Source organism: Camellia sinensis, chromosome 3, assembly GCF_055761805.1.
Source record: "Camellia sinensis isolate YWXY chromosome 3, ASM5576180v1, whole genome shotgun sequence".
NCBI classification, from domain to species: domain Eukaryota; kingdom Viridiplantae; phylum Streptophyta; class Magnoliopsida; order Ericales; family Theaceae; genus Camellia; species Camellia sinensis.
The window spans coordinates 197,549,980-197,622,068 of NC_138963.1; the positions used below are offsets into that span (position 1 = coordinate 197,549,980).

The window sequence follows — 72,089 nt, forward strand, 5'->3', positions numbered from 1 at the left end:
GAAGAAATACTATCAATGATATTATGACTTGAATATCTTTCAAATGTAATCCCCATTTTATGAGTATCAATGAAATCAATTTTTCTCTATAAATTGTGTTCTTTTTCATATGTTTCATGTATATTTCCGTTCAACAATTGAGCAAGATTGGATTACGGGTCTTAACCTACGCCCTAGCCCGAAATCTCGGCCTCTGGTCGGAGTAGGGCGCCAAGTGGTATCGCTTGATGGAATTTGTGCCAAGTATAGTTACTTGAAAGCATGGTCCATGGTAACAACTCGCGCTCAACGGAGAGTCGAGATACGCTCACCGATGAGCTAAACTTGACCGAATCAAGTAAAGACCAAGCAACAAAATGTTTGTTCAAACTCAGCATATTTTAGTTATTTAATTATTTTTCAAAATTTTGTCTAAGGCAGGAAGCCTGGTCTGTCCAAAGAGATGGTCCGTTCGGTCTCGGAGCCTCTGTTCGGCCAAGGGCATACAAATATTTCTTAAATGCAAGAAGCCTTGTCTGTCCGAAGAGACAATCCGTTCGGTCTCGGAGCCTCTGCTCGGCTGAAAAGGTAAGAAGTCTGGTCTATCCGAACTGACGGTCCGTTCGATCTCGGGTCCTCTGCTCGGCCGAAGGGCATACAAAGCTCTGTTAAAAGCAAGAAGCCTGGTCTGTCCAAATAGACGGTCCGTTCGACCTCCGGGCCTCTACTCAGCTGAAGGGCATACAAAGTTTTCTTAAAGGCAAGATGCCTGGTGTGTTCGAACAGACGGCCCGTTCAGCCTTAAAGCATCTGCTCGATCGGGGGCATACAAAACTTTTCTAAAAGCAAGAAATATGGTCTTTCCGAATATACGGTCCACTCAGCCTTAGAGCCTCTGCTCTGTTGGGAGGCATACAGTACTCATGAAAAACAAAGATGAAGAGCAAATAGACTAACAAAAACATAAAACATCTCATTGATAATCTTGCAAGAGTTACAAAAATCAAAAAGTCCAACCTTACATTCATAAAAAGCAACCAAACTCCTCAAGGAGAGTTGCTAAAAGTAAAATACATAAAAAGGATATACCTATTTTTGAGGAGCATCTAAAGGAGCAGTGGAATTAGTCGGCAATATGGTCTCTCGAACAGTAGTTGGATCAGCAAAAGGTTTTGGTACAACCAAAGCACCCTGTTCAACCACAGTAGAAGCTGGTGGAAAAGTCGACCAGTCAACAGTAAGAAGTATAGCAAAAGCACTCGATGGTGCAATCTGCTGGGTGGTCGGTTGACCCTTCCCTGTTGAAGAAGCTGGGATTTCCTTATAAAGAGGAGAACTATTGGGCACTTTCGCTGCAGTCAAAGCATCATTCCAAGCTTGGGCGTAAATCCCATATTTGGCTTTGCGGAACTCGGTTAAATAAGCAACACCAGCCTCGTCCCAACCTTGTTGCCAATAACGATCCTCTGCAAGCTTCAACTCAGCCTTTAACTCGGCTATCTGAGCTTCGTCCTTCTTCACAGCTTCAGCTGCAAGCAACCGGGCCTTTTCAGAAATGGCAAGGCCTTGCTTCAATCTTGAAGCAGTATGCTCAATCTCCTTTTTCTTCTCTTTTTCTAGCTTCAAAGCCCTAATAACCACACCAACCCGCTCTCTTGATTCAAGGAGCTGCTGCTCAATCTCATCATAGCGGCCAGGTGTTAGGTGGGTCTTTTGGTTAGCCTGAAAACCATTGGAGATATAAGTTTGCACAGTGAGGAAATACACTTGAAAGAAGTGGCAACTTAAAAAAGAGGAAGATAAGAACTTACCACCACCATAGATTGCAGAGCACTATTCACTAAGTCCCTGTTTGCCTGAGTGTTGTGCTTGGCCACATCAAGTGGAAGGAGCAAAGCCTTCGAAATATCGACAGCTAAGGCAGCCGAACTCATCGCCGAGTCGTTGGTATCAATTGGTCGGCCTTCATGCTCGAGCTTAGGCTCCCACAAATCAGGCCCTGTTTTTTGTTTCAGTCCAACACCAACATTACATTTTCCTTTATCTTTTATTTTTCCCTTCGCTCGATCCGAAATCGAGACAGTTGTAGTCGTGGCTGCAATAGCAAAGACCACCCTTGACGTTTGCTCGGTCGGTCATAGACGTTTGGTTGGCGGTGGATCAGTAACCTCAATTGGGAAAAGGTCAGTGCCAAGAATAGCAGCTTGTAAATCCAATAACACTCCGTTCCTCAACATGTCTTCTCCCTCGCTGGTTGATGAAGAAGATGGAGAGTAACCCTTACTGCTCTCAAATTGGCTTGAAGCTTGTGCGGTGGAAGCGGATGTACCAACTTGCTCAACCTCAATCTCCACGTCTGATTTAGGCCACTCACGAAGACAAGTTATAAGAATTGACTTTTGCTGGATAGTGGACTTGTATGTAGGTTCGTATCCCAACAACTTAGAAGGAGAACGCTTCTCGTAGCTAAGAGCGATTTTGATTGCCTTTCTATTTTCTAAAGTTTTCCTCCGCTAAAAACAACATTTCCCTGAATATATATATATATATATATATATATGAGTGGAAAAGTGCTAGGAATCAAAGGCAAGTAGACAAGCAAAGAAAGTGTAAAGCAAGATAAAGACCTGGATAACCGCTGACCCTCAGTACTAACTCTGTTCGATGCTCGGTCCCAAATGGAAATTCCCAATTTCCCCCTACCAGAAAGAAGTCATCACCATACTTATTCGCGTTAGGCAAATCGGTCACCAATTGGTATGCAAGAGACCAAACACAAATGTAATATATCGCACCACTACTATGAGACATATAATAACAACAAACAATATCCCAAATGTCTAAACTAAGCCCGAGTCTTTGGTTTAAGGCACACACACCCGACAATACCCTAAAGGAGTTGGTGGAAATTTGGGTGGAAGTGAGCTCAATATGGTGTAAAAAGCGACGAAGCAAAGAGTTAAGAGGGAATCGAACTCCCCCTTCAACGATACAAGCTATGGTGAGAGCAGTCATATTTTTAGTGTTTTTTCTCTTAGTACCTGGGCTGGCCAAAGTTAAGGTCACATCCTCCAGTATGTTATACTCTTTGCGAAACCAAGCCATTCCCTCCGGAGTATTCACCCAACTCAGATATTTCCCCATGAATGAAATGCAAACCAACAGCAAATAACAAGAAGAGGCGAAGTAAGTGGCGAGGGAAATTTGACGGGCTTACAATACCAAACCAATGCTGCAAGCTACGAAGCGACAACGCCCATAGAGAAATCAGAATTCGCTATGTAGATTCACAAATAACCAAACAAACCCTCTGGGAGTTGAAATCAAAACTGTGCAAGCAACCAAAAAAAAAAAAAGAGTAAGGTCAATATCATTGAAGTCCAAATTATTGGCAGATAGGGGCTACCATAGGAATCCCCAAAACCAAGTCCTGATTAAAAGAAAATAGTTGGAAAACAAGTAATAACTGGGTAACAAAGCTCAAATGATTAAGAACAACACATAACATCGGCGGGACAAGCTTACCGGTAACAAAACAGCGGTGCAATGGTGGAACCCACCGGCGGCGAGTAGCGAACTAGCGGCAAGAGAGCGTCAAAGTCCACCATAAGCGATGAAGCTCTTAAGCTTTGAAGGTGTTAGGAATCTTCCGAAGATGAAAAAGTTTGGCAACAAGATGGGGTTTCTAGAGTGAGAAAATAAAAAATAAAAAAATAATAATAAGGAAATACCCCAACTAACAATTGCCAAAATCAATGGGGAGGGAAATGTAGCAACAAAATCAACAACAGAGAGTGAGAGGTCACCTACAACCCACGTTGATAGCAACGGTGCCAGAGCAACCTAGTCGTGGACAAGCAGATGAACTTTGTTGGCAAGAAAAGCGGCTGGAAACATCAAATGATGTTAAGAAGGCGCACTTGAAAAGTGAGCAAGATAGGCAACGATGAAGAAATTGGTGATATACAGAGGGAAGTTGAAACCCACATTTTTATTTGAATCCTCCAATCAAAGCTGGGCACGTGTTTCATAACAGCTACAGAAAAGACAACTCATGTCAAAACCGAGCAAGACCAACCAAGCAAGAATTTAAAGGAAAAAAAAAGATTGAGTAGTTTAGGCAAACCCACCTATGGATATCCCAGCAGTTGGCACTAAAGATGGGTCTTTTCTTATCTCTGAAAAGCAAAGGCTTATAAGAGTTAGGCAACACAACCAAACAACACTTAGGTACATGATCAACAGGAGAGCAGCTGATAACACTAGAATCAGACCACCGAGCGAAAATTTGGCCTAATCCCCAATCTGTATGGAAGACCGAGCAATAAACAATTTATCAACATGCTGCAAATCCACTCGAACAAGGTACAACAAAGTCAAAAAAAAATGATGGCCCAGGTAAGACATTTGTTTATATAAAATAAAGGACTTGATTGATAGTGGGACCCACCTAGCAAGGCAAATCATTTGAATTTGCATACATTACCATTACAAGTATGGCAACCACGAGTTGGAAGGTTGGTGGGCCCATTGGCAATCAATGTTGAACTAACCAAGCTCATGAAATCAAATACATGTAACAAGCATACTGCTTCAAGGCTAAAAAAAAAAAAAAACAAACAAAACAAAAAACAAAAGAAAAATATTCTTGTTAAAGAAAAAAAAAATTAGACCCAACCGAGGCAGCGGGCCAATAGCATAGCTCACACTCGAAAACTTCGAGCACGAGCTAGGGGGCAAATGAAGAGGGTCATTTACAACTCTACACCAAACATAAGCAGAACAAAGAGAAGGCCGCAAGCCCAAAGGCGACGCTTGGGCCTAGTAACTCTACGAGATCAGAACATCAAACCTAAGCACGAGTTTGGGCCGAGCTAGTGTTTAATGGCCCAAACCGTATGGGCCAAGCGTTTACTTGAACCAGAGAAGACCGAATGTGATCTTAAGCCCAACGGACCGAGTGAACCGAACCATGCAACCTAAGTACGAACCTAGGCCGAGCGTAGCTAAGGAGAATGACCAACTTGAATCAGGGCGCTGAACCAACCGTAAGAGCGTCCGTTACGAACCAATCGTGCAAATTAACTCGCATCCAATACACAGAAGGAGCACTTGATCTGCTGCAAATAACGGAATTGCTTAACAGATTCTTTGCTCTTCCCATTGAGGAGCAACCTAACATTTTGGCTAAGTGTTGGGCGATGAAGAGAGAAACTTGGTGAGCAAGTCAAATGGTCCTTATAAAAGGTAACCTCACTCTCCTTGAGAGGGGATCAACCTCTTCACACTCTAAACTTACTCGTATATTCTACCTTCACCATACACAATTTCGGTACTGACTTGACTGTCGGAGGGGTTTCCGACCAATCCCTGGTCATGCAGCCTAACCGTTCATTCCTCGTGTAGGCCTTCACCCATTGGTGCACCAGAGTTCGTCCACGAAGTTCCATATCACCTTATTGTGGAAATCGGTAAGCACAATTATCATGCATGCTACTTGGATTTAGTCATTCTAGAATTCTTCACTCGTATTTTGGGTTCCAAGATTGAAAACCATTCCATCTAGTCTGTATAGTAAATGCAACATTGCAATATCACGACCCAAGTTCCACCATACTCGAAATATGATTAATGATTGTTCTGAACACAAGGGAATACCCCAGTAATGAGGCCAAAAATCAATCAACAGTTGTTCATAATATAAACTGACCATGATGTTTACAAACTAAAACTAAACAAGAAAAGCCACTTAATGTATATTCATGCCATCACTCCCTGCTTCCCCCTCCTTTCCCAACAAAAACATGCCATGACGGGTTTCTGCTACTGAGGTCACTATGTGTCTAGCTGATTGGACCGGGTTAGTTACAATCACAGTTTACCGAAGTGGTCAAGTAAGTTAAAATAAGGAGTGGAGGGAAACAAAATTAGTTGTATTTTAGGCATAAAATGTTGGGATCTGGGATCCCGCCCAAGACCTTATAGAAATCATTGCAAGCAGAAAAACACACCCACACACAAGGAGACACAATATTTTACGTGGTTCGGCCCAATGCCTACGTCCACGGGAGAGTAACCGGTTATCACTATACCAATGAGGAGATTACAGAAAGATTACAATAGAGGAGGAGCTCACACTCTCCTCACTCAGCCACTCACCCGTCTCCCTCGCTCACACCGAGGGAGACGGTCTCTCCGCCTCACATCTCTCGCACTCTTTGGTTCACGGTTTTCTTCCTCACTCACTTACTCACGGTTTGCTCACATTTTGCTCTCTCCTCTCAACCTCCATTTATAGGTGAGGGAGTAGGTGGGAGAGCCTTTGGGCAGCCTCCATCCTTGACTCTTCAAGATGGTTGGTGGCCGCCAAGGTGGACTTTGGTTGGTTGCCTTCCCATTGTTGCCAACCAAACTTGACTTGGATTATCACCCCTTTCACACATGGGTGAATTCAACAAATCACCCCCTCAACCCATGTGAGGTGATCCACTGCACACACTGCTGCTAATCTTGTCACGCCCAAATTCAACATAGTCTGCATCTCTTCACTAAGACGCTGCATCCCCTGAAGCTAGAGATAAAACACCAGAGATACAAGAGGAGGAGGGAATCCGACATCCTCAACTCAACTCACACCACTCTCTGATTTGGAGAGAGCCACTGCTCCTATCTCCCACAGATCTCTTCCATGCTTCCTGTCTCGGATGTCTATACCTGTTATGCTTGAACTTGCGCAACCAAGATATCCGACACCCCCTGATTGGATGTCCTGCACCCCCTGCTTGGATGCCCTTGACTATCATGCAACTCCTTGCATGATGAACACTGGAGCAACTAGAAAAACTTCAGAGTTTGACACATCAACATCCTCAAGTTTCCTTGCTCGGAGCTTATTTCTGAACAACCAGCCTTTGCCCTTTTGCACTTCTGAACAACCTCCTGGCGTTTCCACATACGCTTGTTGTCTGTGCTGCAATCCCTGATGTTCGGTTCTGTCTCACTTGTCCGTACTGATGTTTGACAGTTAGCCCTTCTGTCAAGACAACTTCCACCGGTCTGTACAAGTTACCACTATGCAACTCCGTGCATAGTGCTCGCACCCATGGCTTCTGGTCTCCCTGCGTCAAGCTTGCTTGAGAGATCTGCATCAACTCTATCATCTGCTGCCATGGAACTAAAGAAACCACCATAGAGAAATAAGACTTGCCACTCCTTGGCACGCACTCTTGCGTTTTACCTGTCTCAATTTCTCTGTCTGGAAGTTCCTGTGAACTGTCAACAACCCGCTGCTGCACACTCTTCTCGCGCCTCTGTACGACACTCTAGCGTACCCTTGCACTGTTGCACGTCTGCAATTGTACTTCTGCGCTTAGTATGCTCCTCTGCAACTATTGTTCTACATGTCCACATACCATTAGTACCTTCTCGTATACAGTAGCTCCAACAGCTACAGTATTTCCCTGAGCCTGTACTGGTTGCCAAATCATCTATCCGTCGATGAATGGTCTTCTCTTTTGATTGAACCAGATCCTCCGATCACCTCAACAACCAGGAAAGTTCCCAGGAAAGACTGGTGGGGTCACAACCGGTCCCACTTAAGAACCAGTCTCCTTAGACAGTGTCTTTTTGACAGAACTTTCCTAGACCTTTGATCTTGAGATAATCATGTCTGCAATCCTCTGATCGCCCCTGACCAATCCTGATCTCCCTCGATCTGCCATTTGATCAAGCCTGATCTCCTCTGGTCTTCAATGATCTATCTCAATCTGTATCTGGTTGTCCAATCGGGTCAGAATCTGCCCATTCTAACCTCTTCAGTGAATCCGCAGCGTTCCACAATATCCGGCAACCTTCCTTCGAGTATTGAAGATGGCAAACACTCATGTTTTGACAATCTTTCCAAACCGTTCAGAATTTCACTATTCTGACCTCGCGGTTGCGTCCGGAGCGGTCCGTTTAGCTAGAACCAACCTTCGCTGCACTTCCAAGGACCTCACTGAAAACTTTCCCCGAAAACTGGGCCACACCACAATTTTCTGAAAATTCTGGGCCAAATTGTAATTTTCAGAAGTTCAAGGAATATTCCGTGTACCAACGAAATATTCCATCCACTGTCTCTAACGCCGTCTGCCACTCTAATCTGCCTTCTTTTTACAGAAACTCCGTCTCCAAAATCTGACCGTACGGATGTGTCCGGAATACTCCAAATAGTCAGAAACCACTATTGGATCACCAAAAACGGACTCCAAATGGCTTCGATCTAGCCAAAACATTTTGTACGCCTCAGATCTGCGGCTGCACCGTAGCCGCGAAACACAGGATTCTTCCTCCTGCGGATGACGTGGCAGATGACGTGGCTGCTGACGTGGCACGCGCGTGCCATACACGCGCCTTCCCCACTCGTCTTCTTCCTTCATCCGCGCGTGGGGCGCGTGCCTGCGACTGGTCCGACGCGCCAGCTACCTTCACGGCGCGTGGCGGCGCGTGCCGAAACTGGGCCTCACGCGCCTTCTTCAGGCGGCGCGTGAGGGCGCGTTCCGACTCTTCTGGGTGTCTGCTTTATATGGTTGGACTCCTCTTCTCGAGCCCTTGCTCCTGGTATGCTCAAAACCTGATTTCGAGCAACTTGATTTCTGGGCAGTTTCGGACAACACGCTGTTTTTGTTCCGAAACGCCACCGACGAGGCTCTGATACCACTTGTTGGGATCTGGGATCCCGCCCAAGACCTTATAGAAATCATTGCAAGCAGAAAAACACACCCACACACAAGGAGACACAATATTTTACGTGGTTCGGCCCAATGCCTATGTCCACGGGAGAGTAACCGGTTATCACTATACCAATGAGGAGATTACAGAAAGATTACAATAGAGGAGGAGCTCACACTCTCCTCATTCAGCCACTCACCCGTCTCCCTCGCTCACACCGAGGGAGACGGTCTCTCCGCCTCACATCTCTCGCACTCTTTGGTTCACGGTTTTCTTCCTCACTCACTTACTCACGGTTTGCTCACATTTTGCTCTCTCCTCTCAACCTCCATTTATAGGTGAGGGAGTAGGTGAGAGAGCCTTTGGGCAGCCTCCATCCTTGACTCTTCAAGATGGTTGGTGGCCGCCAAGGTGGACTTTGGTTGGTTGCCTTCCCATTGTTGCCAACCAAACTTGACTTGGATTATCACCCCTTTCACACATGGGTGAATTCAACATAAAACAGTAGAGAGGTTAAAAATTGTGAATTGTTTGTTGGAGCCTTCTCTTTCATCTGTATGTTTCTTTTTTGTATTCAGTAAAGAACAGTTTCAGGGTTTTTAATTCATGAACTCTTGTGAATACCCAAATGTATAAAGTAGCATAGGATGAAAACAGTTTTAAATTAAAAAAAATATTTCAATTAATCTCTATTTATTTTTTTAACAATGATACATCCCTCTAAAACTAGAATTATAATTGGGCTCTAATGAGGTGGAAAGTTAAAAAAAAACAAAAACAAAAACAAAAAACAAAGCCAAAACATCACATTAGATGGGCCTCACATACAGATTAAAGCTACTGGAGCTCACAAATTAGAGCTCCAAAACATTTTTGTTATTTTTTTACAATTAAACTGAAAACAGTGATAATTAACAAAGAAAGAGCATTACCCAGTAATTAATAATGCAAAGGAAATTAGAAGAACGTAAATGTGATGTGAATATAATAAGATAAAGTCTTGCAATTGAAGAAAAAACGTTGAATTCACTTCAATGTGATAACAATTTTTAATTGAAAATTGGAAACTCACGAACAAAATAGAAATAGAGAGAGACAGAGAAACCGCATAGGCTTTTTGATGGGGGGTGGAGAGGATGATTCAATTTGGAAGATCGTATACTATATGATGAAAACGGGGTCAGTTACACAAATATTTTGTAAAGTATACTAAATTATTTCAAATCTAAAAAAAAGTACACTAATTATTTTATTTTAATCCTTAATCTTTAGTTTAATTAAATTCATGCCCTCAAACTTTACACATTATTTAATGTGATCCCCTTCTATAATTCTCTTTTGGGTTATTTATATGGTGATTCCATAAATTATTATTCTCTAAATTATTTACAAATGAACCCCTTAAACTATTGTCGTAGTTTAATTTGACCCATTCCGTTAGGGGTTCCAATTTGCACGTTTTTATTGTTTAACGGGTCCATTTGTATATTTTTATAGTTTATGGGATAAAGTGACACTTCTCAATAGTTTAAGGGATTAATTTGTATGATTTTATATTTTAGGTGGTCAACATAATACTTCTAAATAGTTTATGAGGTACATTTGTATGATTTTATAATTAAAAGGCCATGGTCATATTTCTAAACAACTTATAGATTTTCGTGTAAATAATCCATTATTTCTTAACTTTAGGCGAAAAAATTGAACATTATGTTTATATCAAAATTTGAAGAGTCTATTTAAATGAATTTGTATTGATTGAACAACAAACGAAATATTAGGATTGAACCTAAACCAATTGTAAAATGGTCTGTGAATGGACTATTACAAATTAGATGTTAATCAACAATTACACTGGGGAAGGCAAATTGATCATTTTACTATTTTATCCAAACAATCCACTTTCAACCAATCGACATTTGCTCCTAGAGGAGAAGATTTGTAAAAAGGATTTCCAATTCATTGGTAAGGAAAGACTTTCGTTAAATAACTTAGCTTAAATGTCAATAAACTATTTCAAATTTGACATTAATCATCAAAATATTGGAAGTGTAAATTGAGTATTTTATCATTTTGTCCGAAAATAATGTTATATGTATCAATTGGTGTACTAATTAGTATACTAATAGATGATGTGACATAATTTTAGATATTTTAGGTATTTGTAATTTGTATAATGAGTGGGGTCAATAATAATGTCATAATATATTAGTATACTAATTGGTATACCAATTGGTGCATATGTAGCACCACTGTTTCATCCAGTCTACTTTTTAAACCGATATTACTGATTGAATTAAACTAGCACAATATGAAGAAATAAAAAAATTGGCACATTTATAATTATAATAATGACCAAATTAAAACAATAACACAAGCTATAATTAATACGGATACAATTAGCTAACAATTTCAAATTGTTTCAATAAGATAAGATGCACTTAAAATTAGCAAAATCATAATAACACGCAATTGATTTGCATATTATATATTTAAATTAAGTCAAGGCAATCGTAAAGTTATTAAGATTTTAATTGAGCTTTCCTTTTAGTGACGCTGAGATTGATCATTTGAATTAGTTAATCATTTGGGTTGCATAATGATTTATATAAAATAAAAAAAAGATAACAGTAAATTTTATATACACTATATCGGACATTTTAAAAAAGGAGATATACGGTTCAGTTATATTGACCATACTTATTTATTTATAAGTATTGTTATTTTACTTTCACTTATCAATATCTTTAAAAATGTTAGGATAAGATAAATATTTTAAAATTTATTAGTACATAAAACAGTGTATAGATAAGTATATAAGTCTATCACATATGAAATAGGTTAGTAATTTACCCTAAAAAAAAAAAAAATCAACAAATGGGTAGGGATGGCAAAATATCCCGATTCGTCGAGTTTTTGACTCTCCCAACCATAATGAGATGGGTTTGGAGATGTTTGAATAGATATGATCGGATTTGGAAATTTTTTTGAAAATCTGATTGGATTCGAGTCAGGGATAGGGAGAGCATTTTTTTACCTGAACCTTACTTGCCTCACAAATATAGTAATAAACAAATAATAATATTATATATATGTAATATGTGTATAATGTATTGTTGAATTTTTGTAGAATATCTATATATCTATTCTATTATTAAGTGAATGTCTCGATTGGCGTAGTGAATCATTGCTCTTCTTATGCCATGTGATAGTGTTTTTATTATTAAAAAAAAAATTACACAAAGAGGTGGGTAAGGCTTTAATCCATGATCATGGTTTAAGATTGAAGAATTCATACCATTTAAGCTAAGTACACGTTATAATATTAATTTCATTATTATTTTATTTTATTCTTACTATTTTATATTGCACACGCATCGCATGTATTACCCGCTAGTTATTATTAAGTGAAGTCCTCAATTGGTGTAGTGAAACTTTGCTCTCCTTATACCATGTGGTAGTATTTTTTATTTTAAAAAAAAAAAAAAATTGCACAAAAGGTGGGCAAGGTTTAAACCCATGACCATGAGTTTAGGGTAATTCTACGTATACTATTGTTTCAACTCATTACACCCTTTAAATTTTTATTTTTTATAATCATTGTATAAAATTATTAAAATGTCATTCCATCTTAAAATTTGAAAACCTTAATTTTTCATTACTCCACATCAGCACCATCTCTACCGAGGCACCACTGTCGCCGACAAGCCCCTCATGCCAGTCGCAGGCATTCAATCCCTCACCACTAGTCGCCGGCACCTAGTCCATCTTTGTTTCACCTCACCACCCCCAACCATTCTCCATCAACTAAAATAAGGCCCTAAAGGAGAACATCTTTCAATTGCTTTCAAAGTTACCCACAATTGGGTTGCCAATACAAATACATCTATATTTATATATGTGTATATATTACATGCAATAAATTGAAAAGAGAAAGAGACAAAGAACCCATCAAGATTTTCCCCATATACACTAGGGCTTATTTCATTTACTTGATTTCACATATCTTACAAAGCAGAGAGATCTACAGAGGGATCAAGAGAGTGACAAATATAGTCTTGCATATATAACCGATTTTGGTATATATACAAAACTACATTCAAGTGCTATTATTAATTTTATTTTCTTAGATTTTGATATATTAATTTGGTGGAATTTGAATTATTGTTTTGCATCTAATCAAAACTGATACTAATGGGCACCCAAGAGGACCCAACCCATGGATCAGGGCCCAGTTCATATCCTAGTGATAAAAGCCTAATAACTCTGAGAAATCAACACTAGGCCTAGACCAATAACATTCAAACACTTGCCAAACCGAAGCCTAGCCACATAGGCAGACAAAGATCCTGCAAAGTTATTACACCCACACATCAGCCATTAATAAGGCTCTCATAACATTAAACACGACAACCTCTTCACGTCGGAGGAAACATAGACACTATGAACGATGCAAGCTAGAACGTAGACTTTCGGCCAACACGACAGTCTAGAATGGACAAGGAAATAATGAGTAAAGGATATAAGGTAGCTTTCGAAATACGTAAAAGGTTAAATTCTTTATTTTCTTCTTCTCTCTCTACATAGTCAATCTATCTAATTCTAATTCAATCATTGGAGGGTCTATCGAGGGATTACCTCCATTTTTGGACCTTTTTGCAGGCACATCCTGTGGGCTTTAAGACCAATAAAGCCGTTAGAAGTGTGGATCAGTCCGACCCATCTTCTGTTGGAATTACCACCTCATCAGTTGGCACCGTCTGTGAGAACTCCATTTTGGAAAGACAATTGTGTTCATTGTCGTCGAAAGGAACCCTGTAATCATCCACCCCCAGCATCAAAGTAGATGGTCACGACTAGATCTATGGCTTTCCAACGCAACGCTAGTAACCCCGAAGCTAAGTCCTCCAACCCAAATAACCTGCCTCCATATTTCGCAGAACTCACCAACAACATCAACTGACTGATTGAACAGAACCAAGCCTTGATCAATGCCTTACTCCAGCGTGACCTGCCTATCCTGCCTCCACCACAGCCAATAGTTCTCCCGCATCCAGAACAAGTTCACCATCACCATCAATTCCCACCACACGTGCCTTAAGGAATATTTCCACCATTCGCCCCGCGACCGCAACTGTCGAATCTTGACGGTCTGTACCAGCCTCCGTCGGGCTCGCAGTCTCGTCAAGATATGCTAGCACCTTTCCATAACCACCTCTTACCACATCAAACAGCCACCCACGAAGGTAAGGCTAGCAGTGTTCAACCCCCGATCCCTGTTTGTGGGGATAATGCTCCTATCTGGGATGAAAAACTAAGGGCCATGAAACTCCAACTACAAGGGGTCATGCAGAACATGTAGCACAAGGCTTTCTTCATCGTCAACTCTCGTTTTACCGCTTCTATCTGGGATAAAGCTCTTTCCCCATGTTCAAGATGCCATCGATCGACACCTTTGATAGTACCACTGATCCCGTTGACCATGTAGAAGCATATCATACACTCATGATCTTACATGTTTTTCTAGACGAAATCATGTGTCGTGCCTCCCTTGTCACGTTGAAGGGGTCAACACGCCTTTGGTTTAGTCAGCTCCCGCCAGACTCAGTCACTTCATTTCACCAACTCAGTGAATCCTTGTTAAGCCATTTCATTGGTGCTCAGTAACAATGGCATCCAGCCACTCAACTGCTAAACATGCGGCAGACAGAAGCGGGGTCATTACGCAGCTATGCCACCCGTTTCAACACCAAAGCCTTATAAGTGAAGAAAAATGATGACAAGGTCATTCCACAGCCTTCATGGCCGGTTTGCGTCCGTCTGATTTCTTCTTCTCTCTCTCCAAGAATCCCTCAACCACTATGGCCTCCTTTCTTGCCAAGGCCCAAAAATACATAAACGCCAAAGACTCTCTGGCAACTCGCCAAGAGTTCACATCCAAAGCCCCACCCTCAAAGAACAAAAGAAAAGAGCATGACCCCTAACCCTCGCAATATACGTATCGACCCCCATCACATCCAGATTGGCCTGCACGCCTGGACCGACCGGCCCCAACCTGCCTACCTAGTCGGTTCGAGCGGTATACCCCATTCAATTCACCCATGGAGCAAGTTCTGAACCAAATTCCACGAGACTATAACCTAAAATGGCCTCAACCATCCAGATCTCCCTCCAATTGATGGGATCAATCTAAGTACTGTCGTTTCCATCAAGACCATGGCCACAACACTGATGAATGTGTCAACCTCAAAGACTAGGTCGAGGATCTCGTCTACCAAGGACGCCTCAGTCGATTCACAACAGCTCGACCCCCGCGGAGGCCTAGACTTGGCCCCCCAAACCATAACCACCAATACACTCCCCGTCAACGACCAACATAACCCGAGCAAAATGATGACTGGGCTCAGCACCAACCCCGAACTCACGGTGACCCTCTCCCACCCGCTAGGTGAAATAAGGGTCATTGCTGGTGGCCTCACATGCGGCGGACCGTTGAGGTCAGCACAACGAGCTGAGCTCTGAAAAATTCGACAAGGATCTGATAAAGAATTAGCCACAGTGGACCGACCCTACAAGCACCCAACCAATGGTCCGAGTCGGTCACCTTTTACAGTGGTAGACTGTACAGGTATTCATCATCCTCTTGACGGCCCCCTGGTCATCTCTGCTCTCTTATCAAACTACAAAGTCAGGAGAGTTCTGGCCGATAACGGTAGCTCCTTAGACATCATCTTCCTCAACGCCTACTGTTAACTGAAAGTCGAGAAAGAGAAGTTGTCACCTCTACAAACCTCTTTGGTAGGTTTCACTGGCGATCGAGTCACATCAATGGGCTCCATCGACCTCCCTCTCACCATCAGAGAGTATCCACAGCAGTCCACCAAACTCCTTACTTTCCTCGTCGTCGACTGTCCTTCTGCTTACAACATCATATTAAGACGCACCGCCCTTAATGCCCTTCAAGCCGTAACCTCCACATACCATCTGGCCATGAAGTTTCCCACTGACCAGGGGGTCGGCACTATGAGGGGTAAACAAACGGTAGCCTGGGAGTGCTATGTCGCCTCATTGAAGGAAGTCAAAATGAAAGAAGCTATGATCATTGAAGGCCTTGATGTTAGAGACGAGGGGAATAGTTAGTTAGAGGGGAACCAGTAGAGGAACTTGTTAAAGTGCCTGTCGATCCTACCGATTCAACGAAGACAACTAAGATTGGCAACTAACTGTCCTCTCAGGCCAAGGTCGATCTCATGGCTCTCTTAGCCGAGCACAATGATGTCTTTTCTTGGAGCCATTTAGACATGCCAAGTATCGACCCTTCTTTTATTACCCATCATCTTAGCATTGAACTCTAATTCCGACCGTTCTGCCAAAAGCAACGCATTTTTCATCCAAAACGTAATGGCTTCATCGCCGCTAAGGTTGACAAGCTACTGAAGGCACAGTTCATAAAAAAATGTGGACTATCCTAGATAATTGTCCAACGTGGTCTTGGTCCGTAAAAACAACAACAAATGGCGACTCTGAGTCGACTTTTTCGACCTCAACCGAGCCTGCCCCAAAGACAACTACCCCCTTCCCCGGATAGATCTATTGGTCGACGTAACTATGGGACATCAGATGCTTAGTTTCATGGATACTTTCTTCGGCTATAATTAGATCTTAATGCATGTAGTCGACCAGAAGCACATCTCTTTCATCACTAATAGGGGTCTTATCATTACCATGTCATGCCGTTCGGTTTGAAAAATGCCGGAGCCACTTACTAACGCTTGGTTAATGTTGTCTTCCAACGCTAGATAGGTCGGAACATGGAAGTCTACGTCAACGACATACTTGTCAAGAGCAAACTCTCCTCTGACCACTTGGCAGACCTGCGCGAGACTTTCCAAACCTTGCGCAAGTATCAGATGAAACTGAATCTGGAAAAGTGCGCATTCGATGTTGGATCTGGTAAGTTTTTGGGGTTCATGGTCAGCCAAAGAGGCATTGAGGCTAACCCAGAAAAGATCAAGGCCAGCTAGAAATAGAGTCTCCCAGGATGATCAAGGAGGTTCAACAGCTTACAGGTAGAGTTGCTGCCCTCAACCGTTTCATTTCGCGAACGACCGACAAATGCCTTTCATTCTTCAAAGTCCTTCGAATGGAACACCGAGTCTGAGGAGGCCTTCCAACAATTGAAACAGTGCATGGCCAACTCCTATCTTCTCTCTCAAGCATTACCAAGTGAAACCCTCTTCGTCTACTTAGCTATGTCCTACACCGCTGTTAGTGCTGCCCTCATCAGAGAGGACAGATCAGTACAACGTTTGGTTTATTACATTAGCCACGTACTTAGGGGAGCCGAACAGAACTATCCTCTATTAGAAAAAATGGCTCTCGCCCCTGGTTATTGCCTCCAGACGCCTCTGACCTTATTTCCAAGCTCATTCCATAGTGATTCTGACCGACCAGCCTTTGAAAAAGATCATGCAGTAACCAGAATCATCAGACAGGCTCATGTAGTGGTCCGTTGAACTAAGTCAGTATGACATCTCTTACCAACTGCGACAACCATCAAAGGCTAGGTTGTTGCTGACTTTATCTTGGAATTCACAAATCTTACCCTGCACGCACCCCCTTCACCAGCACACAGCCCTATTGAGGAGGAAGACCCTTATTTCTAGACTCTTTGTGTTGACGGGTCATCCTACAAAAAGGGTAGCGGAGCTAGTTTAATCCTCACCGCCCCAAAAGGAGAATACTTCAAATGCACCCTCTGATTCTTATTTGCAGCAAGTAACAATCAGACCGAATATGATGCTCTCATAGCAGGTCTCCGATTAGCTAAAGATATCAGAGTTGACCATCTCCAAGTATTTTGCGACTTTCGGTTGGTAGTCGGCCAGATAACAGGCGAGTTTGATTCCAAGGAAGAAGCCATGCGATCATATAGGGACGTTGCTCTCTCTCTAACCTGCCTCTTTAATAGCTTTCGTATCTGACATGTCCCCTGGTCAGAAAACTCCCAAGCAGACGAAAATGGCACAATTAGCCTCAGCAGACCAATCAGACCTTTGCCGTGGCATCTGGGTTGAGTACTTGACCCATCCAGCAGTCTCACCAGATCAACAAGCAAGTTACATGCTCCAGGACGAGCCCATTCCATGGGCCCAAGACATCATCGCATTCCACGAGCAGGGAACACTTTCAGCAGACAAACTCGAAGCTGCCAAAGTCAGAACTCGGTCTTCGAATTACGTCATTATCAGTGGCACCTTATATAAAAGGAGATTCTTATGACCATATCTCAAATGCCTCAATAATGACCAAGCAACTTATTTAATAAGAGAAATACATGAGGGAGTTTGTGGGAATCACTCTGGGGGATGGTCTCTGGCTCATAAAATTCTCCGAACAGGTTACTTTTAGCCCACACCCAGTCAGGACGCCGCTGATTTTGTGATGAAATGCGACAAATGCCAACGCTTCGCTAACATCCCCTACGCCCCTCTAACGGAGTTGATCACACTCAGAGCCCTTCTCCGTTCGTTAAATGGGAAATCGATCTCGTGGGTCTCTTGCTAATCGGCAGGGGTCAAGTAAAGTTTACCGTCGTGGCCATCGATTACTTCACCAAGTGGGTCAAAATAGAACCTCTCGCTAAGATTACTGAGCGGAATGCCACTAAGTTTATTTGGCAGTCCATTGTGTGTCATTTTGGGATTCCCCAAGCCACCATCTCCAACAATGGCAAATAATTCAACAACGCCGAATTCAAGGAATTCTATATAAAACTCAACATCAAGACCTGTTTTTTTCTCCCCAAGCCACCCTTAAGCCAACGGTTAAGTGGAAGTTACCAACCGCTCCCTGTTGAAAATCATCGAGACCAAGCTGGAGGTCGCCAAGGGCCTCTGGGCAAAGGAATTGCCCAACGTCCTCTGGGCCTATCGGACGACCATACGGACTCCAACTAGGGAGATCCCATTTCGCCTAACATACGGTGCTGAAGCGGTCATCCCTGTGGAAGTCGGCCTACCAACGCCCAGAATCATTCACCCCAATCCACACTTGAATGAAGATCTTCGGAGAGCCGACCTAGACCTCATTGAGGAATTACGAGAAATGGCCGTTGTCCGGCTGGTCTTATATTAACAGAAAGTAAGAAAGCACTATAATCGCAGTGTCTGATCAAAGGCGTTCATAGTAGGGGACCTCGTCTTACGCGAAGCCTTCCTCGCTACCAAAAACTCAACTGAGGACAAGCTAGCGGCTAAGTAGGAAGGGCCTTATATCGTCAAAGCAAGACCCCACCCAGGCACATACCATATTCAAGACATGGAGGGCAGAGACTTTCCCCATCCATGGAATGCCGAACACTTGAAACGCTATTTCTAGTGATGCGGCAGTCCTTGCTTTTTGCTTGATTTACATTGTTGCATGTTTCATTTTGGTGATCAGGACACTTGTCCATTTTGGCTCTTGTCATGCCATGCATGTATTTATGATCGCAGGACTATGACAACAACTTAAGATTCCCATTATCTATGTCATGCCTTAATCCAAAATTAAACAAAATTGGCTGCATTTAACATGGCCTCAGCTAGACTGAGCGTGAAGAACTCAGCCAGACTGAGTTAAACAAAGCCTCAGCCAAACTGAGCCCTCTAGAGCCTCAGTCAGACTGAGCGTGAAGAGCTCACCTAGATTGAGTTAAACATAGCCTTAGCCAGACTGAGCCCTCTAGAGCCTCAGCCAAATTGAGTATGAAGAACTCAACCAGACTGAGCGTGAAGAACTCAACTAGACTGAGTTAAACATAGCCTCAGCTAGACTGAGCTCTCTAGAGCCTTAACCAGATTGAGCATAAAGAATTTAGCTAGACTGAGTTAAACATAGCCTCAGCCAAACTGAGCGTAAAGAACTCAGCCAGACTGAGTTAAACATAGCCTCAGCTAGACTGAGCCCTCCAGAGCCTCAACCAAACTGAGCGTGAAGAACTCAGCCAGACTGAGTTAAATATAGCCTTAGCCAGATTGAGCCCTCGAGAGCCTTAGCCAGACTGAGCGTAAAGAATTCAGCCAGACTGAGTTAAACATAACCTCAGCCAGACTGAGCGTGAAGAACTCAGCCAGACTGAGTTAAACATAGCCTCAGCCAGATTGAGCCTCATGAGCTCAGCCTGACTGAGCTTGAAGAGCTCAGCCAAACTGAGTTAAGCCAAGCCTCAACCAGACTGAGCAGTTTTTATAACTTCAATTTATTACAAATTATAGTGACAAGCCGTTTTGACAAATTTTTGACAAATATGCCACATGCTTCGCTTGATTCATTTATAGGTCTCCCTAGACAAATTATTGCAAGTTCTTTACAAATTTCAAGTAAATTTATTATAAACACAAGTTTTTTACAAATTTCAACCATTCTTTATAAGGAACTCTCTCTTCAAAAAAAAAAAAAACTAACTACAACCAAAAAGCAAAATAAAACCAAAAGCCCAGTCTTCACTCCTCTTCATTGGACGGCAAGTCTTCTTTTTCCGCTCCCTTATCTAGCGGAGTCTGGGTGATGTCCTCCTCTCTTGGCTTCACTAGGCTAAAGTCCACATCTGGAAACAACTCCTGCGCCCTGTATTTGAAGCTTGTTTAGCCATTGTCCTAGTACTGGCTTATTTCATGCTTGTAATAGTTTGACTGCCGAAAACCTTGGATTATATCTTCTTCGATCCTGCCAGCAGCAGCCACTCTTGATGGGCAAGTACCCCTTCACCCTCTCTTGCCAAGCCCCCTGCTACCGCTGTGTCAATGGCCATTTGAAATTCAGGAAACGCCTTAAACTTCTCCACTGCCGCAACACACAGGTCCGGATAGGCCGCCTCCTCAGACGCCATCATCCTGGTTAACTTTGGTGTCTTGACCCTCTCCTCTCCCAAGGCCTTCTCTAACTCTGCAATACGCACATCTGTTTTTTCTTTGTTTTTCAGGCTTAGTTGTGTAGCTCTTCATTATTGGTGAGGGCCTCTTCCAATCTTTCTTTGGTGGTGTTGTAAGCTTCTTGGACCTCGCCTACTTTTTTCCGTTCACCTGCCGGCTCAAACTCTAGTGATACCCCCTTGTAGTGCACCACTTCCAGTTCAGATGATGCGACCTCAGCTTGGCTTACCTTGGCGCGCTCAGCCAAGTACCCTTACACCACCGCTAACACCTCCATCTTTTTCGCCTTCTGAGCATAGGCCAGACCTTTTGCGCAAGCGCTACGTGCTGCCTTTCTCCAGCCAGCCGTCTTCGCCCTTAAGTTCTTTAATTGCCCCCGCACTCCTTCTAGTTGGGCCTCCAGTGGCTTTGCCTCTATCTTTCCCTTCACTGCCTTACCTAGTAGGGCCGCCGCTAGGGTCGCTGCTTCCATCTACATTGAGCAGAACCCTCTCATGAGGTCAACTTCTATAAATTGGGCCATACTCTGCACGGCCGCGTCCTCGACCACCCTTAACAGACGGTTTGCGACGACCCTGGCTTCGCTCTTATCACTCGCCAAGCAGCGTACCACTATGCGAACGTGATGCGTGGCGTCTTCAGCGCGGCGCTGGTCTCTGCTTCAATCGTCCACTCTCTTCCTGGCTCCTGACTTGGGGGCACATCTTGTAAGGGCACATCTTGTAATGGCAGATCGGCTGACTGGTCGGTTTCTACCAACCCCTTTTGCTCGCCTGATTCATTCACCACTTGGCCACTTGGGAACTTGGCCAAACCTTCATCTGCCCGCATACAAACCCTGGTCTCTCCCCCTGACTTGGGAATAACTCCACTATCCCCTCTTTCGCCTTCTTTCCAACCGGTCCTCCCTCACCCCTTCTGTAGCCACCTTCATTTTCTTTTTCTTTAACACCGCATCTACCTCCCTCTTGCTTATTTTCTTCAGCGAATGGACTGGCGCCCACAAAGGCACAACGTCGGTTAGGTTTTTCTCTCCCAATGACTTGGGACGTGGTTTGACCTACCTCTTCACAACCAGCTTCGGCGTTGGGCCTAATTCTTTCTCTTTATATTTCCCCGCCCTTGCAAAAGCTCGCTTGTCCTCCTCTTGAGCTTTCCTCCTCGTCTCTATCTCCTTTGGCCTCGAATCTCCTGCGGCTGGTTGCGGCCCCAGATTCAAGGCGAACAAGGCTGAGGACTGGACGAGGCCGTCCCATTTTAGCCCATTCTTCTCCCTTCAGTCCTTCACCTATTTGACTATCATCTCCGCCTCGACATCTAACCTTGGCTCAAAAGACTTGGTGGGGACTTTTCAAATTGTATGCTCCCCTCTTCCGCCGCTCGCCGACACAAAAAACCACATTGGCCGCCAGCCCTTCACCGACGACGACAATCCCGCCACCAACCCCCTTCCTATTACGGCTTGTAAGGTCACCTATGTCTCCTGTTGCCCTGACGCCTTGTAGTAGAAGAAAAACTCATCCACCGTCATCATCTTCCCCCTGGTCACCTGCGGCTACGGGATTGCACAGGCGAATATAATCTTCCGCACGTTCAGCATAAGTTGCCCTAGAGCCACCTCAAAGCGATTTAACACGTCCACCACTAGTTGTGAGAGGGGCAACCTTAGGCCCCCACGTAGTGCCTCTTCATACAATGCGAACTCTATCGGTCGTCCGTCCAACACCACCTCCTTCGTTGTTGGCAACCTTAACTCTATGTCGGCCGGAATCTGATATCTGCTGCGCAACTTCTCCAGATCCTCTATCGTTAGAGTGGATTTATCTGCCTTCGTATGCTAGTGGTCCAGCGCCACTTGGCTAATCGGTTACACTGCCGAGATCATTGTCAACCCTAGGGGCCGCGCTGGCCGCTTTGCCTCCCTCTTCACCCGCCTTTTCGTCCTATACTGCTCCGCCAACCCCACCCCATCATCATTTCCTAATGCATCCGCTCTTATGGCTAGCACTTTATATTATACCATCTCCTTCACATTTTTAACCATTGCTTCGGTTGCGAAGGTAAGAAAATTTGCGATATGCCAGATGGGCGAATCTCCTGCGATAAAGGAACTTAAGTCTAGAATGTGCTGGTTTTTTTGCAATAAGGTAGGTAAAACGCACAAGTCCAAAAGCCCAGGGTTTGCTTATTTCTTAAGGATCGCGGTTAAAATTCGTTAGTTTGAAAATTTATACAAAAATACAACCCCCGTTTTTTCCACATCCTAACTTACCAACCCCCTCACCTTCTACACCCCATTCGTCTCTCTCATTAGCGACCATTATTGTGCCACGTGTACGGCCATGATCCCTTCCTCGCCTACTAATTCTCTTTCCTCTTTCCTGTCTATTTCCCTTCACATCTTCACGTGCTTGTCCTCCCCTTGAGCCCCGTGCGCCGTTAATCTTTACTCGATCACCTTTGCGGTCAACCCACCTCACGCTCGGTCACTCCATGATCTACCACTCCATGATTAGCCAGCCTGACGGTTTTCCCTCACGCTCGGCCCAACTCATGCTCGGCCAGTCTGACGGTCTTCCCTCCCAGTTGGTTGCCCTTGCGGTTGGCCAACCTGACGATCGACCACTCTAACCCACGCACCCCTACCAAGCCTCGGCGGTCTTCCTCTCGCATTATTATTCCATTTGTTGGACTAAAGCTATACTCAGGAATGGGGGACTATTGATACCAATGGGCACCCAAGAGGGCCCAACCCACGGATCAGGGCCTAGTTCATATCCCAGTGATCAAAGCCCAATAACTCTGAGAAATCAACACTAGGGCCGAACCAATAACATTCAAACACTTGCCAAACAGAAGCCTAGCCACGTAGGTAGACAAAGATCCTGTAAAGTTATTGCACCCACACATCAGCCATTAATGAGGCTTTTACGGCATTAAATACGATAACCCCTTCATGTCGAAGGAAACATAGACACCATGAATGATGCGAGCTAGAATGCAGACTTTCGACCAACACGACAGTCTGGAATGGACAAAGAAATGATGAGCAAATGATAAAAGAGGCTTCCGAAATGCGTAAAAGGTTAAGTTCTTCGTTCTTTTTTTCTCTTTTTACACAGTCAATCTATCTAATTCTAACTCGATCGTCGGAGGGTTCGCTGAGGGATTACCTCCCCCTTTGGACCTTTTTGCAAGCACATTCTGTGGGTTTCAAGACCAACAAAACCGTTAGAAGCGTGGATTAGCCCGACCCATCTTCCATTGGAATTACCACCTCATCAAAAATTATAGAAATCTGGGTTTGATGAGTTCTATCTCACTTTTGATTAGTTTCTTTGGTATGAGAAGAAAAAGAAGAAGATGGAGGAGGTGGTGGTGTACAGGAGGTTGTTGGAGGTAGTTGCCGGTGGGGTGGGCCTAGATGTTGGAGTCGAAGATAGCGGTTGTGGTTGTGACTGCAGCTGTCGGAGGTGATGGTTAGGGAATGAGGTAGAATTAGGATTTGTTAAGTTAGGAGTGTAAGGATGAGGGTTATGATGGGAATTATGGTGATTGTAAATAGATAATTGAATTTTTGTATGTTATGCAATGAGAAATTGAGTGTAAAGAGAATTTTTTGATGTGTAAGTAGAATTTCTCATGGGTTTAGGGTAAGAAAACTTATACTACTCAAGTAAGTACACATTATAATATTAATTTTATTTTATTCTTACTTAATTTGAATTGCAAACACATCGCGCGTGTCACGGGTGATCATGGATCTGTCCAATCCACCCAATCCAACTCGATTGATTTTGGGCGGATGCGTGTTTTTCAGCGAACGAATGTAAATGAAATATTTCAAAATTCGCAACGGATCAACCATCCCGCACCTATATGAATCCGATTAGCTTGTATATGAAGTTAAAAAAAAAGAAAAGAAACTGCTGAGAAAAAACAATATAGAATAAAAATAATAAAATATATATTTTTGTGAAAATAAAAAACACTACCTTAAAAAATATATGCATTGTGTCATGATCTATTATAAACAAATAATACATATTTTTTCAGATTAATAGTTATTGGAGATTGTAAAAGTTATGAATTATAATTTAAAAAAATATTCAAAATTTGTAAAGTCTAAATCGTCAAACCGATCGTATCCATCTGCTAACCCGCATGGCTCTCTCAATTTGCATTCGCCAAATCAGTGAACAGATACAGATTGATTTTTTTCCAAACTATCTAATTTTTAACGGATGGCGGATTCAACTCGATTTACGATCACCCTAACCACTATATATATATAATACATATAATATATTATTGAGTTTCTATTATGTTATATATATAATAAAATTTTATTATATGTATAATATATAATATATATTTTTTAATTATAAATATTATTTCTTAATTTTAATTATTAAAATTTAATATTATTGTTAAATTTTTGATTGTGTTGTGGATGGAGTAAGATGGAGAGTGAAGATTACATTTCCCACTTTAGAGGGGTGGTGAAGAATTTAATGAGTTCGGGTCGGAAGTGAGGCCAAGCAACAGAAATGGGGGCGGTGGGGTAGGGATAGAGGCCCGACCCATATCCTAAGCCGTTGCCATCCATGGGCGAGCCGAGTTCGAGTTCGACCCGTCCCCGAATAAGCAACCCGTTGGTTCCCCTAGGGTTTATATATTTCCATTTCCCAATCGCAGAGACGAGTTCGAGTTATTCTCTAGCCGACCCGTCGTCGCTAGCACGCTACTATTCGTTACAATTTCTCTCACTCCTCCGCTATCTCTCCACCTCTAGCTCCGTTCAGGTAATTATTCTCATTCAATCTCCATTTTTAAGTACCCTTCTGTTTGGTTTATCTACTTCAAACTGTGCGTGAAAACGCTCAGTCCAAGCCCTAATCTGATTGATTTGATGCATCTTCGTTGAAATTTGAACTGGGTTTTGGGTTTGCCCTTGTCCTTTTTACTTATTGGTTTAATGTCATACCCATCAATTAGGGTCTTCGAATTTTTTTATTTTTTATTTTCTAAGCCCTAATCTGATTAACTGTGGGGGCTTATTGGTTGCTACTTAAATTTGATGCATGTTTGTTGAGATTTGAACTGGGTTTTTGGTTTGCCTTGTCCAGTATGGTCTGGTGCCCAAGATACCAGTGTTGCTTTTCCTGGTACTCATTATATACCCATCAATTAGGACCTTGGTCTGTTTTTCTTCATCGTGCATAAAACCATTTGGTCACATTTATCTTGAATATTCATAGTTATAGAAAGCAAATTATTAAATTGATGTGGTATCGCACCAAAAAAAAATATGTTTAATTATGGGAACCTTAGTTGTTAAATCAAGAATTGTAAAGAGTCATTTATAATTTATAAAATACATTAAAAAATAATAATGATCCTATAATATGTAAAAGATTTATAAAAGAGAAATGCTAGAGACGTACAATTTTAAACCCACAAATGCAGCCACAATTATGTGTCAAGGAGTGGGGCATATATGAAGGAGTGGGGCATATATGATTTGAGTTGCGTGACAAATAAAAAGTTGACACCCATGATGCCACGATTAGGGAGCTAATTTAAAGGTCTCAAACATTTTTCTTTCTAAAATACTTAACACAAATGATTTGTAGCTCGAATTTGTAACCCCCGAATGGCCCAAACGTGTTGGCACCCTCTCACTCCATTTTGGACTCATGCGCATAAACCCTTTGTCTCTCCTCTCTATCTCTCTCTATTAGACCCAATGTCTCTGAAATCGCTCTCCTCTCTTCCTCCTCCTAAATGCAGACTCTGCTTCAAATCCCTCTCTCTTTCTCTCTCTCTCTCTCTCTCAAACAGCTTCGTCTTTATCAAATCGACACCGGAGCTGTCGAATCCCAAAAACTGGTAGCTTCCTCTCCGCCACCGGAGCCCTCCTTTCATCCGTCTCTATTGGGTTCTTTCATGGCAGTGGTGGAGGGAGTAGTGTGAGGATGTAGAGTTTGTTGGAATTTCTGGGTTTGGTGAAGATTTACAAACACGTTTGGATTTGTATGATACTTTTTTTCTGCAAATTGCCTCTCATCTTCTCTCTCTCTCTCTATATATATATATATATATACATATGTATAGCTATTTATGTGCATCAATGATGAGTGAAAGAGAGAAGAAGAAAACAAAGGATTTTGGGTTTGGATTTGAATTTGAAGGATAAATGAAGATGATTTTTTTTTAGGTTCATAGCATAAAGAACAAAGCTTCATGGATATACAACTATATGTGAAGAGAGAGATTGGGTTCAAAAAACTTTCATGGTGAGAGTGAAAACAGAGTTTGATCAAAATTGAATTTTGATTCCTTCCATTTTGGGTTTATATGATCTCTCTCTCTCTCTCTCTATATATATATATATATGATGGGTTAAAGAAATTATGTTGGTGAAAGAACAATGGAAGGTGAAGAGAGCTTTGAAGGTTGGGGCTAATGGTGGATTTGAGAGCAAACAAAAATTGTGGTCCCCTCTCTCCCTCCTCTCTCTTCTCTTTCTTTGTTTTGAAAATGTGTGGGTTTCACACATGTTTGAGGCAACTGGGCCAAAGCCAAAAAATGGGATGCTAACACATTTGGGCCATTCGGGGAGGTGAGATTTTGAGCTACCTAACGGAATTGAATACATAAAATTTATATCTAATTAAACAATTAGATATTAAAGGCAAATTATAAGCATGGACAGTTATAAATTGATGATGAAAATATTTTGAATGATGAGCACATAGTGTAAATAGTTAAGATGTTTGTATTTTATGACAATCAATAGATTGATGCTATGTTACATGGACTCGAATATGGGTGTGGGGTGTGGGTATGTATCTAGAGGTCAGATTCATCAAACCATAAATTTAAGGGCATATGGACTTAGCAAAAAAATGTCGTATTTTTAAATTTTTAATCAAGTATATGAGATAAAATGGTACTATATATAACTTACAGTTTCAAAAGGACATTTATTGCAATTATATAATAATATGTACATATAATAATAGTGTTATATACAATTATATAAGAAGTGTTTGTTGAAAAATATCCGACACATATCTCATGCCCTTATCCGAGTGTCGGGTGTCTGATGTGGATATTTGATTTATTTTAAAGAGCCCGTGTAACGTAGGATTGATGTACTTATGTGAATTAAAGAAAACATGGATCTAAGATCCATCATTCGAGATCTTAAATAATTTTGAAATTTCAAGTCACCAAATTGATAAAAATTTAACATACTATGCATTCATATAATACTAGAAAGTGTGGCGCGCACACAATGTGTGCTCAGAAATAGAAGACAGTTGTAACCGGCATGTGGGATGTGTGCTTGGTTTACTTAATTGTATTAGGGTTGAATATTACATGTTAATCCCTAAGTTACTAAGAACAAATGCCAATCAAAATTGTGCGGGCATTTTGGGATAACAGAACTTATAAAAGTGTTCACACCAAACTGGTGCGTTCACACTATATAATAGTATAGATATTATACCCATCTCAAGATTCACATTTTTCTTGAGTTCCAAATCTAACATTTGTATTTTGTATCAAAACTGAACTATATTTACACCCTATACCAGAAAGTGACCAACCTCATATGCAAGTAGAAAACTAGTTTGTGTCAAAAAGAGACATTGGAAAGCAGAAGTTAGGATTCAATAACTCTGAAAGTTTTAATATCATTTTTCTGCAATGTTCTTCAGCGGGGCCAATAATAAATTCTTACAATTTAGTAACCTAAATACTCGCGTCAAAGGGTCCAAATTACTTGTTCAGTGATATAAAAGTTCAAATTCACCAGGTCCACATTAGTTGCAAAAGATAGATGATATAATTGATACTTTTCAACTCATTGTTTGCAACAAAATGGTTGATTATGATCTGTTAGCAATGTTTTAGTCTCATATCATGTAAGTATTAATAGTTGTGGTTTTTTTGCTATTGACGTTTGGTCTGTGCAACTGTTTGTAGCGGCTCGCTTACGTGCAGGAATGGCCAATAACCCTCAGTCTTCTGGTGCTCAGGTAGTATTTCTTCCTGTGATTCTGTTGTTTATACAAATATGAAAATCTTCGAACTTGATTTGGCTACATACAAACCAATTTTTACAAATTGTTATTTTGACAGTATTGTTTTAATTACAATATGTGGACCCATTTTATTCTTGACATATTTCTTGTTAACTTTTTTGTTGCTCAAACCATTACAAATTTGGCTCTTTTTAATGAAAATAATTTGAGACATGGTTATGCTGGTTTCGCTGTTGCTTGAGTTTTCAGTCAACTCTTTAGTTGAAGGATGTTGTGAAGCTCTTGAGTGGGACTGTTCTGGCCCATCATCTACAGAATAAGCATAACTGTGCATCTGGTGGCTTCACTCTAGCTTCTTGATGTTGGAATTTTATTAGGAGCTTGGGAGTTTTATTACTAATTAATGTTTGCCTGTCAAAGGCACAGGTGAATGTTCACCTTCTTCTTCATTGTGTTGTAGCATGGGAGATATGCTTTCTATATTTTTGGTGTTTGGGGTTTAATGGGTTATGTTAGGCTTTTAATTTATTGGACTGTTCAGTGGTGGAGCATCCAGGGAAAAGCATAACAGGTAATATTCATGTGTAGGGCCACTAGCAAAAAATGTAACCAGAGATCCAATACAAGCATATATACTTGCCAATATCCATATTATAAAAAAGATATGCGTCAATGTAGAGTGAGCTCACACTGTTAATTAATGGGACACCTTTCCTTCAAAAGCCAAACATATTTTGAAATTGCAAGTTTAATACGACGATAATGAACAGTAAAACTCAGCCTGGACAAACTTTACGCAGAACAATTCACTTGTCTGTCAACAATAAAAAGAAAAATCATAAACTGTTTGTAACATATCGGAAACCTACAGGTCCCATACACAAAAAAAAAAAAAAAAGAAAGAAAAAGAAGTAGAAATAAAAGTATATTTAACTATCATGTCAGTCGGATTTAGTCATTCTAGAACTCTTCACTCCAATTTTGGGTTACAGCCATGTCAGAAGGGCTTTGGATGTGGTTGTTTTATCATGTGGTGTGGTTGATTTGTGGGTGATGACATAACCTGTCTTTTGAAAATAGGGAACTTCAGATCTGTTGATTGAAATAGATGATGTTGATGTTGGTGTTATTGTTTTTCTTGGTTTGAGGGGTCTTCTGTTTGTTTGTACAGTTTGTAAAGTCATACTTACTAAAAAAAAAGTTTGCAAGGTCTTGTGGATTGGCAGCATGCCCTTTCTTTCTTTGTATGCCTTACATGTACATGGTGTTGAGGGTTTTAATCTCTCTTATTTTTTAGTGTCGCTTTGTTCTGCTCTTATTTTTTTTTTTTTTTTTTTTTGAGTAATAACTTTGTTCTACTGTTTGATTACTTTTCTAGGGAGAAGTTGAGAACTACTTTTTTTTGTTGTATTTGTTTTTTTGTAACTTTTTCTTCCTGAAAACTTAAATCAGACCATTCATTTGTATTTTTTTGGGTGGTTTTTCGTCTAATGAATTGCATTCTTTTTATATATAATGCTTAGCTTTGTCATTGATCTCTCTTGTTCCATCCTTTCTCTTTGAAGCCTCTCCGGCCTCCAACAGTTGGATCGATGGGCCCACAAAGCTTTGGCCCACCCTTTCATATGCAAGTAAATTTCTTTCTTTCTTTCTTTCATTTTGTTTTTATTTTTTAAATTTGTGAATTTTCTTTTGCTTGTTCACAATATTTAAGAAATGCATGGTGAGCAATTCTCTTTGCTGCAGTTTCGCTCTATGATACCGACACAGCAAGGACAACCGTTTCTTCCTTCAGTTTCAGCTTCTCAACAATATCGGCCAGTTGGGCAAGGTATATCTTCACCTAATGTTGGGATCCCTTCTAATCAAAGTCAGCCATTGCAATATTCTCAACCAATGCAGCAGTTACCTCCAAGGCCTGTACATGCTACACCTCCATCACAGGCAATTCCAATGTCCTATATTCAACCAAGCATGCCTCTTACATCTAGCGCGCAGTCTCAACAAACTGCTCACCCTTTGAATAATCATATGACTGGTTTAGGTGGCCCTGGAGTACCTCTCTCTTCTTCCTCATATACAGTAAGCTATTTTGATTGTTTCTGTCTTTTTGTTTTTGTTTTTGTTTTATTTGGTTTTGTTTTTGTCTTGGATTTCCTCCAGATTTTCATACCTTTGTGCTGTTTCAGTTTGCACCATCTTCTTTTGGTCAGCCACAACATTCTGTCAACACAACATCCCATTTCCAACCATCACAAATGCATGCACCGGCTGCCCCTGTTGGGGGACAGCCTTGGTTGTCTACTGGAAGTCAAGGTGGACCACTTGTTACACCTATGCAGCAGATTGGGCAACAATCTTTAGACACTGCCGCTACAGTTCCAGTAAGTCTTCCTTTGTTTTTTTCCCTTCTCATTTCATAAGGCCTGATTAGGATACAAGTAGGAGACATTTACTGATTCTACTATTTTTGGCCTTGGGTATGTTAAATCTCATGGTGTGAGGCAAAAAGTGAAAAACTGAATCTAGGTGAAGCACTTCAGAAAATCTTCCCTTGATTTTGTGAAGAAAAGCTTCACTTGATTTTGTGATGGGTTTCCCACATGCTGCCTACAGAGTTGTGACATTAACGGTCTGTATAGTGCATTAATTGTGTAGTTCCTTCGTAATGCATTTTTGAAGTTCATCCCTCCTTCTGCCCTACTGCCTTACTGGCTGACCTGATAAGACCTCCCCCTCCACTTCTCCTCATGTTGAATATCAGTGATATTAACTTGTGTGTATGAGTTATTTTAACTTTAAAGAATATATGAGTGGTGTGAGCTTCATGATATTACACTGGCATGCATTGTGGTTCTTTGACCTCCCAGATGTTATGATGTCAATATTACTTCATCCTCCAGCTAGAAAGAATAAAAAAGGATGATAAAATTCAGCCCTCTCTGTACAAAGACATTTCTTTCCCCTGTTCTAAACACAAGTTTCATGAATCAGGTCGATGTTTTGACTTAGATGTTGAAATCAGACAGTCCGTAGCTAGGATAATGATGTTTTTTAGAAACCATAAGGAAATTCTGTGATAATATCTAGGGTTGTAGATGGCCTTTTCCACAAAAACTTATTTTACATTCATAATATGTTCTTGTTATTTGGCTACTGTTTTGTGGTACCTGACATACTAAGCTTTGTATTTTCTACTTGTTGAAATTTTAGGCGGTTACTGGTCAACAATCCTCATCCGATTGGCAAGAGCATGCATCCCAGGATGGGCGAAGGTGAGCTTATGTATTAGTGCAGTCTGTATTACTCATTTTATTGCTACTGTATGGCTTAAAATATTGAATTTTAGAATGTCACTATCATTTCATTGTGGGTTAACTTCTTACATTTCTTGTTATTTATCTGATTTTTAATTTTCTTACTTGGTCATCAATTTCTTCAATTTTGTGTTCTGAGATTTTTTCCGTCTGGTGTGTACCTGTCCAGATATTATTACAACAAGAAAACAAGACAATCTAGCTGGGAGAAGCCCTTGGAATTGATGACGCCAATTGAGGTGAGTCATGTTACTGCCTAGTTTCTCTCCGTGAAGTGTTAATGTCATCGTATCTTATTTGAGAAGCATGCTTTTGGATTGCTTTAATATAATAAACTTTTTTTTCCCTGTTATATGGATGTTGACAATTGTAGCCATGCTTAAATTGGTCAGAATTACTTACCCAAACCATAAATTGATCAAAATTGTTTCATGTGAGTTATCCTTTTCTTTGCATGTTCTTCCACTGGTTTGTAGATGTCATGGCAAGTCAGGGGATAATAACGACCGCTGTATATGCACACTTTGAAGGCGGGTTTCACTTTCTCAAGGCAGGCAACAATTTGCTATTTACATTTTATTTTATCTAGTAGGGACATTTGCATGTGAATCGGTGGTTGGATGTGATTATTGCCATGCAGTCACATAAACTTTTCTCTTTACTTTTTTTTGTTTTTTTGTTTTTTTGTTTTTTTGTTTTTTCATCTTATATTTTTTCTTAATTTTATTTTATTTTAAGGGATGATGTGGTTGCTTATGTCCGTTATCTTAATTGTTGTTTGCTTATGCGCTTTCTTTGTACTTGTTTTTTTGGTGGTAATTATTTACACTTGTTTGTTGAATTAATTGTTCTTTCCTTGCCTCTTTCTCCTTGCACTAGAGGGATTATGTTCTAAATAAATACATGGTATGTTTCTTCCTATGTCCATTTTAACAATCAACCTATAGGGATTTAATCTCTCTATAATATCATGCAGTTTAGGCCTTCTTGCATTATGCATTTATTGATTCTTCCTTTGATGAACTTAGTTTGACAGCGAGTTAGCTTTTCTGTTGTCATGCTTTCATAAGCATACTGACTGCCATATCTACCACCAGATGTGGTGTGGTGGTCTATGAATGTCCATTGCATTTGATTTTCTCTTCACTTGTTCTTTTCTTTTCAAGATTAACTATGAATTTGATAATTATAATGACATCTGTGCGTGCATTTGCTTGTGACATATGGCTTTCCTAATGTCTTTGGTTCAAAGGGTTCTACAGGTAGGAGTTTTGCTACTACATTTCAGAGGTATGAATTACTGTGTGTTAATGTTCTTGCTATGTCTATTGTGGAAGTGTGGTTGTCTCTGTTTTTTCTGTTGTTAATTGTATGGCATATCTTTGTTTAAGTACCCCCACCTCACCACACACACCCACACACAGAGGCAAGCCCGTTGGACAAGGTTGGGTGGGGGGCTGGTGAAACATTGATGTGCAAAATAAGTGTTTGCTTGTCTTACTCACTCCAGGAACTTAGTGCTGACTTATCGTATTGTGGCTTTCATGCAGTTTTTTCCTTTACATTCTCCTGTAACACTTGATTTCTTGCCATAAATGTGGAGTTTAAATTTGCTTGTTTATTTCTCATTTCTTGTTGATCGATGCTAAATCTTTGGCAATTATTGTCATTATTTATAGTTTTTCATGATGAACGTTAAAAGTAGTTGCCATATAGTAACTTATACATATGATATGATTTATTTAATTGTATGCTGTCGGACATGCATACATAATCTTCTTTTTTCTGCTGGGAAAGGTTTTGTACAGGATCTTCTGGGTGCACCTTATTAGATGCATTATTTTAACACCTCATTTTTGGTGTGGTGTGTTAACATCTAATTCTGTATAGAGCCACTCATTTTTTTTTTCCTTTTGGGGTTGGGGGGTTTACTTAACCACTGTCTTTAGTGGTTTTGAAGCACAAGATGTCCATGCTGTAGCTCCTATTGTGTGCTGGAAACTGGTTTGTTCTTGGCTGATTGATGTATTGATGTCAATCCTTGTCTAACAAAATTTAGTTTTGGTGTTAACACTAGATTTATAATGTTAGTAGTAGGCCAGATCACTTGTTTTTTTGTATGGATAATTTGCAAGTTGGAACCAGTCTTTTGTTGAAGAATTTTAATGCTAGTTAGTTTTGTATAAATTTTTGCTGATTTCCCATGGATTAGCCTTCCTTGAATGATCTTTTCTTGTGTGTGTTGTTGAATTCTACGATGTTTTACTCTCATATGGCTGATTTTGGGCTGTTGTTGGATGTACACATAGGGTAACACTCATGGCTAAGATCAAGGTTATGTTCGCCGAGGAAACATAAATTAATTTGTGGTGGTGTTGATTCATTTCATTCTATTTTATGCACGTAGTCATGGCCTAAAAAGTATACATTTTTTTCCTGCATATGTGTGGTAACAGGAAGGAAGCATGCATTTTCATTCATATGTATGAATTTGAGGTTTACATAACACTCAGTCTGATCTTTCTTTTGTTTTTACCCAATAAATTAACCTCTTCTCAGAAAACTTGAAGGACTTGAGGTAGTGTATCTTTTCTTTCTGTTGTATATGGGGTTCTTATTTTTGCCTTTGGTCATATGTAAATGTACACTTGCCTTTTTTTATTTATACACTTCAGTTCTTACTGATTATTATTTTATTCTAAAATATTACGTGTAATTTTTATTTCCTCCTGGGTGAACATTATATGATAAAATTCTTTTATTTCAACAGAGGGCTGATGCGTCGACTGTGTGGAAGGAATTCACAACTCCAGATGGTAGAAAGTGCGTTATAACTAAATTTCCTTGTGGATATAAATATAATTGTTATTTGAATTATTGATATTGGGATTTAACTTGCATTATTGATATAATTTGGGTTGGCTTTTGTAGGTACTACTACAATAAGGTTACAAAGCAATCTAAATGGCAAATTCCTGAGGAATTGAAGGTTTCTTAGCTTGACTTGTTACTACCTTTTTTCCCTTTCAAAATGCCTTTTCTATTTTGCTTTTTCGTCTTATGTTTGTGTGCTTGCTTTAAGGTGGCTCGTGAACAAGCTGAGAAAGAAGCTAGCCAAGGAACACAACCAGAAATTATTACGACTTCTAATGCAATGGAAAATGTCACCATCTCTTCTGTGGAACGATCATCTACTGCAGTAACTTCGGTTAGCTCCATCTCTTCTTCAACAATATCCGGGCTAACTTCAAGCCCAGTTCCAGTTACGCCAGTTGTTGCTGTTAATGCTGCTCCTGTGGTGGTTTCTGGATCCTCAGCCTTTCCCATTGCACATTCTGCTGCAACAAGTGCAGTTATTACTTCTTCTGTTGGTGCAACTATCACACCCTCATCTGCTGCTTTAGTTGCAACTGATACTATGCCAGTGTACGGATTTCTTCTGTTGCTCTAGTTTTCTACATATCTAGTTTTGAGTTAGCACTTTGATGGTCAGTTTGATTTCTTGTATATGCTTAATAATTGCAGGAGTAGCTTTGAAAATTCATCATCCCATGATGTCTCAAATTCTGTAGATGGAGCTTCTATGCAGGATATTGAGGTATGGCTAGTTAAATAGAATGTGTTTGGAAGTTAACTGGACCAACTTTATTTCAGTGGTGGCTTTCATTGTGTTGTTCTTTGTATCCTTTGTAAGGAAAAAGGCATATTTCAAAGTTTTGGTCACTTTCTTTTTCTCGTTTCCCTTGTGTTATTGCCCCCAGCAAGGACTTGGATGATTGCAATTAAAGGAGAACCCAAATGAAACTTGCACCAACCTGCGAAATTGGCTCAAATTTCATGGCTTATGGTGGTGAAAAAAACACTGAAATCTGAATACGTAATTTTCAAAATTTCACCAAAATTCTTGTTACAGTAGATGTGATAATAGTGTATGTAACTTTTCCCTCGGCAAATACTTGTCAAAAAAAAGAAAAAAGAAAAAGAAACCTTCGTCCCTAAGCCAATATCTTGGACCGAAAGTTACTTCAGCGCCGTGTACTTTAATTTAAAAATGACTTGTATCATTATAAAGCTGATGGTTAATATATACAAATCCCACTCGACATGGCCCTACTACACTCAAATCAAATTTTTTTACCCCCTACCCTTGGAAATTTAAAGCTCACCTCTTAATTTTGACGCAGGCACCTCACCTTCTTAGATGTGTCCATGCTTCTTATGAGCCTGCGTTTTGCATACAAAAACTGAGAATCTTGATTGCAGTACATTCTCTGCTGGAAATATGGCTGACCTTGAGAATAACTTACATGTGCTTTTGCTTAGTTTGGCTGCTTGTTTGACTATCATCAGTCCAGTTTTTGATGAACCATTTTCCCAAAACACACTACACCTGCTTGATGCAAAGGTGGCATACATTTTGAAGAATGAATACCTAGTGTCTCCAGTTATGGTTTGACTTGCAGGAAGCGAAGAAGGTAATGGCAGTTGCTGGAAAGATCAATGTGACGCCACTAGAGGAGAAACCTATAGAGGATGAACTTTTGGTGTATGCCAACAAGCAGGTACTAATACGGTATATGTTGTGTTTATTTTGTTTTCTGAGCCATGATGTCCCACAATTTTCCATTAATTGTCCTCTTTTTTATTTGTTTATTTTCTAAATCTTCTGTAATATTTTCAACTTATTCCTTTTCTATAGGAAGCAAGAAATGCATTTAAAGCACTTTTGGAGTCCGTAAATGTGGAGTCTAACTGGACTTGGGAGCAGGTAATTTTTTTTGTGACCTGGGCCGGTAATTTGGTTATGCATTTAAAGCACTTTTGGAGTCTTCAGATGCATTTACTGTATTGAAATGTAATATCAGGCAATGCGAGTGATAATCAATGACAAAAGATATGGTGCTTTGAAAACTCTTGGTGAGCGGAAACAGGCATTCAATGAGGTAAACATTGTTTGAAATATTTCATGTTACTTTTCAATGTAATCTGCACGAGAATAGGTTACACATTCTCTGATTTCCATTTTCTATTGTATTACTATATCTATTATAAGTTTGACAAATATATGCTCACTTTTCCCTGATAGTTTTTATATTACGCTAAAGTACTTAGGCCAAAGGAAGAAGCTGGATGCAGAGGAAAGGCGCATGAGGATGAAAAAAGCACGTGAAGAATTCACAAAGATGTTGGAAGTATGTTGCTTACATCTCTTGCATGATCAGTAGAGCTACAATTACCTCTCATTTTAAAATTATTGACAGCATTATGATTCTTGTTGATATGCTTTCTTATAAAATGATCATTGTTGATATGTTTTTTTTTTTGGGTCTTTGTATACACAAATCACTTTATTTTTTTCTGCATTTGATTCTAACCAAAATCAATTTTACAATATGAATTTATATTCTCAAATGATATTAAAGGGATTTGCAGCAGTTGTTGAAATTCCATTTTCTGTACGGTTAAGATTTTCCCTAGAAGGTAAAGAAATAGTAAAATCTCAAAATTTATTATCGATTCATTCAATATTTTCTCCTCTTTGTATTTATTATGATCCTTGTAATTGGAATAGTCTTATTACTCCTAAGAATCTAGTTTTTCTTTTTGGAAAAGAAATCAAAGATTTTTCTTGTTTCTATATAATTCTCATATATGTGAATACAAATCTATCTTCGTTTTTCTCTGCAACCAATGTTCTTATTTACAATCAATATTGTCTAGAACCTTTTTGAAACGAAGATATTACTATGGAAAAATAGAACATTATGTAGACGGTCCAATGGCTGTTCGCCACTAACCACAAGGATATAGGCACAATATTTCGTCTTTGGTGCCATTGCTGGAGTGATGGGCACATGCTTCTCAGTACTAATTTGTATGGAATTAGCACAACCCGATGATCAAATTCTTTCCAGGGTAGAGGCCTGCCCGATTCGACTGAATTTTGGATAACAAGAAGGTGAGCTAATCTGCTTTGATCAAGGAAAAAGCCCAGTCAGCCACCAACTCAGTTTAGGTCACGTGACCTACTGCTTGGTCTTTGCTTTTGAGGCTTCTTCTACCCGAATCCCTATGTGCCCATAACACTTCCATATGGAGAAAGATAGGCTTACCATAGCATTATGATTCTTGTTGATATACTTGCTTACAAAATGTTCATTGTTGATTTTTTTATTTTTGGGGTCTTTTCTTATTGATATATAATGCTTTTTTGTGTTTCCTCCAAGCAGGAGTGTGAGGAACTCACATCATCCACAAGATGGAGGTAATCTCTCTCTCTCTCTCTCTCTGGATTATAGTAATTTTTTTCAAAGTATAATACCTAGCTAATTTAAGCTTCTATTTCAAAACGTGACAAGTATCATAAATTTCTAATCAAACCTTTTTGCATGATCAGCAAAGCTGTAAGTATGTTTGAAGAAGATGAACGGTTCAAGGCCCTAGAACGACCTACAGAACGTGAAGATCTGTTCAAAAACTACTTGGTGGATCTTCAAAAGAAGGTAGTAATTGCTAGCTTGTTACTTCAACTGCCCATCTGCACATTCGTAAGCATCAGCAGATACTAGTGTTTATTTTTTGTTGATCATTTTCAAGCTTGGCCTGCTTATCAAGGGTTAAACCACAATCACTGTGGCTTCTGAAGTGTAGGAATTGCTTTATGACTAATGAATACTTTGTTTTGGGTTGATGAGTGAGGTCTGTGAGACTAGCTCAGTTTTGTGAACCTAAATCCATTATACATTATGTTAACAGCTAACAATGTCTAGCAAATTTCAAGAAAGTTATGTGTGGCTGTTGCACACAATTGGACATTCATCTGGTCATGTGCCTGACACACTGGCGATAAGCATCTGGTTCCCAAACACTTTCGGGATATGACAAAGAAGGATGATGAAGAGACCCAAATGACCCAGATGCAGAGCGAGAGGGAGTTGGAGAGAGACCTATCGGCGGCGGGCTTTCTTTCTTTCCTTCTTCTTGAGGCTTCAGTTCTCAGGAATTGAATATGATTTTTAATGGAAGACTAGATTATGATCCCATGTTTGCCACTATTTTGTAGTTATCAAACATGGCTGCTCTTCAACCATCCTTTTTGATTGTTGATGATTTCCGTGGGCTCAGTGAATTTTTGTGGGCCTTTTGGAGATGTGCGAGCCTCAAGCCTTTCCATTGTCATTTTTGGGGGAGCATCATATATGAAGAAAAACGGGAAAATAAAAATTTTAATATATAAAAATAAAAGACGTATTAATAATATATTTTTTTCGTTGTGTAAAAGATACTTAACATTTTCCATGTCCCAATTGTGCCGTGTCTTGCATTTTTGAAAATTTTCATGTTGTGTCATCTCTGCATTATGTGTGTTTGTTCATGCTTCTTAGCGTTAAGCTTTGTTATATTTTTGTGTCATTTAGAGATTGCTGATGTCTTTTGAAGTCAACTGATGATTTTTTATTGTTGTTGCTATCTCCGACTTACTGTTCACGTGCAGGAAAAGGAAAAGGCCCAAGAGGAGCATCGACAGAATAGAATAGAGTACAGGCAATATCTGGAAACCTGTGGCTTTATCAAGGTAAAGCTTTGTAAGACCCTGATTCATATACAAACCCGTAACATTCTTTCCTTAAGAGGAGAATAAAATCTTGAATCTTTTATTATGAATTTTCTGTTCTCTACAGGTGAACACCCAATGGAGGAAAGTTCAAGATCGGTTAGAAGATGATGAAAGATGCTCGCGTCTTGAAAAATTTGATCGCTTTGAAATTTTCCAGGTATATTGACTTATACGATTGGCCATGTATGTTGGATTGTTATGCTTATATTCGTTATTGTGGCAGGAATATATTCGTGATTTGGAGAAGGAAGAAGAAGAGCAGAGAAGGATACAAAAGGTGTTTACTGGAATTTATTATGGTAATAGTTTATTCTGTTCTGATCTGTGTACTTAACTTCATCCTTCACCTAATTTTAGGAACAATTGAAACGGGCTGAACGGAAAAACCGTGATGAGTTTCGCAAGATGATGGAAGAACATGTTGCTTCTGGTATACTTACAGCTAAAACTCATTGGCGTGATTATTGTATGAAGGTAGCTAACCTGGTTCTTTTAATTGGTTTCATTTAATTGTGGTGTAAACACCACTTATTATTCCAGAAAGGGTTGTTATTCTCCTCCTTTGTGGATTATAGGTCAAGGATTCTTCACCCTATCAGGCTGTTGCACTGAATACATCTGGTTCTACACCAAAAGATTTGTTTGAGGATGTTGCTGAAGAATTAGAGAAACTGGTAAATTATGTTTCAGATCCCCTAATGCACTATCTGGTATATGAATTTTTCATGATTTTGTTTACTAGAAAACTAAATTTCATGTCGAAGTTAACCTAGTTTTGTCTTGTATTGATACAAATGCTGGTTTGCATTTTCAAGATCTGTAAATGAAATCAGTATTAGGACTCTCTAGTTTTCTGTTGATTTAGTTCCTTTATTGCTTTGTTTGTTGGTGTCAGACTGGAATTTGTTTAATTTAATTTGCTGTTTGCTACCATCATTAGTTTTTTTTGGCTGTTTTGTTGCTGAAGAATCTAATTTACAAGTCTTCCTGTGGGAACTTAGGTGATGCGATTCTGATTTTGAGGTACCAGAAAACTCTTAATACTCTAGCAATTTGCATTTTGGAATTCACATTGTTCTGCAGTCCCAAACTCGCTCCGGACCTCCTTTCCCCCCTATTATTCCTTTAGATTCTTCATAATAAAGTCATGGTATCAATCCCAAACTCCCTCCCAGCCTCCTTTCTCCCCTATTATTTTATTAGATTCTTCCTATTAAAGTCTTGGATTGAAATCTAAGTAAAAATAGTCGTGGAACAATGTCTCACTCTATATAGGATTCATTTAGTTTATGGTTTCGTATGGTTACTTCCAATAGAACAACTAGTAGTAAATAGATGATGTGTGCATTTTACTAACCTTTGTACTTGTTTGAAAAAGAAGACCACTGTGGCACCTGAAATTACTTCAAAATATATTCCAACCATGAGGTTTATATGAACGTACCCCTACTAACCTTATTTTCTGTGCATGGCTGCTTTCACTTTGATGTTCTGTGTTTTGATCCCATTGACATTTATTTTAAGTTCTTTATGCCATTCTTGACCAACATGATTGCTCTAGAGGTTGACAATGCTTAGCAGCTAGTGACCACTGTGTTACACTAATTGGTTTGTTCGAAATTTCCTCATTGACATGACATGACATGACATGACATGGATATTGATGTAGGACAAATAGTTGGACGTGGAGAGAGTACTGACCTTTTTAAAATCCCCCTTTCAACTTGCCCTGAAGGTATTCATTGGCTTTCAGCAATTGTTCCAGCCAGATTTCCATATATTTTATGTGGCAGTCATCGTCGTTGGTCCTTTCTTTTCCCTTACTGGTAAAGATGTTTGACTGCAGCTGTTAGCTACCTCTGCCTGGCGGCTGATTGCTAAATGCACACTTTAGTGCAGCTGTCATTTTTAATCTTATCTGTGTGTTTGTGTTGTGTGGTATCTACGTGCCATGTTTGTATGTGCTTCTTATCATGCAACCATAAAGTCTGTGAGATGAGATGGATGGGACACCTTTACTTGAACTCACAATGATGCACTTCTACCTTATACGAGATGTATGTGTATTTCTTAATTAATATGCATACGATGCATCCAATTGGATGTATTTTGATGTGTTTTTTTTATTTATTTTTACTAGTTTTCTGTTGTATCTTTTCTTTTATTGTGTATTTTTTTTCCTCTTTTTGGACCCCAAATCTAGGTCTTAATTTGATCATCCAATTATTTTATGTTATCCACATCTTTTGTCAATATGCATTTTTTTGGTTCAGATGCGTGCTCATTTTCTGGATAAAGTAAATTTTGTGCATGCTGCTAATTGTTGTCCCTTTTTCTTGTGTGTTTTTTTCTGACAGTTTCACGAGGACAAAACTCGAATAAAAGATGCTGTGAAGTTGGGGAAGGCAGGACCTTATCTGCATTTTGCTTTGTCTACCTCATCCACCTTGTTGATAATGATTTAAATTGTTTTTATTTCTTATTTTATTGATTGTTTAGGTTACCATCACATCAACATCAACTTTGGAAGATTTTAAGGATTCCATTTTGGAGGATATAGGTTCCCCGCCAATATCAGATATCAACATAAGGGTATACCTTTTTCACTTTTGGTTTTCTTTCTCCTTTCTTCCAGAAGTTTTGGCTATTACAAAGAAGTTTAGTTTAGTTATTTTATTTTATTTTATTTTATTTTTATAAGCATGTGTTGATTGGATATATGCTAATATCTATTTGTTCCTAGGACTCGATGGAGTCCCCCAAATGTGATCATCCACTGAATGTTGTTATTTTCCATGTATGAATCATGCAAATGCTGGATCCCTTTTTGTAATCACCAACTTTCAATGGATAATCACATTTGAAACTTCAGGGCATTATTTGATTTGGAACTTTTCCTGCCACAGTTGATTCATGAGGATGTAATTTCCCATCAGTGAGTTACTCTATGTCTTTCCCTAGTTTGGGTGTAGTAGTGAAATAAATTCTCTGAGAACAGTGTCATCATTGTTGTAAAAGGGATTTGAGGTTTGTGTCAATCAAAAGTCAGGGTTCAAGTAAGGGTGAGGTCAAGGATTATGCCCTTGGGGTTTTAACCAACTTGAGACTTTTGCCACGAAGTCTGAAGCTGTTCAAATGTGTCATTTCACTTATGTGAGAGTCCTGTCTGCATAATTGCCTCAATATGGGATATTGAACAGACAGGACTCTCAAGATAATGAACAGACAGGAAATTGAACTGTGTTCAATTTGTACCTGAAATTTTGCCTCTTTCCAAACTGAATATTTGTTTTATTTTTCGAAAATTCTATTCCCTTTAGGGTAAACTACTTATAGGTCCTAATAGTTAGACTTAAACTCCCATAAAGTCATATTGAAAATAAATCATAGTAAAATTGTCACTAAAAATAATTTTTTGCATATGTCGTTAAAAATTGATAATTAGGGACTTTTTTTATCATGGTTTTTATAAATTCTCTCTAAAACTTACAATTAGTGACAATTTTCTGTGACGAATTTTTCAAACTGTCACTGAAATTTGAAAACTAGTGACTTTTTGTGACGATTTTTTTAAACTGTCTCTGAAAATTAACAATTAGTGATGTTTTTTTAGTAGTATTTGATGAAAAACATCATTAATTTTCACAGGACCTATTAGACAATAAGTCCACATATTAAGACTTACACGTAAGTCCCCCTTTTCTTTGTTCTTGCTGGCTTATTTTGATTTACTGGTGCAGCACACAATCATGTAAACAAGGATTGCCTGACAACCATGGTTGTTAAAGTTTGTATCCTATAAGATTTTACTTTCTTTTAAAAACAAGGTAAAAATACAAATAAGGATGATGCATATTAAAAGTAAGTTGAAAGATCACAAACCCACATGATCCTCCTTGTGATCCTACTATAACACCGATTCTACAACAATTTGGATCTTTTTGGCAATTTAGGATTGTACAATCCGGATCGCAGTTTTGTTAAGCATGCTTATAACTGTTTTGACCAGGTTCTCTTCAAATGTTCCTACTGTTTAGTTCTAAGGTCACAAAAAATTTAATTACTTTTTACATGATCTTAATAATCGTTAATTTTTTTGGGAAGTAGATAGTTGTTAATTATCTGAGAAGCACATACACAGGCACAGGCACTCAACATGATACAGACATGCTGAAGCGATAATTTTGAAAAATGCAAGACACGACTTTTTTTTTTTTTTTGGGGGGGGGGGGACATGTGCGATATATATTGGATTTTTATATATTTATTATATTATATGTTACATGTATGAATATTTCATTAAAACATACAAAATAAGAGGAATTTTAGAGTTTAAAGGATAAGGATTAATAAGTAGTGTCAGTGTCCAACATGGGCACACCACTTGTTTATGTGTCCGTGCTTCTTAGTTAATTACATTACTTTCATGTTGCTATATTTGGCCATATCGATAATAATATTCTAAAATATTATAAAACATGTGGAAAAAATTAAACTTAAGAAAAAAAAACCTCGTCCTGTTGTTGCATAGGATATTTTGTTGTTAAAAATTGATGGTTTTACTTGTGTCTGTTATTACTGTTAACTTTTTATCTGATGCTTTATCTTGTTAGTTAAATAATCTTTTGTCCATTTTCCATAGTGTTCTAACATTTTCTTACTAATTCGCAAACCACACACTAATTTAACACAGATTTCTAGTTTTTCCTTTAATTTTCTTCTGCTCTCTTTTGAATAGATAATAATCACATGCTTGGTTAGTGAGGCCATTTGTACTAAAATTTTATTTCGGTGTTTTGTGTTTTTTTACTGATCTACATCTTACTGGTAATGGGACTGAATCTTGTCTATTTCATGCTTGGTTTGTGTGGAAGCTGTTGTGTAAAATCATGTTTTATTAGCAAACCAATGATCCTTGGTATGGCACCTTATCCTTGTAGATGCCTCTATTGGGGAAAGAAGCTAAAACATTTATGGTTAATCAATCCTCGTACCCTAGCAATTTGATTACTAATTCTTGTATCCCTCATTGACCTAGTGATCTAGTCTCCAAGAACATTTTTTTTGGTGTGCCTAAAAGCTTGGCAAATTCTACTTGATACTCGTTGTCCTAACAATTGATTGTAACACGTTACATTTTATTCTTGTGATGTGTTGTAACAGAGATTCTTATTAAGTTACGAATATTTCACATTTTCTAGAACCTCTAAGGAGTGCCTTTGCTGTTACTGAATTCTATGATGCTGTACTTGTATGTAGCTTGTATTTGAGGATCTACTTGAGAGAGCTAGAGAAAAGGAGGAGAAAGAAGCTAAAAAGCGTCAACGTTTTGCCAAAGACTTCACTGACCTTTTGTCCACCATCAAGGTATAGGAGAGTGTTAATGATGTGGGTCACAAATTCCATTGTGCAATGATTGTCTAAAGATTTCACAGGAGTCGGGGCCATTGTATCCAACTTGGTTTGTTTTTGTCACATCGCAGGAAATCACTGCATCTTCTATTTGGGAGGAAAGCAAACAACTCTTTGAGGAAAGCTCAGAGTACAGGTATTTTGCTTTTCTGTTTTCTTTGTATGAAGATATTGTACATTATTTATTAGAAATCATTGTTCTTTAGTATTGACTACCCTAAATTCCTTTGGTTTCATTTTTTCTGTCTTGGTCTTGACTTAAGATCAATTGGAGAAGAGAGTTTTGCCAAGGAGGTCTTTGAGGAACACCTTGTGCACTTGCTGGAAAAGGCAAAAGAAAAGGAACGCAAGCGAGAGGAGGAAAAGGTAACTGACTAGGTGAATTATTTTAAATTGTCAGTATCAGTCTGTCTGTTCATCCCAGATGGCTGTAAAAAACCATTGAATTTGATCATTGTTTTGTCACTGTTCCCATGTTTTTTTGGGTATGAAATTTTGGACTGCAACTCTGTCCCATCTTCTGGTTGTTAGTGGGATAATTTGGAAATTCAGTCTTATTATGAAGGGAAATTTTCTAGATGAAATTAATGCTTAAAATATCTAATTAAACCCATGCCAATTTTGGTCATTTTCTTTTTTAGGAAATAAAGACTATAAAATAAATGCTTACCATCTGATGTTGACCCAAAAGAACAGAAGAAGAAGAAACTGGAGAAACATGTTCCCAAATCAACATCTCAATTATCAGTACCCAAATCATACCCTATTTGGTGCCATTTACAGATTTTTTGTTGTGTTTTTGGAAATAAGAACAATGAAAAGTTCGGAAACTCCCATCATGGTCATACTATTTTCATTTTTGTGCATAAACAGTTTTTGAAAATTCAGAAACAGTTAAAAAGTGTTTCCTACAAAAGGGGTGTTGTCAGAAAACTTCCCTGCATACATTTTTTGGAAACATTTTGAAAATGATATCAACATATCCTTTTTATTTACTTTTCCTAAGAAGTTGTTTAGAATGTGCAATTGTTGGAATGGTTGAGAGAGCTTTCATGCTCTAAGACGCTCGGAAATCTCATTTTTGAATGGCCTCTTATGAATATTTTGGACACGTCAGTTTCAATGTGTGCTTGCCTGCCTTTTTTGGTTTGTATCTACTAGCATGGAATCCATGATTTAACGCTTGTGTTGCCTTCCCCTCCCTGTGCAGGCCAAAAAGGAGAAGGAGAGAGAGGAGAAAGAAAAGAGGAAGGAGAAGGAGAAGGAAAAGGAAAAGGAGAAGGAGAAGGAGAAAAGGGAGAGAGAGAAAGACAAAGAGAAAGAACGTGAACGTGAAAAAGAGAAGGGAAAGGAGCGGTCTAAGAAGGATGATACAGAGAGTGAAAATATGGATGTGACTGACAGTTATAGCCACAAAGAGGAGAGGAAAAGAGATAAAGACAAAGATAGAAAGCACCGGAGACGGCACCATAGTCCAGCTGATGATGTCAGTTCAGACAAGGATGAAAAAGAGGAGTCGAAGAAGTCTCGTCGACATGGAAGCGACCGTAAAAAATCAAGAAAGGTAATTGAATCTCTCTGTCTCAAATGATGCAGTTTCTAATCTGCTTGTGTCTTGAGAACAAAATGTGTTTTTAACTGTTTTCTGATTTTCCTTGGCAGCATGCGTATACACCTGATTCAGATAGTGAAAGCAAGCATAAAAGACACAAGAGAGATCACCGAGATGGTTCTCGTAGAAATGGTGGGGGTGAGGAGCTTGAAGATGGCGAGGTTGGAGAGGATGGTGAGATCCGGTAGATCTTGTGATCCGTACTTTTTAGATTTCCTTACCTTTATCCATCCAGTAGTGGCGTAACAAGATTGCCGCGGGGCTTAGTCAACTATATTTGCAGGATCTCATTGATATTTTTCTGGTGTAAACATTCTCTAACAGTAGCTTATACCATGATTTGTATCAGCCATAATTTGTTATATCGTCAACTGTGAAAGAAGTGTTTTGTACCAAGTGCTGCCCTAATAGGTTGTAAAAAGCATTGTTTTAGTTTTTGTTTGTGTTGGAGATGACAGTCAATATGGGTGGGTGTTTTAGACTGAGAACGGAATTGGAGTTTGTAGGAAGTGGCCGGGAGGTTAGTCCATGAATGTTTAGAAGAGGAAATCCGCTATTGTAATTTTAACGTAAATTTTTTGGGGTGACAGTTCACTGAGAATCTCTGTTATGAATGTTAATTTGTGTCATTTTGATACTGCAAACTAATGTTGACACTGCAAACTAATTTTTCATTATGACCAATTAGATGCATTTGGTTCTGTGATACATTATGTGGAAAGCCATGATATTCTATCTTTTTGGATATCTTTGTTAATCCTAGTGTAAAACATAGTAGTAGTTTTTTAAGTCTTGAGGATGTGTTTTCTTTTACGAAGAAGTGTATATGGCTTGACTTACAAGGCTGGAAGGATGTTTTTAACACCCTAACACACTCACTCTCTATGGGTGTGTTTGGATGTGTTACTATATTGCTTGTGTGTTATTTGAATGTCATGGAAAGCCTATATTCGAAAATTTATGACCAAGTATTAAAGCAGGCTTCCTAAACATCTCAAACAGGTCCCAGTAACTTAAATATCTTTGGCACAATGACATCTTTCACACCAATAATGACTCACGCTAATAATGCAAATGAATGGATGGGAATATCTATATCTTAAATGTCTACATTAGATGTATGCTTTGGTTGCTGGTTGTTAAAACATCAACATCTTCCATCTAATCATCTAGTTTGGTTTTAACACTTGCCTTGAAAAAAAACATAAAAAAAAAAAATAAGCTTTAGGATGTAGAGATATACATGTTTACGAATGTACAGACAAAAAGTACAGCAGCTTGTAAAAGTTTGTAACAAAAGCCTTTTCAATTAACCTCTAGTCCTCGGATTGAGCACTAGGTCATCATGTTGTGCTTCTGGACCAATAAGAGTAGTAGGCATGAAATGGGTGGAGTAGACAACCATCGTTGTTCGGTCAGGTGGGAGAGAAATCCATTTTCTTTGGCGTGGCGTACAAATGTCAGTGGTGCACTTAGAATTTTTTTTTGAATATTTTGAATCCAAGTCCGCAAATTTTAACCTATTGAACATCAACAATGTTAGGTATTATGAAAAACTTTTCATGAAAATAATCATGAAAGCTTTGTGACTATTGGATTACACTTAAAATAAAACAACGCACACTAATCAAGGTAATCCAAGAATCATAAATCTTTCATGATCATTTTCGTGAAAAATTTTTCATGATCCCTAACTTTTCTAATTGAACATAATGAGGGAAGGAAAGAAATGAGGGTAAAAAAACTGGTTGTGTAGCTAAGGTAGTATTGCCATGTCCATTAAGCGAAGCCATAGATTGAACAAGCAGTTTATGACTTTGGAGGGATTGGAGAGTTGATCTTTCAACTTTTTTAACTCAGCTTCTTTCTAGGAGAGGCGGTTGTGAAAGTTGAGGCGGAATATGCCATCTGTAGGAGTTCATTATGCACCAGAAAGGTCTTTTGCTGGAGATTGATCGGCAATTAGCAATCCTAATGAAGAGCCCTTTTGAGCTCACATCCAAGTGAGAGATTTGCCAACCCTGGCTTTGTGTAGACCATTCCATTGGACCGAAGGGAGGACGAGAAAGCGATTTTAAGTAACAAGTTCAATCATGTCTACAACAATCTCATTGTTGATGATATCTTCTAAAATGGCATCTCCAATCTCTGAACCAATTTCCTTCACCTGTGGTCCAAACTCGCTCCATTCTGCAGCCGAAGCTGCGAATTCTGAATTCATCAGTTGGGTTGTGTTACTTTCATTTCCAGATAACTTGCTCCAATTCCTCATATCCTCACAGAGGAGCTTTCCAAGCTCCTCAGGCCCTGGGAATTCCAGAAAACATTGTCGCGCTCTAGCCTTCCATGCATGTGTCTCTACCATCCCCCTCACGAAATCAAACAGCAACTGTTTTGATTGCTGCAACACCCTTTTGGTTTCTAAGTACTGAGAGGAAGGATCAGACCTGGAAAGCAGCTGTGATGCTGTGAGACCACTGGTACAACTTGGCTCATCCCTTGATGTCTGGACAATGAATTTAGAGAAAGGAATTTTGGCATTTTGATTTCCTGTTTCATCCAAGAAAACAAGTTAAGCAGGATTAGAATTTAATTATAAAGTGAGATCAGATTGATGTACTGTTGTTCTTAATAAACAGACAAAGCAAAGTGACTTAACTGTTGTCATGAACTGGTGAATCTTCATTGGAAGTTATTTTTTCTAGCACTGAAACAAGACTGAGTTCCTTATTTATTGTCTTCCCTGCATCTCCATTGAAGCTTTCTATCTGTAATAATCTGTTAACTTTGTGAGTAACCAACTTGAACCAACATTTTCCTATAGATTCAAAATTTAATGGGTAAAAAAAAATTAAAAAAAAAAGGAAAAAAAGAAGAAGAAAAGACTGAGTGCTCGAGGCTCCTGCTAAAGCAGGGAGTCTTAGCCCATTTCTGGAGAGACTGTTTCAGAGAAAATTTAATGGGTCTTGAGCTAAATTAAGCTCCTATATAGAAAATTTAGTAGCAAAATATAAAAATGACCACATTTCTACCTCTTTTTCCTGTGGAACATTGCCAAGTTTGAAGGCTATGCAATCTGTCTGCAAAGAATTTGGTCCATCTTCTATATCGATCTCGGAGCAAGAATTGTACACAGTTGTGCTGCCAGCAGAGGAAAATCTATCTGATTCTGCAGTTTGTTGGTTGCTCCTGCTGGTCTCACCGACACTAGATTTCCTCTCTCCACTCACAGAATTCCTCAATTTATGGTTACTAATGGATACAATCTTGTTAAACAGAAGTTTTACATTCTTGGAACAGCTTGGAATAGCTTTTTTTCTCTTGCTTAGATCACCCCAGCAAGCTGACCTCTTCAAGAACCTGCTTGGATTGCCAGAGCAGCAATGAAAGCTGGTCTCTGAATTGAAGTTGTTTCTCACATACCCTTTCTCAAACAGGTAGAGCTCAAGGATGAAAGGCTCTTGTTTCTCTTGGAGAAGCTCTCCAAGTTGTTTGGGCATGGAGGAAGCCATTGGAGCTGTGAAGCCAAATGGGTTGAGAGAGAGGGTATGGGAATCAAGACGTCGTCGCAAAAAATTTTAAGAGACAATGTTAACCAACCTCTGTTTGGCAACAACTAAATAAGTTATATATATTTTTTTATCTTTAATGAATTTTTTTTTTCAAATTTGTGTCTTTTTAAAACAAAAAAAAAAAAAAACTTTTTTCTCATATTTGGAAGGATTTTAAAGGTAAAAAAATTTTAATTTTTTTTAAAAAAAATCTTCAATAAAGACAAAAAAAGCCAAAAAAATGAACTTAAAAAAATTTTTGTGAAAAAAATGAAATTTTCTAGTATAACTTTAAAGAAAAAAATTTTGAAAAAAAAATTAAGTAAAAATGAAAAAAAGTGCTAAAGCAACTGTCATACCAAACTGAAAGAGATAAGGCATGAATTCATTACATTTTGTGATTTCTCATTTATGAATATGAACAATAACACATGATATTCCGGAATTAGTTGAAGAACAGATGATGAGTTGCAGTTGCAGTAGTTGCAGATGTATTAATTGATTGAGGGTAGACAAAGCATATCTGTCATTTTCGGGACTGAACATAGAGTAGAGAAACCAAAGCGAAGATTGGGGAGATTTAAATGAGGGTGGAGAAGAGTTGAAGAAAGAGTGTTAGGGTAAGGACAAAATAGTGATTGGAACAAAACATTGAAATAGAAAAATAAGAATTCAAGTCACCTAACCTTTTAAGGCCATGCCATTCTTTTGTAACTCATTACGATACCTCCAACAGTCAAAGCTATAATACAAAACCCAGAGGTTGTTTGGACTTTGTCCCTCTCTTTCTCCTATATATATGTATGTTTTGTCTCATTCTCATATAATCTACAGTTTATATTTCGCATGGTGCCAACAGATTTTGGCTTCTTGTGAAGGTCACCCGTAAGTAACACTGATACAAACACCGACTAAGGGGCTAACCATATTTTGCAGACATGAAGTATTCGATGAGTGCTATATATTGAACAGTTCAAATTATTAAAAAGGGATCCATGGTGGACCTCACATGCCCAACAGTATGCTCTAGATTGATTAATTAGAGGCATTGGTCTGTAAATGAAACAAACATCTAGGTAAAACTCACATTTAAGGGTGGTAGCCCTTTCCTTATGAGGCTTCACTCATCAACCTAGCATTATTTAACACCTTAACATATATCTTAATCTAGCCTATAAGTTGCATTCTATACATCTCGAATCTCAATCCATTCGATTCAATACTAATCTTAATTCATTCAATAAGTTGCCTCTACACGTCTCAAACTGTATCCCATTTAATCCTATACTTTACGTAGTAGTTAGTTCTGATATAACATAGATACAAACAAAGTTCTGATACCAAATGATCCAAATCACCGAGTGAGTCTCCGACTTGTTCTCCCTTTGGAACTTTCTGGCTAATGACTTGTCGAGGACTCTTCAGTCAAGTGCATTCGAGCAACGAAGGTTGAGCTCCAGAATTCAAACGAAAATGGGGTGTGAGATCAAAGTGAGACATTCATAGAATTCATCCTTAAAAAAAAACTTACCATGAGAGGATGCCTAAAAAAAAATTTTACATTTACATAATCAAACTAGTTATTAACTGATGTGGAAACATAACATAGACCCAAACAATCTAGTAGGTAACAGAATTGAATGTCCACTTATGGAAGCTGATTGGTACATACGCCTCATCATCACATATTAAAACTCCTCAGAATACATTTATTATATAATTAAATATGAAAAATCTAGAAATTTCCTAGATGTTGATTTGTGATTATGTATCAATTTTAAGCAGTAAACAACAATCCCAATCAAACCATCAAGACAAATTGACACAACGATCGTTAAGACAATTCCGAGGTGAAGACGGGGTTAGAAGAGGCACATAGAGGGGGTGTTTGTTTCAGCTTTTCAGAGCCAACTTATGGCTTTTAGCTTTGAAAAAGTTATTTTAGATTGTTTGGTTAAACTTATTTCAAACAGCTTGTGATTCTAACAGCTTATTTTAACTCAAAAAAGTTGATTCTGAGAAGCTGCCCACCCCTTACTTCTGATTATCAGCTTCTGCTGTGGACATGTTAATTTATGGTTATACTCTTAAATTTTTTTATTTTTTATTTTTTTAAAAGTAGAAAAAGACTCAAATGGACTATAAATTATTATTATTATTTTTTATGAGAAATGTAGACAAACAAAAAATAAAAATTAATTGAAAAAGCTATTTCACAGCTTATGTAACAAACACTACGCAACAACTTAAATCTATAATCCAACAACTACACCAAACAGATTAACAACTTCTGATTAAAGTCATAATCTATAATCTGTTAAGTTATAATCTATAAGCTGTTTTAACAGCTACACCAAACGGGGCCAGAGGTTGGTTCAATTCGGGCGTGGATTCGCTAGGTAATTGAGAGTATACCTGTGTAATTCCTTTATATCTTTTTAGTGGATTGTTTTGTGGCTGTTGCCCGTGGTTTTTTTTATCACAATTGGAGGTGTCCAATTGTGATTTTTTCACGTAAAATCGTTATGTCGATTTGTCTTGATTGTTTGATTGGGATTGCTGTTTACTGCTTAAAATTGATACATAATCACAAATCAACATCTAGGGGATTTCTAGATTTTTCAATTGTTAGGTTTTTATTCTTGGCAACCCCGTTTGACAAAACTCCTTTAAGTTGTATTTATTTTCGCACTTTTTATTTCAGTGAGGCTATGAGTGTTTAGATGCGAATCCAACCCGAATTGTGCTTTACAGAGAAGTTTGTGATGTTAATGCTTTCAAGATTGCCACTTCGCTGATTATGACGGGGATCGAGCTGCCCGGTAAGCTCGCGGGGGTCCAGGGGGCAGCGCCCCTAGGCGGGTTCGAGGCAGCACCACGACGGGGTCGAGGGGCAGCGCCTCCGAAGCAAAATGCAAAATTGCATTCAAAGTTGCATGTCCGCCCTTGCTCGCTGTAGACACCCCATTTTTGACCGACCTTAAGACTCAGACGTCACCGATTGAGCGCTCGGTGATGTTGCATATTGTGCTTGTTCAGAGGTCGCGGAGTCTCGGCCGTGAGCCTTGCCTTCGGACTTCCGGATTCTTTTGTGCTTTGCCTCGGTTTGCGAACCAGGTCCCGTTTTCTCGGTCTTCTCTTCCCGAAGGGAGGGAGAGGTCTCGTAGATCATCTCTCAGTGGCCGTAGGCTACGTTTCGTGGTCGTAGGCCGTTTTTCCGGTTTCGGAGCCCGGTTCCCGATTTTTCGGAGCCGTTAGTCGTGTGCCTCAGTTCGGGACCGCTTAACCACCTCCGTTTGCTCCGGTTTTTGGCATGCATCTTATTTGCTCCCTTTTGAGGGACACTGTGGCTCGAGAGACCAACTTCGTGGTCGAACACCACTTCCGGTGCCTAACAGTCAGTTTTCGGGGCCTCGGGCTGCGCGTTTCGGCCCTCGAACCTTCATTTTGCATCGGTTTGGGCTCATTTTTGGTGGAGACCTTATTTTCACTGCTAAAGAGGTCGTAGAAGGGTGGGAGGCCAGTAATTATTCTGAAAACCAGTTTTATTCCTCCATCGCCCTCCGTCGCCCGTTTTTCTTACTTGAAAGCCAATGTTAACCACCCTAAGGCCACTTTTTCTTGCCCCAAACCACATATTTGTGTCGTACACACCTGGGAGGCCACCAATATCATATGGCCGGCCAGTAATTGTGTGTGACCCTTTTGAACCCCTCCTAAAAGTGACCTTTTCTCTCTCCTGGTTCATTCTCTCTAGTTTTTGACCACATGGTTGTGTTGTGCACACATGAGAGGCCCTCTTTTTGGCAAGGCCGGCCATTAACCTTCATTGACCCTTTTGACCCTTGGCCGATTGGCCATGGGGAAGGCCGACCGGCCACCTAAACCCTAGGAAATCGGCCGGCCATGATCCTCTCTCCAGGTACTTTACAAAAATGCCCTCTGTTTCCCCCCAGATTTTGTATCCGGGGGGGCCAACTTTTGGGGAGAAATTTGAATTCCATTCCCCTCCCATTTTCCCCCCTTTTCCTCCATTCCTCCCTCTATAAAACCAGCAGCTCCAGCTGCATTTAGGGTGAGAAAGTTTGGTTTAAGCCTCCTACATTGTATCTCTTTCTCTCTACACTCTAACCCTCAAAACCTCTCAAATCCTACATCCATTCTACTCCATCTCCAAGCCAACCAATCCACACTCCATTCCAGAAGCTTCAAGGCCATTTCCAGAGGTCAAGGGCTCCCAAACTTGGTCCAAGAGTTGTTGAAGCATTGGTCTTCAAGGATAAGTCTTCTATCCCTCTCTTTGGCCCTATTTTTGCTCAATATATTAGCTCCTCTTGCTTGCATATTTGGGCTCCGACCCTAATTGAAAATAGCATTATTTTGAGCTCCTTTTCATATTTGTTTAAGGGCCTCTCCCTGTTTGAGGCTTCCTTTTTACACTTGCTTCTTTACGTCTCTTGTATGCCTCTTTCTTGCATAGTATTTTAGGCCTATTTGTAAACTCTTTTGAGCTTGGTTATAAACTGTAAAGTGGATTATTTTGAGTCCTTATTCAACATTGTTGAAGGGCTCTTCACTGTTTGAGGCTTGCTTTTGTCACTTGCCTCTTTATCCCTCTTTTGGCCTTATTTTTGCATGTTTTGTTAGCCCCTTGTGCTTGTATTTTTGGGCTCCGACCCAAACTGAAAATAGTCATATTTTGACCCCCTCTTCATGTTTGATCAAGGGTCTTTTGCTGTTTGAGGCTCTTTTTTTACACTTTGTGTTTAAACCTTCTTTTAGGCCTATTTCTTGCATAGTATTTTAAGCTTACTTGTGCACTGTTTTGGGCTCGGCCATAAACTGTAAAATACCTTGTTTTGAGCCCCTCTTCAACTTTGTTGAAGGGATCTTCATTTTTTGGGGCCAGCAGCTGCTACTTGCTTCTTTATCTCTCTTTTGGGGCCATTTTTGCATGTTAACTTAGCCCTATTTGTGTTCACTTTTTGGCCTTGCTTAAAATTGAAAATATGCATATTTTGGGACTTCCTTGGTTCTGTCTTTATGCTTCATATTCAAATAATGCATGCTTTGTATAGCTATAAGTCATTCCATGCGCCTAGTTTTGAGTTTCGGGTCTCATTTCATGCATCGGGTGCCAAGTTTCCATGTTTCGGGGCTGTTTTGCATCATATTTTGGTACTGAAATTTGCTTGTTTGCATATCATGTTTCATACCTTGCCATGCTTTGTTAGAGTGGCATTTGTGCCTTAGGTTCGGTCCTCGATTTGCGTGCACGTGTGCACGCATCTCGAGTGTCTCATTTTCATCTAATGGCCATTGATGTGAGTGTGGATGAGGTCCACTCATGTTGGTGTAAGTCCATCGTGCATTGTGTATGCCATTTCAATTCATAGCATTGCGTATGCTAGGTTGTATGTTAGAGCATCGTGTATGCCATGTTACATCGCGCATTGTGTATGCCGTTTCATAGCATTGCGTATGCTAGGTTGCATGTTAGAATTGCATTCATGCATGTCATGCATATTGCATTGTGTTTGGGATAGGCGTTAGCCCGAGCACGGGAAACGAGGAACGTTTCGTACTCCGAGTGACGGAACGTGTCTCAATTCCCAGTCACCGACACTCCGGATTATCCATGATGGAGTCTCGGTCTTGTTGTGTTTATGTGTGCATTCATTTCATATTAAGTCGTGCAATTCGACTCCTCGGCCATCATGCATCGAGATGCGTGATTGGTGGCACGAGGATTGAGGACTATACTTCCTGAAGAGTAGTTATGCATACATATGTGAAAATACTTTGCTATGCCCCTTTGTTGCTCTTTGTTGTAGCAAATCAGAAATCGACAGCCTTCCGGAGCTTGGCACGCATTCCAAGAACAATTACAAACAGAGGCAAACCGGGGCATCGCGAAGGATTCTCCGCACAAGGCAACCCGAGCATGCATCATTCATCATCCGGAGCAGATTTGAAGCAGTCCCTGGCTTGCATGCCAATTTATCGCTTTCCTAATTTAAATTTGTTAATTAATTAGGGTTTTGTAATTATTTGGACTGTAATTATTTATTCGGGACTGTATTATTTATTCGGACGCTCTGCGCGAGGGCACAACTGTAATAAGTGTGCGTGTGTGTGATGTATGTCTTCCAACCCCACGTATTTCTCCCTTTTATTTACCCGCTTATGATGGTTAGATTAGGGCATGATTCAATTAACATACAGTATGATAACATGTTTGCATTCATTTCATCTGTCTTGCATGCACCGGGCTCGGTGCATCATACTAACTGCATTGTATTTTCAATTCCAAATTGAATACATGTTAGCTGTAGCATTTCATATGCCATGTCTAGAATAGCCGAGCCTGCTATAAGTTGCACTTTTGCATGTGTTGCATTAGGCATTTCTGTATAATTAGGATCATGCATGGATTTCTAATTAGTTTCTGTTTTGGCTTGGAGTACTCGGTAAGTTTTATGCTTTAGCATCCTTGCATGCGTGTGAGTGACTGCTATGATAGCATGCTTACCATGAGGCTAATTGCTTATGTGATAGAACTTCCTGAATGCCTGTGGGTGAAGGTTGGGTTATTTGGATTGGAACAATTCATTCACTGTGTGTTTTAAGCCCACTAGATAGTGGCAAAATCATGTTTTCTAAGCCCACCCGAGGGTGGCAAATTCACGTCTTAGCCTACTTGCGGGTAGCACCATCAAACAATTTTCAAAATAAACAAACATGAAATGTTTTGTTCCAATTCAAACGATCCAGTCTATACTTGTATGCTGTGCGCGTCACATAGTAAATCTAGGCTAATAATCGGAATAAGAACGCATAATGTTTTCAAAAATAGATATCATGGTTAGTAGAGGCCGATCTTTGATCGGGCGAGCGGGGGTGCTCACGAAGTGACCTTCCCCAATCGTACCCAAGTTCCTGAGCCGAGGCAACTTTGGTGATGACGGACACGTGGCCTTAGGCAAACGAGTCAGGGTTTCCTAAATTTTCTCAAAATAAAATATTTAGGTGGCGACTCTGTATCTGGCAAAGCAGTCCATGTTTGGCACTTCTTTCAAAATCTGTTTTCTCAAAACGATTTGCCGGATTTGGACTCTTTGGTTCAGATTTAGAACCGTGACAAATTGATAGTCCGAACTGTAGTGAGCCCAATATCGAATGGAACGGGGGACTCGTTCCTCCCGGGGCGTTCGGGGATGTCTACACTCGCTCGAGCAAATGAGTGCTCACTCGAGCGAAGACTGCGTCTGGCAAAAAACCTGAAAGAGATGAATGTGCCCTCGAACGAAGCTTGCGTGACTCGAACAAAGCCACTTATGAAAAACACACGTTTTTGGTTCCTCACTCGAGCGAGAGAGTCTTCACTCGAGCGAGCATCGCAATTCAGATTTCTATAAGTACGGGTTTCTGTCAGATTTTAGGATTACTTCTCCAGATCTTCTTTTTGGATCTTAAGGTTTATCTCTGAAGATATTTTGCTAGTTTTCTTTGATGTTTTCACTGAGCATTCAACTCATGATTTTAGAAGTTTATATCAAAGGATTGTTTGTTTAATTCTATACAAAAAAGAGAGTTGTTCTTCGGTGGATTCTAAAGAATACGAGCCTGAAGCTTTGGTGGATTCTGGAGTGGCTCATCGTCAAGACAATTCCGAGGTGAAGACGGGGTTAGTAAAGGCGTCAGAAATGGTGATGCAACGTGAGATTGATATTATTGGTTCTTCTGGAGTTACTTCTGGAAGTTTTGCTGTAAATACATCATCACCGTTGTCAGCAAGTTCGAGAAGAAGTCCAGTAAACCGATTAGTAAGGCATCTTGGCCCTCCACCTGGTTTTAGAGCTATCCCTCCACCTGGTTTTAGCGCTGTTCCTCCTAAATCAGTAAATGAGCTCACATTTGGGTCAGATTTGGTAGCTGATAATCTACTCATGGATAATGTAATAACCCTCACCACTGATTACCGTTAAACATTGATTACCGATAACTGAACTGATCATGACTGATAATCGAACTGAATGAAATATTGAACTGACTGACCGAATTTGGAAACTGAATTGATTGAGTATATGTTAGTTAATTGCATCCTATCTGTTTGACCGTATGATTATCTGTTCATGCTTATATGTATAAACTGCTAATCGAAGGCCTTATCGGCGGCCGAATCAGAAACCGATTAGTGTTCTATGATCGTCAGAATTAATGTGATTTTATGGTATAATTATCTGAAAACTGATTAGGTATGATTAAATTAGATTAAAATGAGTTAATTGTAGAGTTTGCCATAATTACCAACTTGCCACTAAGTGGGCCACTCACACACACACACACATGAGCCTTGTATACACTCCACGTATTGATTAAACCCACATTTCTTCTCACATTTTGAGCCTCAACCGACCCTAGAGAGAGAGAGACTTGAGGAGTTGGTTTTCATCTTGAATTGCTTGGAATTGCTTGAGGATTGAAGTGTTGATTGCTACTTTGAGCTCCTAGACCTTAAGCACAAGACTAAGGTAGGACATCCATCTCCTTGTTGTTGTCTTAGAACTCATTCTTGCACAATTCATGCTTCAATTGTAGAGCAAGGCCACGTTTTGGTGCATACATGTTGTTATAGAGTGTAATTCATGCATGCATGTTGGAATTAATGAGTTTGGAGTTGAATTCATGGTAATTGGTGCATGCATGTTCATGTTTATGTTAAATCCATGATTTCACCATGTTTTGAAAAGAATTGGCTCCTTAGAGCATCAAGTTGGAGCTTTGAATTGATTTGAATTCATGCATGTTTGCATGTTCTTCATGTTCTTGAAAATGGTTTGAAATTGAGTTTGAATTAAACACCCTTGGGCTTTGATTTCTCAAATTGAGCTTTAAAACATGTTGTGCTATGTGTTTATAAATGTTTTCCAGAAAATGAGCCCAAGAGGATCGGTTTTGATGCATTTTAGCTTGAGTTTGAGCTTGGAGATGCAATCTGGAATTCCTAGATTTCGCACTCCCGCTCGAGCGGGGAACTTGGCGCTCGAGCGGAGAATCCGAGCATCCAGTATCTCTGCACTGTTTTACAGTACGCTCGAGCGGAGGATTGGGCGCTCGAGCAGAATCATGTCTCACGCTCGAGCGGGAGTCGAGCGGAGATTTCACCCATCCAGTACTTTTACAGTACGCTCGAGCGGGAAAGTTTACGCTCGAGCGTGTACCTTTGTTGCATGACCGCTCGAGCGGGGAAACCTGCGCTCGAGCGGGACTCTGTTTTTCTGAAAATGCTTTTAAATGTACATCTTTGCATCCTCATCCCATTCTAGGCATTCTTAGGCCTAGTTTAAGACATCTTAATGAGGATATAGATGTAGAACACACCGAGGCAAATTAGGGATTAAGTCATGTTATTTTTCCCAACTGTGTAGCTTAGTGTGTTCAACCTGTTAACTGTGTAGGGTTGGCGATTGGAGAGACACGCTCTAGCATACCGTAGCCCAAACTCTGTGAGTAACAATTGTGTAAAGATATGTTTAACTGATATCTTTTGAATACTGAACTGAACTGTTTACTGAACTGGTATTACTGAATGAATGTATGTCCTTTATTTCCGAACTGTACTGTGGCATCCTTAGTACCTACTGTTTACTGTTACTGTTACAGAGATCTCTGTCGGTTCCCTCGTGGAGCCACTACTGTTTACCGACTGATGGCCATCATTACTGTTCGGTCTTTTAAGACCTACCGTTACTGCTATGCTAATGGATGTACCACATATGACTGTTTACTGTACTGAACAACTGAAATACTGATTGAATTGAACTGTTTTCATTACTGTAAGGACATTCATCCTAAACCCCTTTACGCATTATGTTATTCACTGGGCTTTAGCTCACTGTTTATATATATATGTAGGTGCTCAGCCACCAGATCGGAGCTAGGAGCGTGGGTTAGACTCCAGTTTTGTCAAGCCAACCTTTGTGCCTCACTGCGAGGTTCCGAGCCTATCTGCTAAGGCTTAGGGGTGTTTTAAGAATTCCCCCTTCTGTACTGTTTCACTGTTTTGTATAGACTGACTGTTCACTGTACCGCTATCTAGGGTTGAGTCCCTAGTTTGAATGAATGTAAATATTGTGCATACTGTTCTGTACTGTTTATGTATGAATGCATGAAAAATCTTTTGGTACAGACTGTCACAGCTCATTGGACATTGTTTAATTACTGTATTGGCTTCCGCCAGGCCCTGTACTCTGTTTTACTGTATTACTGTTCTGCAGGCCTTCGGTAATCTCAGATTACTGGCCGGTTACGGTGCTAAACCCATAGGGCCGGGTTTGGGTCGTGACAGAGTGGTATCAGAGCGATACTTAACCACGAGTTATACCGCACACACATGTCCAAATGAGCTATAGGGTGTCCTAGAAAGTAAATTAGGGCATCTCATGAGCATGATAAGTGTGTGGCTATGTTATGACTGAATACATGCTAATGTGGTAAACTGTTAAACAAATGACTGCTTATGTTTGAAACTGTTATAACTGTTTATAGTGAAAATGGACAATGCAAATGAACCTGAGTCCTCATCTACTGAGGCAAGAATGGAAAGAATGGAAAGAATGATGGAACTAATAACTGCTAGACTTGAACAACAGAACCAACAGCCTCCTCCTCCTCTGGTACAGCCGGAACCTAATGTGAATGATGGGGATATAATTGCTTTAACCCAGAAGTTCAGCAAAATGAAACCGCCATCCTTTCAGGGAGGCCTCGAACCATTAAAGGCTGAAGCTTGGGTGCTTGAAACAGAAAAGCTATTTGAAGTGTTTCCGTGTTCGGAAGCGAACAAGGTACTATTAGCCACCTTTACATTGCAAGAAGAAGCTAGAAGGTGGTGGATGTTGATCCGTGATGAAACTATCATTTTGACTTGGGCTCAGTTCAAGGAGTCCTTCTTTGAAAAGTACTTCCCACAGTGTGTCCGGGATAGGAAAGTGACTGAATTTGAACAACTGAAACAGGGCACCACATCTGTTGCCGAATATGAAACGAAATTCACCGAGCTTGCTAGATATGCACCGCATATGGTGGATACGGAATATAAGAAGGCCAGAAAATTTGAAGGCGGCCTTAATGTTGCAATTCTTGACCGAATAAATGTTTTGAAATTACCGACCTTTGTGGGTGTTCTCGATCGAGCCTTGATGGCTGAATCAAACATTGAAGCACTGAAAACAGAAACACCAACAACTGAATGGCGTGGTAAAAGACCGGGTTTTAAATTCAAGAAAGGCAAGCACAACCCGTTGAACAAAAAGCAAAACACAGGGGCAATGACTACTTCTAGTCAAGGAAACCGTACAATACCGCCCTGTTCTGAATGTGGGAAAAATCATAAGGGAGTTTGTTACAAACTATCTGGAGCTTGTTACAGGTGTGGCAAGGTGGGCCACATGGTTAAAGATTGTCCTTCTGCTCCTCAGGGTAACAGCAAAGCTGCAGCCAGCGGCGCAGCATCAAACGCTCCACCAAAATCGAACCCTAAAGCTACCGGGAAAGAGCCTGTGAGGCAAGGCCGAGTGTTCGCACTAGTACCGGGAGATGTACAGAATACCGAGACCGTTGTGTCAGGTATCCTCTCTATCTGTACGCAAAATGCATATGTATTGATTGATTCGGGGTCTACACATTCTTATGTATCGTATGCTTTTTCGCGTAAATTGAATAGACCCTTGGAACCCATGAACTATCTGTTAGCCGTATCATCACCCGTAGGGGGATCCATGACATGTGCTTATATGTATCCTGCTTGTGAAATTATTGTTGAAGATGCACATCTGTTTATTGATTTACTGCCATTGAACATAGACCATTTTGATGTTATATTGGGAATGGACTGGTTAACAAAATATCATGCCACCATAGACTGTATAACGAAACAAGTAGTTTTCCGTCCACCTGGTCTACCTGAATTTGTGTTTAATGGGGTTGGAGTAGTACCTCCCCCGTATCTGATTTCATCTGTGAAAGCTGTTAAACTGATTAGAAAGGGATGTAAAGGATATCTGTGTTCTGTATTGACTGTGTCTACTGATGATAGTGTTAAGACTGATGTGAATTGTATCCCTATAGTCAGGGAATTCCCAGATGTTTTTCCAGACAATTTGCCAGGGGACCTGATTGACAGGGAGATTGAATTTACCGTTGATGTGATTCCCGGAACACAGCCGGTTTCTAAAGCTCCGTACCGAATGGCCCCAACTGAACTGAAAGAATTGAAAGTACAACTGCAGGAACTGCTGGATAAGAAGTTTATCAGGCCCAGTACTTCACCATGGGGTGCACCAGTTTTGTTTGTAAAGAAGAGAGATGGCTCACTGAGACTGTGCATTGACTACCGCGAATTGAACAAGGTAACTGTGAAAAACAAATACCCATTGCCACGTATTGATGATTTATTTGATCAGTTACAGGGTGCACAAGTGTTTTCCAAGATTGATCTCAGATCGGGATACCATCAGCTGAAGGTTAGACCGGAAGACATTGATAAAACCGCGTTTAGAACGAGGTATGGACATTACGAATTTTTAGTTATGCCTTTTGGAGTCACGAATGCACCAGCTGCTTTTATGGACCTCATGAACAGAATTTTCAAACCGTACCTCGATGACTTTATTGTTGTATTTATTGATGACATATTGATTTACTCCAAAAGTATAGAAGAACATGAACATCATCTGAGACTTGCCCTACAAACCTTAAGAGAACAGAAACTGTATGCTAAACTGTCTAAATGTGAATTTTGGCTTGACCATGTTATGTTTTTGGGGCATGTTGTTAGCAAGGATGGAATTTCTGTTGATCCGCAGAAAATTGAAGCTGTAGTGAGCTGGCCTAGACCAACAAATGTGACTGAAGTCCGAAGCTTTTTGGGATTGGCCGGATATTACAGAAGATTTGTCAAGGATTTCTCCAAGATTGCCCTACCAATGACTCAGTTAACTCAGAAGGGGACATCATTTGACTGGACTGACCAAAGGGAATCAGCATTCCAAGAGTTGAAAACTCGACTTGTGACTGCACCGGTTTTGACATTACCTACAGGTACGGATGGTTATACTGTATTTAGTGATGCTTCTCATAAGGGTTTGGGATGTGTTTTAATGCAGAATGGGAGAGTAATTGCTTATGCTTCCCGACAACTGAGACCGCACGAAAAGAACTACCCGACCCATGATTTGGAACTTGCCGCAGTGGTATTCGCACTGAAAATCTGGCGTCACTATCTATACGGGGTGACATGTGAAGTATACACCAACCACAAGAGTTTGAAATATTTCTTCACACAGAAAGAGCTGAACATGAGACAGCGGAGATGGCTAGAACTGATTAAAGACTATGACCTACAGATTTTGTATCATTCGGGAAAAGCCAATATCGTTGCCGATGCATTGAGCCGGAAATTGATTGGAAACTTAGCATGTTTGCTTACAGGACAGAAAGAGTTGCTTTGTGACCTTGAAAAATCTGAGATTGAAATTGTTTTGAGAGAACAAGGTGGAATCTTGGCTGCTATTTCTGCTCAACCAGCACTGGTTGAAGAGATTAAAGAGAAACAACAACTGGATGACTTCTTGAAAAAGATCATCGAAGAAAGAGAATCTAAACCGAGACCGGGATTCAAATTTGAGAATAATGTACTGAAATTTCAAGAAAGACTGTGTGTACCGAACAATACTGAACTGAAAAGAAGAGTTCTGCAAGAAGGCCACAATTCGAAATTGTCTATCCATCCGGGGAATACGAAAATGTACCAAGATCTGAAACGGAATTTCTGGTGGCCGGGAATGAAGAAAGAAATTGCCGATTTTGTATCCAAATGTCTTCATTGCCAACAGGTCAAAGCGGAACATCAACGACCTGCCGGACTATTGCAACCCCTACCCATACCAGAGTGGAAATGGGAGCATATCACGATGGATTTTATCGTCGGATTGCCTCGCTCCAGAAAAGGTATGGATTCAATTTGGGTTATTGTTGATAGACTAACCAAATCTGCTCACTTCTTACCTGTCAAGACGATTTATAATGCGGACAAATTGGCTGTTATCTATATTGATGAAATTGTTAGACTGCATGGAGTGCCAGTGTCTATTGTTTCTGACAGGGATTCAAAGTTTACATCGAGGTTTTGGCTAAGCCTACAGACTGCATTGGGTACTGAATTGAGGCTGAGTAGTGCCTATCATCCTCAGACAGATGGCCAAACAGAAAGGACCATCCAAACTCTGGAGGATCTACTGAGAATGTGTGTCCTTGATTTTCAGGAAAACTGGGAAAGCCATTTGCCCTTAGCTGAATTTGCGTATAACAACAGCTACCATTCGAGTATTGGCATGGCGCCTTTCGAGGCATTGTATGGCAGAAAATGTAGATCTCCGATTTGCTGGGCAGAAGTTGGAGATGGGCCGTTGCTTGGGCCCGAGATTGTGTATGAAACAACTGAAAAAGTGAAACTGATACAGCAAAGACTGAAAACTGCACAGAGTAGACAGAAAAGTTATGCAGATGTCAGAAGACGAGACAGAGAGTATGAAGTGGGTGATCACGTGTTTGTGAAAGTGACACCAATGAAAGGCCAGACTCGTTTTGGAGTCAAAGGCAAGTTAGCGCCGAGGTATGTCGGACCGTATGAGATTATCGAGAAAATCAATCCGCTGGCGTATCAAGTTGCGCTCCCTCCTGAAATGGAGCATATGCATAACGTCTTCCACATTTCTATGTTAAGAGACTACCTTCGGGATCCCTTCCATGTAATTGAGCCTACTCGGGTAGTGTTGAGTGATGACTACACTTACGAGGAACGGCCTATACAGATTGTTAACAGACGGATCAAGAAACTGAGGAACAAAGAGATCCCGCTAGTGAAAGTTGACTGGCAGAACCATGGTGGTGTGTATGCCACTTGGGAAAGGGAAGATGACATGGCCAGAAGATATCCTGAACTGTTTCCACTGAATCTTGTTTTCTTCCAGAATGAAGGTAACTCGAGTTTAGAGGACTAAACTCTTTATAAGGAGGGGAGACTGTAATAACCCTCACCACTGATTACCGTTAAACATTGATTACCGATAACTGAACTGATCATGACTGATAATCGAACTGAATGAAATATTGAACTGACTGACCGAATTTGGAAACTGAATTGATTGAGTATATGTTAGTTAATTGCATCCTATCTGTTTGACCGTATGATTATCTGTTCATGCTTATATGTATAAACTGCTAATCGAAGGCCTTATCGGCGGCCGAATCAGAAACCGATTAGTGTTCTATGATCGTCAGAATTAATGTGATTTTATGGTATAATTATCTGAAAACTGATTAGGTATGATTAAATTAGATTAAAATGAGTTAATTGCAGAGTTTGCCATAATTACCAACTTGCCACTAAGTGGGCCACTCACACACACACACACATGAGCCTTGTATACACTCCACGTATTGATTAAACCCACATTTCTTCTCACATTTTGAGCCTCAACCGACCCTAGAGAGAGAGAGACTTGAGGAGTTGGTTTTCATCTTGAATTGCTTGGAATTGCTTGAGGATTGAAGTGTTGATTGCTACTTTGAGCTCCTAGACCTTAAGCACAAGACTAAGGTAGGACATCCATCTCCTTGTTGTTGTCTTAGAACTCATTCTTGCACAATTCATGCTTCAATTGTAGAGCAAGGCCACGTTTTGGTGCATACATGTTGTTATAGAGTGTAATTCATGCATGCATGTTGGAATTAATGAGTTTGGAGTTGAATTCATGGTAATTGGTGCATGCATGTTCATGTTTATGTTAAATCCATGATTTCACCATGTTTTGAAAAGAATTGGCTCCTTAGAGCATCAAGTTGGAGCTTTGAATTGATTTGAATTCATGCATGTTTGCATGTTCTTCATGTTCTTGAAAATGGTTTGAAATTGAGTTTGAATTAAACACCCTTGGGCTTTGATTTCTCAAATTGAGCTTTAAAACATGTTGTGCTATGTGTTTATAAATGTTTTCCAGAAAATGAGCCCAAGAGGATCGGTTTTGATGCATTTTAGCTTGAGTTTGAGCTTGGAGATGCAATCTGGAATTCCTAGATTTCGCACTCCCGCTCGAGCGGGGAACTTGGCGCTCGAGCGGAGAATCCGAGCATCCAGTATCTCTGCACTGTTTTACAGTACGCTCGAGCGGAGGATTGGGCGCTCGAGCAGAATCATGTCTCACGCTCGAGCGGGAGTCGAGCGGAGATTTCACCCATCCAGTACTTTTACAGTACGCTCGAGCGGGAAAGTTTACGCTCGAGCGTGTACCTTTGTTGCATGACCGCTCGAGCGGGGAAACCTGCGCTCGAGCGGGACTCTGTTTTTCTGAAAATGCTTTTAAATGTACATCTTTGCATCCTCATCCCATTCTAGGCATTCTTAGGCCTAGTTTAAGACATCTTAATGAGGATATAGATGTAGAACACACCGAGGCAAATTAGGGATTAAGTCATGTTATTTTTCCCAACTGTGTAGCTTAGTGTGTTCAACCTGTTAACTGTGTAGGGTTGGCGATTGGAGAGACACGCTCTAGCATACCGTAGCCCAAACTCTGTGAGTAACAATTGTGTAAAGATATGTTTAACTGATATCTTTTGAATACTGAACTGAACTGTTTACTGAACTGGTATTACTGAATGAATGTATGTCCTTTATTTCCGAACTGTACTGTGGCATCCTTAGTACCTACTGTTTACTGTTACTGTTACAGAGATCTCTGTCGGTTCCCTCGTGGAGCCACTACTGTTTACCGACTGATGGCCATCATTACTGTTCGGTCTTTTAAGACCTACCGTTACTGCTATGCTAATGGATGTACCACATATGACTGTTTACTGTACTGAACAACTGAAATACTGATTGAATTGAACTGTTTTCATTACTGTAAGGACATTCATCCTAAACCCCTTTACGCATTATGTTATTCACTGGGCTTTAGCTCACTGTTTATATATATATGTAGGTGCTCAGCCACCAGATCGGAGCTAGGAGCGTGGGTTAGACTCCAGTTTTGTCAAGCCAACCTTTGTGCCTCACTGCGAGGTTCCGAGCCTATCTGCTAAGGCTTAGGGGTGTTTTAAGAATTCCCCCTTCTGTACTGTTTCACTGTTTTGTATAGACTGACTGTTCACTGTACCGCTATCTAGGGTTGAGTCCCTAGTTTGAATGAATGTAAATATTGTGCATACTGTTCTGTACTGTTTATGTATGAATGCATGAAAAATCTTTTGGTACAGACTGTCACAGCTCATTGGACATTGTTTAATTACTGTATTGGCTTCCGCCAGGCCCTGTACTCTGTTTTACTGTATTACTGTTCTGCAGGCCTTCGGTAATCTCAGATTACTGGCCGGTTACGGTGCTAAACCCATAGGGCCGGGTTTGGGTCGTGACAGATAACTATAGCTGGTTGGATGGATATAAGTTGCCATTACCAATGAATAGCTCAGTGCTCAATCAATCTATTAATCATCCATCCTAGTCAAGTCCTCATCATACCAGTAACAACAATGTCTCTGTGAGGACAATTAGCTTTCCCTTTCCTGGAAAACAAGTTCCACCAAAGCAGTTTCCTGTGGAAAAACAGAAAGGCTGGGAGGATAACCATACTTTCGAACATCTAAATTTACACCATAAACAACTGCAGCTGGAGCAGTTCATGAAAGGAAGTTAGCAGTTCCCACTGCCAGATTAATTCCAAGGACAGTCAATGTGATTGAAAAATCTATAAATTCCCTAGATGTTGATTTGTGTTTATGTATCAATTTTAAGCAGTAAACAACAATCTCAATCAAACAATCAAGACAAATTGACACAACGATTTTACGTGAAAAAATCACAATTGGACACCTCCAATTGTGATAAAAAAATCACGGGCAACAGCCACAAAACAATCCACTAAGAAGATATAAAGGAATTATATAGGTATACTCTCAATTACCTAGCGAATCTACGCCCGAATTGAACCAACCTCTATGTGTCTCTTCCAACCTCGTCTTCACCTCAGAATTATCTTGACGATGAGCCACCCCAGAATCCACCAAAGCTTCAGGCTCGTATTCTTCAAAATCTGAATTTCTATAAGGAATTGGTTTTCTTCTAAAACTAGGATTCAGGCTCGTGTTCTTCAGAATCCACTGAAGAACAACTCTCTCTTTTGTATAGAATTAAACAAACAATCCTTTAATGTAAACTTCTAAAACCATGAGTTGAATACTCAATCAAAACATTAAAGAAAACTAGCAAAATATCTCCACAGATAAACCTTAATATCCAAAAAGAAAATCTGGAGAAGTTAGTCAAGTTTTGAGAGAAAACCAACTACTTATAGAAATCCAAAGTAATCCTAGTTTTGGAAGAAAACCAATTCCTTATAGAAATCCGGATTTTGAAGCTCGAAGTTTTTTTCGCTCGAGCGAGAACCTTAACTCGCGTGATTTCCACTAGTGCCTTCGCTCGAGCGACCAATGTGCTCTTTCAGGTTTTTGTATAGATGCAATCCTTCGCTCGAGCGAGGACTTCTTCGCTCGAGCGAGCAAGGGCGGACAACCAACTTTGAATACAATTTTGCATTTTGCTTCAGGCGCGAGCTGACCAGGCAGCTCGACCCCCGTCATAATCAGCAAAGTGGCAATCTTGAAAGTATTAACATCACAAACTTCTCTGTAAGGCTCGATTTAGGTTGGATTCGCATTTAAAACTCATATCCTCACTGAAATACAAGAGCGAATAAAATTACAACTGAGAGGAGTTTTGTCAAATGGTATTGCTAAGAATAAAAACCAAACAATCTCCCCCTTTGGCAATGCCATGACAAAACACATCTAACAAATAAAATTCTAAACACCCCAACCCTTACAGCCAATAAAAACACACTTCTTTTTCAAGGTCATGATCTGCAAAACAACTATTAGTGCCACAATCTCCAAAACAACTATTAGTCCCACAAGAGTATATGGAAAAGCAATAGACATATGACACGATTATCTTGAAGCATGAGATGGAAAACATGAATAGATGCAACTTGGAGATTTTAAGAACATGTAGCATGATTAGATGAAAACTAAGACTCATGAAAAATAACTTTCTCCCCATTTTTGTCACGAATTGACAAAGGAAGCTCAAATAGCAAAAGCAAGATCATAAACCACACAAGCAATGATATGATGATGTAAATATCAGGAGCATGCAAGAAGGAAATAATACGCAAACAGTGCATAGCAACATGCAAAACAACTATAGCCAATCTTCCTTACCAAACAAAACAAAGTGTTCATGCTAACAAACTCTTGCAATGAAAAACCAAACTCCCTTACCAACCCGAATCAAGATGAACCAAACTCCCCCTCACTAAAAGCAACTAAAAATACTGAAAACAGTGAACAAGAAGAAAACGACAAAAATAATATGGTAGAGCAAGTAAGGAATTTCAGATTAGTATCTTAAAACACACAAGACTATCCAAGAAGCACAATTACTTGAAAACACAATGTGCACAGCCTCTAGAAGATTCCTCACAAAAGAAAGTGATGCATTACATGAAAAGCATAGATCCCATGACAAAAGTGTGCGTGACTCTTGGAGTTCGACAAACACTAGATTCAATCCTAGTAGTGATCTGAAAGTTGGACCTCCGACAAGAGAATCTAAGCACAACTAAGGAAAGTCAAATCACTAGGAATCAAGGGGTATTTGGTGAGTAAAGGTGGAGGCTCCCCCTCAATCAATGAATCAAGGGGTTTCTATTCTTTCTTTTGCACATCTTTTTTTCCTTTTCCTTTTTCTTTTGCACATTTTTCCTTTCTTTTGCACACTTATTGGCGGCTGACACGCTCAAGAGTATGGAAACCGAACCAGAGAAGCATGGATATAATAAGGATGGCCTGGTTGGTGACTCTGAGGTAGCCTTTTCCTCATGGCTGGACTACAAAGAATAGAGGGAAAAGTCGTGGAGATGCAAAAAGATGGAAGATGGTTAAGAGACTCAACATCACCCAAGATATGCTAGTATCGTTTAATTCCTCTAGAAAAACAAAAGATACCATGCCAGAAGTCCATAGAGAAAAAAAGATCACTAAGGCGGAAGACTCCAATATTTGCTAATCGAAGAGAGTGTACAGAATGAGACATACTAATCAAAGAAAACACACTCCAAAATGAGTAATGACCACAGAAAGCACACACATATTAACATGTAATGGATATTCTTATCAATTCCTATATGCACCAAGGACCACTCAAAAACTTTAAGCTTGCAAAATCATACTAAGAAAATCTTTTTGTGTTTTTTTTTATTATTATTTTTTTCTAAACAAAGCAAGACAGAAAACGAACATGCACACACTAAATGACCATGCAATAAATGACCCAAAAAAGAAAAACACAAAAAAATGAATAATCAATCTTAACACAAGTCAATTTTTCTCACCCACACCGCTTTAGTATGAACAAAGTTATGAGTATTGCGGTTCTTGGGTGGTGTCTTGACGTTGTGGTTTCCTTCCTTTTCAATGGGAACTCGTCTCGACTTGGTTTCCAACTTCCTATAGCTAGGTCTAGACAAACAAAACCTCTGTTCACGTTTAGTCTCAAGCAAATCAAAATAACGAGGTCTAATATGACCCTTAACCTCATTACCACCAATGAAGTCTCTCTTACCCCATGAGATGTTAGAATTTCTTCCATCTTTATGAGACACTCTCCCATGAAACTTATAACAATAAGGGCAAATATGACTATGCATACCATAATGATGACAAATAAAAACAGGGTGTACAGGACATACCTTCTTTTCTTTGACCTCACCAACTCTAGGAAGATTGAGAAGTACATCCTCATGTTGAATTTTTTGTTCTCCCTTTCCTTGAGTTCTTGTATTAAGAGACATGGAAGCACTCGGTTTTTGCTCTTTTTTACCACTAAAGCCAATGCCACTCTTGTCAGAACAAATTTGTTGAGACCCAATGATATTGTCCAAAGTCTTTAATCCTCTGTTCCAAATACCAATGGTAGCCATAGCACACTTGAGTTCTTCTTCTTTCTTGATCATTAGTTCTTCCAAAGCAACTTGAGACATCTCGAAAGTTTCAATCTTTTCTTCATATGTTGCATAGATTTGTTGTAGCACATTCCTCTCTATCTCACAAGTCAAGAGTTTTTCACAAAGAGCTTGTCGATCATTAGAAATCTTAAGGGCATCATTTCTAGCCTCGGAAATCTCTTTCTTTAATTTGACATTCTCACTTTCACATGCTTTGAGTTTCGTAGTGAGTATGTCATTCAATTTGGATAAGTTAAGAGACTCCTTATATAACTTTTCATAAGCTTGCTCAAGCTCTTCATCATCACTTTCCGAGGATTCATCATCAGTGGCATTCTCAACCGACCTCTTCGGATACTCTGTTCGTCTTTCGGTTTCGGAAGCCGCCATGAAAGCAAGGAACTGTTTATGTCCCTCTTCACTTTGATCTTCATTGTCACTTTCATCTTCATCAGATTCTGATTCATCATCTCAAGTGATAGCGAGGGCTTTCTTCTTTCTCAAATGAGTGGGGCATTCTGAGGCAAAGTGGCCAAATCCTTGGCATTCATAGTATTGGACTCTTTCAGAGTTCCCTTGTATCTTTCCTTTCTCCTTCTTGGCTATAGGATTAATTTTGAGTTTATCTTTGCCTTTAGATTTATGAGTATGAGTAGATTCCAAAAGTTTAAAATTCTTTTTCAGAAAAGATTTTTTAAATTGTTTTATAAAAGCATCCGTAATCTTGGAATCTATCTCACAATCCTCATCAAAATCCTCTTCAACTCTATGAGCACTACTATAAGCAATAGTTT

At 39.8% G+C, this 72,089-nt stretch overlaps 2 protein-coding genes and 1 pseudogene across 2 annotated transcripts; 2 read left to right on the forward strand and 1 right to left on the reverse strand.

The window, feature by feature from the left end:
* Nucleotides 1–25,125: 25,125 nt before the first annotated feature.
* On the forward strand, nucleotides 25,126–47,263 carry PRP40A (pre-mRNA-processing protein 40A). Its single transcript, XM_028210034.2, has 29 exons — nucleotides 25,126–25,408; nucleotides 28,602–28,654; nucleotides 30,226–30,291; nucleotides 30,407–30,742; nucleotides 30,850–31,044; nucleotides 31,874–31,935; nucleotides 32,147–32,216; nucleotides 34,748–34,800; nucleotides 34,909–34,966; nucleotides 35,060–35,403; nucleotides 35,503–35,575; nucleotides 36,441–36,539; nucleotides 36,677–36,745; nucleotides 36,843–36,920; nucleotides 37,083–37,169; nucleotides 38,208–38,242; nucleotides 38,375–38,480; nucleotides 39,473–39,553; nucleotides 39,660–39,752; nucleotides 39,819–39,872; nucleotides 39,953–40,069; nucleotides 40,171–40,269; nucleotides 41,953–42,000; nucleotides 42,095–42,187; nucleotides 44,855–44,962; nucleotides 45,079–45,143; nucleotides 45,271–45,373; nucleotides 46,218–46,571; nucleotides 46,670–47,263. Exons 2-29 carry the CDS (start codon nucleotides 28,622–28,624, stop codon nucleotides 46,805–46,807), a joined length of 3,117 nt encoding a protein of 1,038 aa, XP_028065835.2. The 5' UTR covers nucleotides 25,126–25,408; nucleotides 28,602–28,621; the 3' UTR covers nucleotides 46,808–47,263.
* Nucleotides 37,227–37,883, forward strand: LOC145823024 (maturase K pseudogene; annotated as a pseudogene).
* A 422-nt stretch (nucleotides 47,264–47,685) lies between the features above and the next one.
* LOC114268800 (uncharacterized) lies at nucleotides 47,686–50,850 on the reverse strand. The gene is made up of 3 exons (XM_028210035.2): nucleotides 49,652–50,850; nucleotides 49,279–49,387; nucleotides 47,686–49,169 (listed from the first exon to the last, which is right to left on the reverse strand). Exons 1-3 carry the CDS (start codon nucleotides 50,129–50,131, stop codon nucleotides 48,694–48,696), a joined length of 1,065 nt encoding a protein of 354 aa, XP_028065836.2. The 5' UTR covers nucleotides 50,132–50,850; the 3' UTR covers nucleotides 47,686–48,693.
* Between the last annotated feature and the right edge of the window lie 21,239 nt (nucleotides 50,851–72,089).

Coding starts and splice junctions, on each gene's coding strand:
- LOC114268800 (XM_028210035.2), bottom strand. CDS start 50,131: ATGGCTTCCTCCATGCCCAAACAACTTGGAGAGCTTCTCCAAGAGAAA. Junction 49,388..49,651: donor ATGTTCCACAGGAAAAAGAG/GTAGAAATGTGG, acceptor AGATTATTACAG/ATAGAAAGCTTCAATGGAGA. Junction 49,170..49,278: donor TTCACCAGTTCATGACAACA/GTTAAGTCACTT, acceptor TGGATGAAACAG/GAAATCAAAATGCCAAAATT.
- PRP40A (XM_028210034.2), top strand. CDS start 28,622: ATGGCCAATAACCCTCAGTCTTCTGGTGCTCAG. Junction 34,801..34,908: donor ACAACTCCAGATGGTAGAAA/GTGCGTTATAAC, acceptor TGGCTTTTGTAG/GTACTACTACAATAAGGTTA. Junction 35,404..35,502: donor GCAACTGATACTATGCCAGT/GTACGGATTTCT, acceptor TAATAATTGCAG/GAGTAGCTTTGAAAATTCAT.